At 29.9% G+C, this 60,970-nt stretch overlaps 1 protein-coding gene across 1 annotated transcript; it reads right to left on the bottom strand.

The window, feature by feature from the left end:
• Nucleotides 1–2,260: 2,260 nt before the first annotated feature.
• Nucleotides 2,261–35,601, bottom strand: LOC129972982 (uncharacterized). The gene is made up of 2 exons (XM_056087316.1): nucleotides 35,311–35,601; nucleotides 2,261–3,570 (listed from the first exon to the last, which is right to left on the bottom strand). The coding sequence occupies exons 1-2, from the start codon at nucleotides 35,410–35,412 to the stop codon at nucleotides 2,827–2,829; spliced, it is 846 nt and encodes a 281-aa protein (XP_055943291.1). The 5' UTR covers nucleotides 35,413–35,601; the 3' UTR covers nucleotides 2,261–2,826.
• Between the last annotated feature and the right edge of the window lie 25,369 nt (nucleotides 35,602–60,970).

Below are 60,970 nucleotides of genomic sequence, written 5' to 3'. Positions count from 1 at the left end.
TATCGTTTGGATCAACTCATTATTTATTCCGACTAAAATTAATTTAATTTTTGATGTAATATAAAATGAATATTTTATAAAAATAATCGTTTGGGGAATATACGGCATTTATATGATATAAAGTGATAGGAAATTAAATAGATAGTTCTAAAGTAACATCTATAGCAACCACGTGTGATAACAGAGAAACTAATTTATATAAATACATCATGTTTAATGGCTTTAAAATTGATAAAACTCGCGCATATACTGTAAAGTATCTACTGAAGCAGCGATTCCATAAACAAACCTTTCTAGAAACATTTCACAAGGTATAATTTTTTTTTTAAATCAACACTTCTAACTTCTAGATTTCGTAGAAGTTCTTAACGATTAAAAAAGAAATAGTTTTAAATCCTTTAAGCTCATCAAATAGGTTTTTAATGTTATGCCATTTTTTTAATTTGCATTATATCTCATGGAAGTTTCTAGCTACTTTTTCATCTAATTTGTTCTCAAATAGAAGGGGATTTTCACTTTTTTCAGTTTGGTTATTGTTAAAAAAGCAAAATGTCTTTCGTGAAATTTTTTAAAGGCTTTGAATTCAAAGAAATGGGAATCAGATTCCTTATTGGTAATAAATGAAGATTGTCTTTGCATAACCTTAAGTACTACATTTGCTGGTATCATTTCAAATTTCGGAAACTGTCAATTAACAAATTTTTTTTAAATGCTTTTTAAAAAATTCTTTGACAGATTCAATAGAATATTCTACTATAACGTGCTGAAGATCTATCTGTAAAATTAGCTTATCCGTTATCTTTACAGTCAGCTTTAGAAGAAAAAATTCCTCTGTTATTCAAATTATCTCTGCTTAAATTAAAACGACTTCTTTTATTTATAAAAATAGAGTGGCCATTCTTTCATGTTTTATTTGACATTTGCTTTCAAAGATAACCAAATATTTCATTCATATATATTACCACCAAAGTGTGAACAAAGAGCAATTATAATCTACATTTGATGGTTTTTAGAATAAATATGAAAATTTTTTTGCTATGTACGCAACCTTCTATTATTGAGAGTATATGCTCACTGCCTGCTTTAACAGACATTAACGTCAGTATATACACATAAGCTTGGTACTCGAAGGATATTCTGTCATTTGGATGTGTATATAGGTAATCTTCGTTTGCTGGACAAATAGTCCTATCGACTCCTAGATTATGTAAATGAAAAATTACCGATTCAGAGATGTTTTTTTCTCTTTCCATGGTGAACATAACAATGTAATGGGGCCAAGTTACTTTTACTACGATGACCTTCTATTATTATTAGAAGAATTAAGCTGTAGCCGACAATGTCTTTAGACAGTCATTCAATTAAAACCCCGTATGCTTAGGATAAGCGGAGAGGGTAATTTCAATGCGTTCTTACCAGGCAAGTACATTCTCCACTTCTGTCCAGTTTTTGAACTGAGATCTATACGGCACCTCAAATTTAAACCAGTCAGCTTAATTGAAATAAATTAGAAGGAATCTCACGTTCAGAAGAAATCTCAATTTCTTAAATTTACAGGATTTGAATCACAAATGCAGAATTTTTAATGGTATTTTAAAATTTTACTTGCCTTATTTTTTAAATTGAATGTTGCTTATTTATCACAATATCAAGGTCATATAATAATAAAAATCAAAATCCCAATCATTTTTTAAAAATAAATTTCTCATTGTCAGTTTATATAAATCCAAGATATTGAGTTCAATGCTAGGAATTCAGCAAAATGCCATTATTTCTTTCTTTAACCATTACTTAATAAGTAATTGCCCTTCACACTTTGCACTCCTAATATGCTTTTAACAATTACAGAGAAACAAATACTAGATGTTTGAAACATCGTTTACGGTTGATTGAAATTGTGAAAAAATAAGCTAAATAAATCTATTGAAATTTTTCATTATAAAATAAAAATGTAAATAAATTAATATGAAATGAATTTTGCAAAATAATTTTTAAATGAATTAAAATTAAAAAATATTAATCTAAATGAATGTCTTTTTCCTTTCTTTATTAAAAGAACGTGATTTTCCCTGAAAAACTGTGTCATTGCCAAAAGAAATAAAATGAAAAAAAAAATTCAGAATAAGTATTGATTTATCATAAATAAAACAAAAAAATTGTAATATTTTATTGAGAGTATTAATGGAAAATCTTAGTTCAAAGAGATTTTTTTTATAATCATTTTTCGTTACAGATATTAAAAATTTTTAATACGGAATTAATTTAAATTTTTTGCTGACTTCAGATTTGTTCCGTGAATTTCGAATTTTGAATCACAGTTTAAGAAATCTTGATTTGAGCAAATATGGATTGAACCACCACTTGAACCTATGGCTGAATTTATGTTTTAATTCTAAACAATTCTAAAAGAATATCAAAATAAATTACTTTTCTTGTAGGAATAGATTTCCATAACATCCTTCTAATAAAACGAGCAATTTTTATCAGAATGTTTCTCAAAAATAAAATTAAAAGATGCTTTATTTACTCAATCAGGTGTGCATATATACCTAGATAGAGCAACAGCTTGTAATTTTGTCTGAAATTTTTACAATGTTTTAAAATTATTGGAAAAATAAGAAATGAAAGAAACATAAATTTTAAAGGAGGAATTGAGAATAAATTGATTACTGACTGTAAGAAAATCAAAACGCTTCCAACGGTTTTGCAACTTTCGGAAACCCAGTGCGCGTCTCTAAGTAAGAAGTATTACTATGCTCACTCTAATCCTGAAGACCCAAGAAACGGTAATTTGCTTATTCCTATTTTTTAAAAGAAGACATAGTATTAAGGAGTTGTTGCAAAGCTTTCTAATCTCTCCATCAAATGATGCGAGATAGACTTCCATACTTCTAGGACACTCATTTTCAATTTACCCACAAATTCTTGCCAAACATTCTGGATTGGTTCTATAAAATTATCAAAAATGTCTTGCTTGTCATCTGTTTCCACTGGATCCTCTTCTGAACCTGACAGTAGAGTCTCACTTTCGTTAGAATGAGAATATCTATGGTTTTCATCCAGAGATATCTCCACAGTAACCGTTGCTTCGTTTCTGGCAAGTTCCTCTTCAGCAGTTGTTACAGTTGTGGATTCAGTTGATGTAGTTGTTGTCGTTGAAGTTGGCTGAAACGTTTCCTCGGAGATGGTCTTGGTGACAACTTGTATCTGTGGGAAAGTGGCCGGCTCTACTACCTTGAGAGGATCATCTTTTTTGTTGGAAGGAGAATCAACTTCGTTGCTTTCCGTGCCATCGTCTAAATGAAGATTCACTGCATTCGACGACTGGTCATCAATGTCGTTTCTTTCAGAAAGGGTTGTTGGTGTCTCGTTAGTTGAAGCTGAATTTTCCAATGAAACATTGGAAGCATAGTTCAGGATAGTTTCTTGATTTCCTACATGGATATAATTTTCCGTTTTGTCGACTGCAGATGGAGTAAAGTTGAGAGCATGTATACTGAAGATTCCGTTGTATGCTGGCAAATAACTTGGTACTCCTTGATGAATGCCTATACCTCTAGATTCTAAGCCCTGAAAAGCAAGAAAAAAAAATGTGAATAAAATTAAGAATAAAAATCTATGAAATACAGCGATTTTTTAGGGAAAATTAATTTAAATTGATGCATATTTAATGAAAAAATAAATATTTTAACTATTTGACTTTGTATTGATACATTCATCTGTTATTTTATGATTATGTTATAATGAATCATTATATCATTGTTCTTTTTTTTAAGAATCAGCCTATAGTGATAAAAAATATCGAAAAAAAATTCAAGAGTCCATGCAAATAATTTTTAATTGTTAAGTATTACAGTTCATCCGCTGATCAGATTTCAGTCATTAAAATGTTAACTAATTCCAGATTTCAGTTATAAATATTAATAATTGCTAAAATTGTAAAAGATATTACTTCCTAAGAGTTTTACAAATAATGAATCATATTATCGAGATGGATTTATATTGGTACATTAGCAGATATGTAATGAATGATTTGCAATGTTTAGGATTCACAAGCAGTATTTCTGATTTTTATATCCTTGAGAAGAACAGGGGCTTCTCCACACTGTTCATTATTTTGTAGACAATCAAGATATTGTACCTACGTCTATTTGCCATGAAACAATTTCTAGGCTTAAATTTCTGCAGTCTTAATTTTCTATTTCTGCATCAATTAGGCATAAAAACACTTTTCCATTGCTTATAATAGCTATCTTTTCCATACTAATATTAAAAAAAAGTTTCTTTTTATTAAAAAGTTATTTTTATATCGTTTACAGTTTATTGACACACAAAAATATAAATGGTTTCCTATTGAATATTTGTTAAGTGACATTTGTAAAAAATAGTCTTTTTTATTAATTAATAAAAATCCCAACAAACAATGATTTTATGGCATTTAAGATTAGTGAAGAGAAAAAAAAAATAGTGATCATTCTTAGTTGACATACCAGCAGACTATGTGAAAATAGAGAAAGTTTTAAATTAAAGCTCAACAAAAAGAAAAAGAGTTCAATCACCATGTCCCCAAAATTTACAATCGTTCTAAATTGTAAGCATTGAAAAAAATCTTATAAATTTTAAAAAATAGTATTGTAGGTTTAAAACTACCAGAACTTCAAAAGAATCTCAAATAATTAAATTCTAAAGCATACTGCTCTAACATTAATTAATTTTATTTTATATGCAATGTATTTCATAAAAATCAATAAGTTTTACTGAATAACAAAAAAGTAGAGCTGATGAAATCAATCAGCTCCACTATTCTGAAAATTAAAAGATTTAGTTGCAACAATTCAAAACATGCAGCAAAAAAACTTTTAATTTGCAACAAATATCATACATTATTCTTCTAATTATTTTGAAAATCATTATACATAAAACGCTAACATACGTGGCACAGAAATCGCTCTTATTACTTATTACAGAATGGCAACAATGAAATCTAAACATATCAATGCACGAAAGTTTTAGCAGACTGCTTTATCCAACGTTTTCACAGCTGCACTTAATTTAACAGTTCACTAATTAAATAAAATTATTATATTATAAATGCTGCTCGCCGTGTCAAACACTTCATTCATTCAGAAGAGGTAAGAGAAATTGAGAAATAAATTAGAATTGGAAAGTTTAATAATAGAGAGTAAAAATAGGGTTAACTATCACTATGGATACTTGCGATGACTTATCTATTGGAAATGGATGACTTCCAAAACTATTAATTTCCCAAAAATACGTTTGCATTATCTCAAAACTCAAAAAAAAAAAAAAAAATTCTTTTATGATATCAATTTTATTTCCATACTATTTTCTTTACTTTATTTATGAAAAATATAGGAATCATAAACCTTTTTATGAAATAAAAATTGCCGAAATCGGTCCATTTGTTGTTCCTAGGGTCTCTGTCAAAATTTTATTTTGCGATATCTTCAAAAATGATGCATGAGGGACAGGAAATTATGATGAACTATCCAGTGCTATGAACTTATACATGAAATTAAAACTGGCAAAATCTGCACAATGGTTTTGCTCTTTCTTTAATTTTGCTAATTATTTTAAAAATTATTTTTAATGTTCAATAGTTCGCGACAACGACGCGAGTGTGTTACAGATTATATGCAATTGTACCAAATCATCTATCTAATTAGATGACCCCTTCGCTACTATAATTAAGAGATAACAAAAAATGGGCCATTTAACTAGATAGTTGGCCCAAATATCAGGCTTGAATCGTGGAAGAGAACGAGTTAATATTTAATCACTCATAAGGTTTAGGTGTATTCATCTAATGAAAGCAGTTCAAAAATAAGATTTAAAAAATGTTTTTATATTTTTAATTTTTTCTCCGAATCGATTTTGATGAATTTGTATTAGGGATTTTATTTTAAGATTAGATTACTTTAGATTAAGGAAAAAATAAATTACAGCTAGGTTCATATGATGTTAAACTTTTGCTTTTTTCATAATCTAATTAAATGACATTTCCTGTTTTCGAGAATGATCTGTTTTACAGATTCAATTGACAATTCATAGAATACTTGAGGTGTTTGTGTATTAGGGATGATTTTTAGATAATGATATCTTTGGATGTTTTAATTTCAGCTGCGATGGAAGTGATGATTTAATTCTTATATGAAGCACGGGCACCACGATTAAGAGATCAAATTTTTTTTTGAATTAATTGAATTTTTCAGTATGATTTGTTATAGCTTCAAGAATGTATAACATTATCACAAGGCACTATTTATTTATTTATCAATTTGAATGCAATTCTATTCGAGATCATAAAAATGTAAAACTTAGCATATTTCTACTATTGAATGTGTGTGTTGATGATCTGAAGGCCAGGCCCGCAACTACCAAATTTGGCACACACATACTTTGGAAAATGGAAAGGTACACCTAAAAGCGAATTTTTTTTGAAATTTTAATTAGAATTTTTATTTATTGAAAATTAATCTGAATTTTGCTGTTTTTCCATGATAAATATCAAAAATATTATTGCACAAAAACAAATTTTATACCGCAATTGACATTTGATAAAATTTTTAACAATTTTTAAATTTTTTCACCTTAAACAGTAGATTACATTGTTGCCTATTTAGTTCATTATTTCATGAAATATTTAATCGAGTGATTCTCTTCATTTGGTGAAAAATGAGAAAGGAGGGTTCCATTTTACATCTTACAAGACGAATAACAAAATGAAGTCACAATAAGTTTAGAAAATAGATGAACTGGACACTTTAGTCTTTTATACACTGTGATATTATGGAGGCAGGGTTTCCATTAAAAAGATTCAAGTGCACAATAAACATAATTTAAGCAAGACATTAAAATAACACGATTTTATTGTCAATCAATTTAGCGGTATCATGGACGTGAAGTCGTCTAAACGATGGATCTGAAATTAAATATAACCCATATTCCTGTGCATCAACTGATCGCCAGAGACGATTAGTCTTGCATAAAAAAACATTATTATGCTTTAATTTAATCATTAAACATTAATTTACCAGCATTCCATGGATTAAAAAAGAATTAAAAATGCAATTGCCTATGTCAATTAAATTTTCGGATATTCCTTTTAAATTTAATCCTTTTTTTTTTTTTTTTCCTACACCTTTCTTGTTCAATTTCTATTTAACACCATTCGATGGAATTTACAGTGTCAGTGGCCTTTGAGAATCCTACACGTGGTTGTCAAACTGAAAAAGGGTGAAGAATAGTTATCGCCATACGATGAATAATTAATGTCGACCTTACCATGCTTCCGCTTTTGGGGGTTCCTAAAATAGCTATATGGAGAGAATAATCATAATAACAATTGTCGACGGTAAACAGGTGTCCAATTGACTCTCAAATTTTTGTCCGAAACACGCATCATTTGGGAAGTTTAAAATGAAAAGAATCGGAACGCGAACCTGGCTTTTGTCTGGCTGGCCGGACAATGGGGTGGTTTGTTCCGAGAACTGGACAGTGGAACATAACATGAAAACGATGATCTACTTTTTGTTGGGCGAGGTATGTTGGATAAATAATTGAAAAGAAAAAAAAATGTTGAAAAGAAAAAGAAAGGGAGAAAAAAAGAAGTTCAATTGTGTCTGGTTCGAACGACAATTTCATTCACGTGAGGCCCTGGTGAAAACATGGAAATCAGTTACACGCAATTTACAGTAATGCCGGACCAGAGTCGGTGCCTTTTGATTTGCATACCTTATTTTGTACAATTACGGTTTGGGTGTCCATAGTCTGTATAGAAATAAAACATTTCATTTATGAAATGGTCGGACGCTGTTCATTGTTAAAATGTCTGAAATGTACTATTGAAAGTTACTTTTTTTTTTTCAAAATAAACTATGGATGCCGTCTAATTATTTGTGGGAAAGTAGATATCATTAGCTTCATGAAATCAGCTTTAAAAAAAATATGTTTTTAAAACAATAGCATTAATTTTTTTTTCATTCTAAGCAGTGAGAAAAATATACAGGGTGCTTCATAAAGAAGTATACAGTTTCAATGCATTATAATTTAAGATATTATATGTCACTTGTATGGCATTATTTTAAGTTTTGTTAAAGACAGTCGTAGATGTTCTATGTATGACCCCTTAGAAGTGGCCGTACACTTTCTTTCTGGTCACTGCATAGAACAAATTTACCTTAGGGGAATTTCGCATGTATGTCATTGAGAATTTGTGATTTCTCTCTTCCCCAAAAGTGTAATATTGTGCTTGTGTACCTTTCCATTGACAAGAAATGTTGCTTCAGCAATGAAAACTAAGTGATCGGCAAAATCATCATTTTCAAAATGAAGCTACATATCGACAAAAAAATTGAAAACGCTTTTGTTTGCCAAAATCATTCAGATTTTTCAACACTTGCACTTCGTATGGAATCCTTTTTAGCTTCTTTCTCAAAATTCTCCAGATAGTGGGCTGAGAAATCTGAGCTTCATGACTCACCCTCTGAGTTGATTTTTCCAAAGTTCGTTGAATGACGGAGTAATTCCATCCTCCAAGATTCCTACGATTTATCCTTTACAGTAGTAAAGGATAACAACCAGTAGTTTTAAATTTTTCATGTCATTGATAGATAAGTTTTCTAACTGGAACTTCTTTTCTGAATTATGATCGAAAATGCCATTGCACAACAGTTGCGGTTTCGGTTTTACTAAATTGAAAAACGCAAAAAAAAAAAAAAAAAAAAAAAAAAAAAAAACTTTTTTCACTTTAAACGCCTAGTCACATGACACACATGGTACTGCCTAAGTGATTTCTGTCAAGGGCGAGACACAAATTTTAAGAGTACATATACCTTACAATTCCCTAAGGTGGTTCGTGTCTTTGACTGTTACTATTTTACAGCATCTGCAAATTGTATATTTCCTTATAAATCACCCTGTATATTTAAATATTTACAATTTTCCCTACTCATTTTCGTATTTAAAAATTAAAATACTTTGATTGTATTTGTTGAATCTATGTTATCAGATATATGATATAGAAGGAAATAAAAATTTTCTCAAAGTTTCAATTGCATTCAAATATCTGAAAAGCTAAAGTTCAAATGTTTAATACAAATCAGCCCCATTCCAAAAAATAATTCACATTTCAAAAACGCAGATAAATAACATGACGCTTTGTACGCACCACTTTTATTATAAATGTGATAGTATAAATTTGTAAATGTGATGACAGCGACTTTAAAATATTTGATTATCTCTGCTATAATCAAATTTCTAGCACGTAGAAAGCTATGATCGAATCGACTGTACTCTTATGGATTGTTTATTGATTTTTGTGGTTTATTGGTGCAAGAGTCATATTTGGCTATACTACGCCAAGGAAACGGTAAAATTAAATATATAAAACACATATCAAAATTTAAAAGCGACTTTATCAGCCAAAAAAACAAAAATAAAAACCCGCATAAAACGTGACAATGTAAAAAATTATTGAGAAATTAAGGCATCTGAAAGTGGAAAAATGGGGTAAAAAAGCAAAACAATGAAGCAATGTAAAAAGTGTAAAACAAACACCATCAGGTATAAAAAACCATAATTGGAAGTATAAAACGAATCATTTATAGAAAGCTAAAAACATTTGGGTGATATTTTTCATCCACCAAGTCTTTTAAAGCTGAGGATAACGAACCAAATAAACGAACTCAATGTCGGTTAAAAAGAAAGAGCATTCAATTAAAATATGATGAATAGTAGAATCAACATTGCATCCTTTACATATAGGAGCATTTTCTCCAAAAATAAGATGTTTGTGGGTGAAACGAATGTGTCTAAACGGAGACCAGTTATTTTGATATCCATCTCACATATAAAAAGAACAAGCCACAAACCAATGTCTTTTTTAATGAAATGAAATTTATGATGGTTCTGGTACTCTTAAGGAATAACTTAAAATAAACTGTTTTACTTGTAAGAATCGTGATCTAGGCGCCCTGGATTCGAGTTCTGGTTCGGGCATGGTTATTCTTCATCTGTGAGATGTGTGAATGTGCCCCCCCCCCTGTAAAAAGGGGCTGTGCAAGCGAATGCGATGCGTGAATAGCTAAGACGTACTCTTGGCCCTAGTTGGCGCTACTAAAAAACAAGAGACGCACCTCGGCTTAAAATTGCTGATTTCGTCAGCAAGCTTGTACATGGCAAGTGCCATTAGAAACAACAGCAACAACTTGTAGGAATTACAGAAAATTCCGCTACAAAATAAAAATTTTGCTTTAAATATGAATTTTAATACAAAGACAGTCAATTTCTAATATTTAAAAGTACTTTGCAGTGTAGTTATTCAATATTCTGTTTAACAAATATCGGGGGAGAATTTTTTAAAGTTCAGATACAGAATTTTTTTTTCAATACTTTTTACTATTGTTGGGTCAATGTCTGTTTACAATGTGAAAATCAGGCAGTACTTGATCTCTCCTGAAGGGACCACGTTCTGAGTGTTTGATATTCCAAACTGATAAGGTGGTTGTGAGTGATGGTATTATTTTTTCCTTAACCTTTTGTACACATTCTTACGTTTAAATAATCAGAAATTGATTTTTTATAGACCTATATTTCTTTCGTAAAGTGGTTTAAAATGAATTAATCCAACTTTGACCAGCGTAGTGAAAGCAGTGGCGTTAAAATTGTTTTATGATATAAAAAATAGACAGTTATCAGTTCTGTTAGCTATAGGAAAGATCATCACTTGGAAGATGAGCTTACACCTAGAAACCCCAACAACTATTTTTAAGTCAATTAAAATTAGTTTTAATCGAATCAGCTTTAAAGTGAAAAAATTGTGAACTTCATCAAATCCTCATCTCCAAACCCCATCACTGATATATAAATGTTGAAGCAGACAGTTTTTCCGGAAAAATTTTCTAAACAAAAATATATCTCTCTTCTTGAAATTTTATTTTTATTTATTTATTTATTTTTTGATTGCTCGAATGGATAGCTGAGGCAGAACTGTGGTATTGGCAGCGTTCGGTGTGATCTCCAGGTGCATTGACTTTATCAGAGCAGATGGGCATTTTTCCTTGAATTTTCCCCCGGTTTATGTGATAGCACGTTTTCACGGCGATTGGAAGTCTGTAAATACCATATGCTTCTGTAAAACTTAATGATTGTACTAGAAAGGGTAGGAGTAAGATTTTGGAGATTGAAGGCTTTAGGATAGTAGCTGATCATTCTATTAAAGAACAATAATTCAGTTTGTAGCCCTAAAACAAATTACTGATTTGTTAAAATTATTAATGTAATCAAAAAATATTTCAATAGTTTTTTAATATTTAAACTTTTTTGCTTAACTATTTATTTTGCTTGAAAATTTGAATGTTATATAAATCTGTGAATAATACAAATGGAAACAGGTATAAGAAAAAATATAGAAACACAACACTATTCTTCCAGTCATTTTATCAATACAAGAACGAAAAGTTTTTGAAGAATTATTAAAATTCAAAATTTTAGACAAAAATGGTTCTGAAATAAAAAAAAATAATGAAAATGAAGTAAGCAAACATATAATATAGTGAATAAGCCAAGGCAGTAAACCAACGTTGCAATGCTGAATATTTACAAACAATTAAATGTAACACATTAAATCGAAAATAAAGAAACTGAACAAATGGCAATGGCATCCAAATAGCTTTTTCAATAGGAAAAAAACCTGAACGGGAACTAATTCCGGAATTTCAGCAGAAAAAAAAATTCTTTCCCTGGAATACCGGATTGAAATAAACAATACAAAAATGAAAACAGAATGTCAGTAAAAACTATTATTAAGCCAACAGAAAACCATTTAACCAAGAAAATGAGAGAAAAAAATACAGAATAAAAAAGATTTAAAAAAAGTCAGAATTTGGAGTGTCAAAAATATTTTGCAGAATATGACTCCTTAGGATCAAAGGACTGTCTAAAATTTAAACTTCGTAATTTTTAAAAAATATATTGATAAACCGAAAAAAAATTTATTATTGACATCATTTATATCCTTTTAAAAATAAAAATAAAAAGTGCATTTTACATTGAATTCGTGAAATTTTTATTGATTATTCTTTGAGATATTATAAATTATGGAAATTATTCTGTAGTGCACATAAGACTTCAATGCCGAACGACTCAGTTTTCAGTTCTCAAATTTTTTTTAACAAAAAGACATGTGTGGATTCACTAAAAACCGTTTTTATATTAATTGCAGTTTCATCATTTCCACTGCACTTTAAAACTAAATTTTACTGGTGCTGAGAGAAAATTAGAGAGATGCATAGTACAATGAAAGAACGGCTTAAGGTCTACATAATAATATGAGTGAATGATATGACTATGAAGCTTAAAAATATTTTGCTGAAAAATCTATTATGAGAGCAAGTTACATAATATATTAATTGAACATTTTAGTGAGTATTAAAACTGCCGAACAGTCTGGTCGCCAAAGGCGGCTAGTATAGAATAATCCAATATAGTGAAATATAGTAAATAATTTGTTTAACAGCCTTAACCAGTTTACAATCATGTTCAACACATAGAAGTCAGTGATTAACTCTCTTATGTGAAAGCACACATACACATTTTGTGGAGGGATATACATAAGTTTCTGAAAAAGAAAATATTCTGACGTAACAGATGTAAAATAACAACAGCCAGGCCAAGATAAAATTCTTTCAAATTAAAAAAAAGTTCACAGCCAAAAAAATATTCAAGAAGAAGAAACAAATTCACAGAGACAATACAAATAGGGTTTTAATAATAAAATACAGTACTTATAAAATTGTATTATTTAATGCGTATGCATAATGTGATGTCAAAATGAAAATGAAACCAGCTCTTTAATTAATATCAAAAGTGTAATTATTTTCTTTTTTTCATTTGAATTTTTAAATCATGATACTCACGGATCTTTTACTCTAAATATATATATATAAAAAAAGGTTAATGTAATTTAAGTTTAATCAAGAGTTAAATATAATATTTTCTGAACTGGAGGAGAAAACTCCAAGTAACTGCAAATGAGTAAGTAAGTATACAAAATGTTGGATTTACTTATTCTTTTCAGTAAAAGAAAGTTTTCACATCATCATTTTGTATTAAAGAAAATCATAAATTAAAATCAGAATGATAATTCAATTTAAATTCGATATTGGTTAACAAAGATTTCAAATGCGGGCGGCTCGAATACTTTTTTCAGAAATCTTTATTTAATGTATTACATCGTTTTTAAGTCTTATTCATAGAGCCTTTTATAAACCTCTACCTGTACTTTACTTTATATGCAATGAATAAACAATAAAAAATAAAGGAAAAAGAAGGGAGGAAAAAAAGGACTACCATTTTTGATGATTTTAAATACTGTATAATTAAATATTTACATTACTTGCTTTGTCATAGATATCTTTATAATTTCTTTTTTTTTATAATTCCTTCTTTTTCACTTCACTTAGTTCTTTTCTCTTTCAGTTCATCCATTTAAGCCTGTCATTCACGAGCGCTCAACAACATGCTAATACTTCCATTTAAAGAAAGCCTAACTCTACTCCTCTACCCAGCTTCTACGAATTTCATAGTGGGCATCTCGCCAATGTTTGTCCAATACCGTTTCTTTCGTTTAAAATGTACACATTCACGAGATAGCCATGCTGAAGCTGTGTACCAACGACCCGTAAAACTTTAGACGGGTCACGCTTTCCCCTGTTTCCCCTCTCTTGCGGTTTTCTGGGGTTCTTTGATGCCTGGACAGTTTACTAACAAAGTGTCGGTAAACTAGACAAACATCAAAGTACCTGAGAAAACCGCAAGAGAGGGGAAACAGGGGAAAGCGTGCCTCATCTGCTGGCGGACAGGTTGTTGGAACGCGGCTTTAGCTACTCCTCTCTCCACATGCTGCTCCCACTGTATATCTGCAACGATTCCTCAAGTTACCTTCCAAATGGTATTGAAAGATGGTCTTGATCAGGTATCTAATTTTCTGGTCCGAATTTAGTCAAAAAAAATTCGAACCAGTTTCCACTTTAAAAATTGGTTTCAGTGTGCTGTAATCAGTTCGATACAGCAAGAGTCTATCCTTTATCTACTTATCGTGAAGTTAAAAGCACTTTATAGGAATAAGAAATTTCCAAATGCATTTGAAAATTTCCTAAATTTTGATTTATTCAGTGGATGCAGTGCTCTTTCAAAAAATTGAATTCGATACGATATTTATGGTGAATTTCTGCAACCTTAGTAAGTTCTATTACCTGAATGTAAAAGTGTATATGTCTTGATATGATAAGACGGATATTTTTTTTCCCCATCAATAACCACTTTTAAATATTATTTCTGAAAATAAAATATTTGATTGAAAAAAATAAACTTTTATTTAAAAAGATACTTTGAAAGATCTTGGAAAAGAAAGCTTTTCTTTAAACTATTGAAAATAACGGAGTTGATTTATATTACATAGGTCATATCATTTAAATAATCGTGCTTTGAATTATTTCATTGATCTATTACATTTTAGAACATATCGTATTTTCGCTTCTCTTGACATTCTTTGCCCATCAAAGTTCATGAGCGAAGAATCTCAAAATAAAAATTTTTACTGGTTAATTTTAGATGTAGTGACGTATAAGGATGAGAGCAAATCAATGTAAACGTGACAGTAAAATTATTTTTTGCATATAATAACTTTTTGAAAGGAACAAAAACTTGACAAGGGCAATGAATAATCAATATAACGAGAAATAGCAATTTACATCTTATTCTTTCTACATGATTTACTGATAAAAAGTTCCTTGTAGCCTTCTTTCCATCTTTGCATTAGGGCCGCAGTGGCCTGGTGGTAAGGTCTCGGCTAGTGAGCCTTAGGGTTTCAGATTCGAAACCCGATTCCACCGAAGAACCGACATGTAAGGGGGGGGGGGGTTACACGTTAAATCCGTCATGCCAAACGTCCTCCCACTAGTGTGGTGTGGAGAGGGGAGTGCCAGCTTAGATGTCGTTTTCGTCATCTGACCGCGGTTCAAAATTACGAGGTCCGTCCCAAAATAGCCCTAGTGTTGCTTTACAACGGGATGTTAATATAACTAAACTAACACAAGTCAATTTCGGAACAAGTTTTCTAACCTTGAACTTGGATTTGATAAAGAGGATAGCACCTGTTACACTACATAAAAAAAAAAAAAAAAAAAAAAAAAAAACTCTTGATCTAGGTCTATTATTTATAAGTTTTCAGGCGGAATCTAGTCTTGAAGCTGCTACCCTCCTGTCACAAAATTGAAATTCGAGTCATCAACTATGTTCGTTAAGAAATTTTTTTTTTAATAAAGAATTAATTCCTTCTGGTACTGATTCTAAAACCCACCATTGTAAAAATTATTTTGTAAGTAAGTTTTATTTTTGTCAGCCTGATCTCCTCTTCGTTCAAGGGGAGTGCCAGCTCAGATGTCGTTTTCGTCATCTGACCGCTGTTCAAAATGACGAGGTCCGTCCCAAAATAGCCCTAGTGTTGCTTTACAACCTGACGTTAATTTAACTAAACTAAACTCCATCTTTGCATTTGTGATTCAATTACTTTTTTTTTTTTTTTTTTGGTTTACTTGATTTAGCTTTAAATTTTGTTTTTAAAATTTCAGAATAATCTTGCACATTTATCTCGAACATCTAGAATGAATAATCATCGGGTGTGGTCCCCTCAAACCTTTCTCGCTAATTCTCTAATGAATATGCTTTTGAATTATTAAACGCATTCTACTCACGAACAATAGTTACGAAAAAGAGTATTATTCTGTGGTATTCGGCGATCTTTTTAGGGATTAAGTGTTGAAATAAGATTTATGTACAATAATCGGGATTTTGAATGTATATTTTGGAAGCCTTTTTTTCCAACTGATTGGACACAGAACTACAAGAACTATAATTGTAGTCACAAAATCACATATCAAATCTTATATATTTGAATCAATCAGCCTTGCCTTTACATGCTTGCGAAAGTACAGACTGACAGACGGTCAACATCTTGACGGATTTGTTGACCATTTGAAGTTGATAGGTATCTAGACTTTGGATATTAAATCTATGTGCCAAATTTTGTCCATCCACTTCTCTCCTTTTTACATTTAATGCATTTATTTATATTCGAACAGAATTCCTCTGAATTGATTTGTTCGAATTTTGATAGAAATCTGCAAATTCGAAATATAGACCACGCACTAAATTTTATCCGTATAGTTTTAATCCTTTTTCAGTTATTGTGTACACAGCCAGGTAGATACAATTTGGATTGAGACAGATGCAAAACGTGAAGATTCATCGAAAAAATGAGTTCGTGTATTTTGATGATTGCAATACTTCCTTCTTTTGAATACAAGAAAGTAAAAAAAACACCATAGATTAGTATGGTAATTATTGTAACCGAATATTCTGTCAGTAAACATTCTGATAACGAAAGTTAACATTGAACTACATATTGTTACAAATCTGTAATTTTGCTACCCGGCACGAATAGTGTCATCGTAAGAAAGACCGTTGTACGATCTGTCCTGTGCATGCTGAGCGGGTGCCGCGTCAATGACCTCAGAGCTTGGCGAGGATTTGGCGGCTTGGCGATGAATTTGGCGAGTTTGGCTACTAAATGGATAATACCGGAAAGTATTATCCATTACCGAGAAGTTCCCCGATCCATCCAGTAATAACCGAGATACACCCAGGTACGCCCTGATTGGTCTGAAGTTTCTATCCCCGCCTCCCGGAACTATAAAAGACGAGCACTCTGAAGCTGGGAAGAAGTTGTGTGTATCGTGAGAAGTTGTGTGTGAGAGGCGCCGGAGTCGCCGACAAGTAAAGAGACTGGAGGATTAGACAGCAAGCAAGCTGCTGAACTAGCGATTAAATGTGCTGCGTCATTACGATTTATCGGCGGTATTTATTGTAGGAGAAAATTTTTCGTAACAATATGTTGTTAAGCAATCATGTCAACTGTATGATTAACCCTCTACCCAGAACATTTCTGGAAACCTGGTTATGCAAAACACCCAATATAATGATCACTAACCCAGCAAAATACGATTCTGTTTCATTGGGAGTGACATCATATTCTTCAGTAAGCAGAATGTGAAAATTTAGAATACATTTTGGATAAAAATTGTTTAATTTAACGAATTTAAAATAGAGGTATTATGTACTATTCAGGAATTTGGTTTTCCATTTAATTTTCGTTTTTATTGTTAAAGTGAATGTAAGCGATCAAGGACTGATATTTCCACTGGAGGGTTCATTCTCATCCCCTGACTACAGGTATCCTATCTCTATTATCATTTATCAAAAGATTTTCAGACTTTTAATTAGTTTTTTAATTAAAAGTAACAAAAAATAAACATTTAAATTTTTTTCAATAATTTTGATTACGTTGTTGCACAAAAAACATTTTAAAATCAATTTAGGCTTTTTAGTGATATTCACATTATATTCATACGCTGTTTTCCCTAATTAAAAAAATTAAAACATGTTAATTTTTTTAACAAAATTATTTTACATTGTTCTATTTACTGGATTTATGAGCACACGCATTGCGACAATAAATAGACACATTCTTTGTATGGACGCCACTGCAGCTAAATGGTTAACAAATTTTGAAAAGAAACGAGGATAGATGAATCAAACTTAAAATACCATCATGCTGAAATGTTTTAGATTAGAAGTTCAAATCTCCTTAAAAAATTTTTTCCCTTCCTAAACAAGAAGAATATTCATATTCATATTTCCAAAATCTTTCAATTCTGTTTATTAAATATATTTATCAAAATTATTCAAACGAATTGTATCAAATTCTGCCTTAAAATCGGAATCATATTATGTAGTCATCGAATGCATCAACCTTTATGCCAACAAGGCGACCATCGATAAGCAGATGAAATCGATTCTGAACTTTCAAAAATTGTGGTTGTTTGGGCTTAATAATCGATATATTATTATTTATTTCCAAGATTTATGAAAGCTATTCGGTATGTTATTTGTTAAATTAATACTATCTAACTTTTTTCGAGCTCATGTAGGGATTTTGAAGGTTATTTTTAATTTTATTTTGCACGTAATTGTAAGTAGTTCATGATTTTTTTATTTTCTGAATAACAGCATATTGTTTTTAATCTGATTAAAAATATTTGGTAGCGTTAAACCACAGTTGTCACAATAATAGTTGTCATCTTATTGTTTTGTTCATTAATGTAATTAATATCCTAAAATACTCACCAATAACTATAATAAAAATGGCATTAAGAGGTAACCGATTGGAAACTAGTCACCCTAATTTTGATGAAATTTGGTATTGATTCTATTAAGAAAATAGAAGTATGGATAGTCTAAATGCTAAAGGTTCAAATGTTGTTTCAAATTCAACTAAAAAGCGTAGAATTTTTTAACTTACTTTTGATACGATAAATTTATTTAAATTTAATTTGTTCTTGTTGCGTGTTGATAAATATATAGAAGAATATATAGAATAATATAATATATAGAATAATATATAGAATATAAATATATAGATAAATATATAGAAGTTTTATTATTATCAGCATTCTATATTTAACTGCTTGAACGCATTTTTGTCGAATATTCTGTTATCAGCATTTTATTTCAAAGAAGCGTCAATGTCAATTAGTGTTTGATGCCATTCATAATGTTATGTTTTTTTTTGGTAATTTTTTGCTTAATATTATTCATAATGCTAAAGGTTCAGATGCTGTTTCAAATTCAACCATAAAGTTTGGAATTTTTTAACTTACTCTTGATTTGATAAATTTTATTTAAATTTTGTTTGTTCTTATTGCATGTTGTTAAATATATAGATTTTTTATTATTATCAGCATTCTATATTTAACTGCTTGAACCCATTTTTGTTGAATATTCTGTTACCAGAATTTTAATCCAAAGAAGCGTCGATGTCAATTAGTGTTTGATGACATTCATAATGTTATGTGTTTTTTTGGTAATTTTTTGCTTAATATTATTCATAATGCTAAAGGTTCAAATGTTGTTTCAAATTCAACCATAAAGTTTGGAATTTTTTTAGTTTACTCTTGATTTGATAAATTTATTTAAATTTTGTTTGTTCTTGTTGTGTGTTGATAAATATATAGAATTCTGTTGTGTTGTTGTTCATCCCACCTGGTTGACAGTAACATCAAAACATATATAGAATTTTTATTATCAGCATTCTATATTTAACTGCTTGATCGCATTTTTATCTAATATTCTGTTACTAGCATTTTAACTCACATGTCAAATAGTGTTTAATCCCATTCATAATGTTATCTTTCTTTGGGTCATTTTTTGCTTAATATTATTCATAATGTAATATTTTCCTCTGTTATTTTGTGATTAAATCAGTTCTTCTTTTGATTCTAAATTAAATTAGACAAAAAAAAAAAACCCACGAGATTTAAATCTCTAATTTTGAAGAATACATAATGACGAGGATTTAGGCTTTATTAATTTATCTTTAAATTATTGTCAAAAATTTATTTTTGCTATAAATCTGCTTTTCTACTAATTTTTTTATAATAATATTTTATGAAAAAAGTAGATTTCTAAAACTACTTCACATCAGAGCCAATTGTGAGAAAAATGTTAATTGCATATTGTTAACATATATTTAAAAAATGTACATATAAAAATATACACCAAAATATTAAATAGCAGTGATAATATACGCACAAAAATGTATTTAATATCGTAGCAACACAAGTACGGGAACTAAAACAATAAAAATTACTGTCGTAAAATATACAAATTTTTTTAATTCATTAAAATCAGAAAATAAAATTGCGAAGATATAAAATTGGTATCGTTGAAAAACTTATTTTATAATTTTAAAATGATGAAACGATTATTTTTTTATTAATATTCTTCGAAAACCATTGAAGAAAAATTCAAAGATTTCATATAATTTTTCAATAAAGAATCTAATTGAAATTCGGGAAAACCTTTTTTTTTAAGAGCATTCACTATAATCAAGAAATAAATATGATCCAAATTTGGAAGCTCTAAATTCAATGGTCTTCCGTTTAAAATGTTTTGAACAAGTTTTTTAACATTTATGTTGCAAATTATAATTCGTACTATCATATTAAAAAAAATTCTTCTGTGGAAACTTTTACAGATCTTTATTCCTTCAGATATTCTCAGGAAGTAAGCGTTTTGATGAAATGTAAAAATATACAGGTACTTTCTTTTTAGATTGAATTAAAAACTTGAATTACATTACAAGGAAAATGAATGTTTTAGCATTCACATTCATAGACTCGTTTATATTTGTGACAGATGATTAAAATAGTTTGTCCTTTTGATAAAATTGCAGTAATTTTTTTGAACAATTTATGATTGTCATTCTTTTATTAATTATGATTAGTTGATATTTGATTTTTAAACTCGTTTTTCAGTAAGGGAGTTAGATGATATAATTTTAAAAAAAAACCAACAAGTCATGCGACTTGTAAAACGGCAATATATTATTTAAATGTATTAGAAATTGTAGAACAATAATTTTCCAAAGTAATATTTAATACGGTATAATATGTCTTTCATATACTAATATCTATCCTTATAGAATTTTATTAAATAGTTAATCAATTTTTGACCAATTCAATAAAATAAATTCTTGATTTTGAACACTAATACGAGTAGACAAAATAGTTGGCTTTGTTGTCTAGACAAATAGAAAACTTTTAGTTTCATTATAATGCTTATTAACAGTCGTTAGATGTGTGTTAAATTTTAGTTTCAGTTCATCGAATAAAAGGTGTCCAAAGTAAATACTTCATTATGTTACGAAGATCAGAAAGTTCATGTACGAGATTTTGAAAATAAAAATTTGAGCATTCTGAGAGTACACAGCTTTGCCCAAGGTTCACAATTTTTACCCGGAGCAGTGTGGAGGAAAGGTGGATTACATTTTAATTAAAGAGTATGCAAGAAAGCTTGGTTGAGGCTACTTTAATTTGCTTTAGTGACATTCAACAGTATCTTACACAAATTTTTCTTCAAAATTCTACAAAGATTAGATTTTGATGGAATCCCTGCTCTCGTAGGGACAGAAGCTCAATAATAAAGAAGCAGGGAGAATATACATGCCCTGGCTGAAACATAAACATGAACCAGTGGGAGTGGTTTAGTTTTAACCAGGGCGAGAGGTTTTTGTTTATTAATACCAGGCATATGGTTATATTACCCGAAAATCGAATTTGTATTTTGGACGCATTTCTCCTGAATTGAAACCAAAATCTGACACAAAACTACAATTGTAGTCACAAAATTTCGTACCAAATTTAATATATTTAAATAATTGTGCTTTTGAATTATCGTGTTTACATGCTTCTGAAAACACAGACCGAGAGATGATTAACCCCTTGTTGGATTTGGCTCGAAATTTGCTAGATGTCTACATTATAAATTTCAAATTTATGTACCGAATTCTGCCTATTTAACACTTTTCATTTTCTAGTTATTGTTATTCAAACAGTCGGACGATTTCTTCTGAATGAATTTTGCACATAATTTGACAGAAATCAACAAATTTGGTGTAAAGGTCCTATACTAAATTTAATCCTTATAGCTCAAAGCGTTTTTAAGTAATCTGTCGCTGACAAATAGACGGATGGACAGTTGATCGACAGACTTTTGATGACCAACTTATTCATCCAGATTACTGATTACTTTAAATGGAATGGGCAAGGCAAAGTGAATATCCTTTTCGTGATGCTTAAGAATATTTTAGTACTTGTTAAACTTTTTATTTTGGTCCTATTTCTTTTATATATGTTTTATCTGACTTAATGTAATGTTAACCCTCTCCAACGCATTTCTAAAAATAATTTGCACCTCCATTAATTAGTGAAATATTGAATCAAACGCAGCTGTCAACACATTCAATGAAGTAGTCTGAAACATCTTTATCATGATTTGTTTACATTTCACCGTTGCTCTTCAACGACAGGCAATAAAAGTGATTTCTGTGCCACGTATTTTAACATCTTTTATTTAGAGATATTTTTGAGTTTAGATTCAGATAATATTTATCAATTGATATATAGCTGTTATTTAAGTTATAATAAAATTTAATTCCTAATTTATTAATAAATTCTCTTAGAGAGGAGTGTTTTATTTATATTTTTTGCCATCTCATTCACCATACATCCGGTCTTGAACAATTAGCTACATAACGAATTATCGAGGAAACCATCAAAAAGAATTACGAAACGTGCAAGGAATTTCACTGCAGACGATTTATTAAATTGATAATTCAGACGATTTCTAAAACGCATACCGACAGTTAAGTATTGCAAAAGAATAAATAATTTTTGTTCGTATCCACATTAAAAATAACATTGCAGTGGCTTATGAGCAACAAAAAAAAAACAACTTTTAATTATAATACAAAACTAAAAATCTTGAATTAATAATTTTTATTATTTTTAATTTAACATTTTTCATAAAATGGTTGCAGATCATGTACAAAACAACCACTGTAAAAAGTAGTAAGCAAAACAGCATTAGGATATTACGAAGGAAAATTTTTTGTTTAAATGATTCTAATCCAGATTTTAAAATGATTTCTAATTTAAATGTGGTAGGATTTCCTGTTTGTTCAGTGAGTTGTCTAACTCCTAAATATTTGAATTTCTGAGATCATACAATGATTTAATTATGAATATTGAGATGCAGTTAATTAATTTATATGATTGAAAGTACCTTCAGTCATTTCAACTTTACAGTCTTTAAGAGCTGTTTACATCTCTAATTTTTATTTCTTGCTAGTTATTTTGTGTCATCTTCGTCGTGCATAACATAATTTTAAACTACTTAAGAAGGTTATTCATGAAAAAAATGTTGTTGTTGTTGTTACTTATGGCACTTTACAAGTTCGCTGACCGATCTGTCGGCTATTTAAGCCGAGTGAGCGTCTCTTGTTTTTTCAGTGGCGCTAACTACGGCCAAGAGTACGACTTAGCTACTTCATGCGCCACATTCTCTTGAAGCCCTTTTTACAGTAGGGCACATTCACACACCTCACAGACAGAACACAGAAGAAGAACAACCAGGGCCGAACCGGGACTCGAACCCGGGACGCCCATACCTCAGGGAAGACACGCTACCTTTATGCCAGGATACCGATATGAAAAACATGAATAGTATGAACTTTAATTTAGACTTGCTGAGTTATATATATTATTGTTGTTATTAATTTGTTTTAGGCTTATACTATGAATTTTATATTAAGTACTAGCCGCCTTTGGCGACCAGCCGGTTCGCCAATCTTAATACTCATTAAAATTTTAATAATTAACTATTTTATGTAATTCCTACTTTAATAGCTTCGTCATTAAAATATTTTAAAACTTCAAATTTCAATTCACTCAGAATATTATAAAGGCCTTCAGTCATAACGTAATCTGTATCTCTCCAATTTTCTGTTAGCTCTCGTAGAATTTATGCTTTAAATTAAAGTGGAAAGGATTAATCTGCAATTAATATAATAATATTTTTTACTGAAAAAAAGCTTTTTTTTTTTTTTTTTTTTTTTTTTTTGTAATATGATTACCGAAAACAGAGTCACTGAGCATTTAAACCTTATGGGCACTAAAGAATATCTTTCTTAATTTATGTAATATCTCAAGAATTTGTTTCAAATTTATCTTGAGCAGGTATATTAATTAACAATGTTTAATTTTAAATGCATCAAACACTAAGAAAATAAACAGAATCGTTTAAAATAATCGGTCGAAAACAGGTTAAAAAAATTACTTGAAAAACGATGAACTTAAACTAACATAAATACAATTTAATTGCAAAAGCATACAACTAACGTAAAAATAATTTAAATCGAGTCTGTTTCCGTTGAAATGTAAACGATCAGAATACAATGCGCATGCGTGAATTTTTCTACGCCAGTTGGGCTAACGCTATGCAGATTAGAAATTTTAAATTTCCTTTCATTTGTTTTATTTTAATTCAAAAGTACTTCAGAATGAATCTGAAAGACCGAGTAATTAACAATGTTTAATTTTAAATGCATAAAACATTAAGAAAATAAACAGAATCGTTTGAAATAATCGGCCGAAAAATGTTAGCCCTAGCCTCATTGCTGTTGGGGAAAAAAAACAAAAAAACTGAAGCCTTACTCATTTGGCGGTGGGGAAAATGAAAGGATTTTTTTGGTGGGAAAGTTAGTTTTTAATTAATAATTAAAATTTCAAAGAAAGGGGCCCCAGGTGCACATTCCCGACCTCCAAGATATACATGTACCAAATTTGGTAGCTGTAGGTCAAATGGTCTTTTCTGTAGAGCGCCAACACACACACATTGAGCTTTATATATAAGTATAGATGGACGATAAAATTATTTTAAATAAGCAAATTGCTTTTTTTATTTTCTCAAATATGAAGCTCAAAGAAAAAATATCGTAATCATTTAAAAAAAAAAATCTGACTAGAGATTTTGACGAATTTTAACGTTTTGTGCCTCACAAAACACACATTTTTATGCACGTTAAATCTATCGGGGCTAAATGTCCTAACTCTGGGGAGGTGCGGAAGTTTAGGGAGGGTGTTCTCAGATGTTCTCTTCAGTTGTGACGAAGTTTGAAATTTGTAAGTCCATCTTAAAATATCCCAAGGGCATTTAAATAACTAAAACTAAACTAAACTAAACTCTGCTTGTCTGTGGAGACGACACTCGAAAAGGCTTTGATCCAAATAAATAAAAAAAAATTGGCATGTGATCTTTACACCAAATTTATTGGTTTCTATTAGTTTTGAACGGAATTCATTCATATGTCTGTCATATAAAATTCTTAGACAGCTAGATAGATAAAATTTGGTTCCCGGTTTCATCATTTAAAGTAGAATTCGTGTTAAATATTGAATCCATCCATCCAGGACTTTTGTCTGACCCTCTATCAGTCTGTGCTTTTTTATATGTAAATGCAATATCTAAAAAAAAAACGCAATGTTTAAGATAATTGAAATTTGATAAATAAATTTGCAATTAAAAATACTGCTCTGTGTCAAATTTTGGTTTCAGCCAGTTGGAAAAGGCGCCCAACTTGAATAATGCAATTCTTTATACATTACAATACAATTCGGATTTCTTTACTATACCACAAAGAACAAAAGGTTGATGTGCGGGCTTTGAAAATAAAAACTGAACATTTGTAGCATTCACAGTTTTGAATAAAGTTCAGAATTTTTATGCAAGGAAAAAGGGGACAACCCCTTTATTAAAGTGTATGGAAGAAAGCTTCAGAGAGTGACTTTTATAATACTGCTTGATATGCTTGGCGTTTCTGAGAATAATTCCTACAAAATACTTTAAAGATAATAAAGAAGTTTTTCGCTGCACTGTCTGTCACTGTTTTTTGTTTCGTATTCTTTAACTCATTATGACGGTACAAGTTACTGGGATCAATGAAAAATTTGTGAAAATGAAAGGAAGCATCACATAGAGAGACTAATTACACTAACATCAGCATATTGCCCTGCGTGAAAATTAAAAAGCATGCATGTTACGAAATAAAAAATTTGCCTGCATGTTAATGCCCAAAGAATACAACAGTGGCAGTAATACGTGAGTGAATAATTTGATGAAAGAATGAAAATAGTTTAGCTGCAACAACAGAAAGCACTGTTACAAATTTGATTTAAAATGAATTTTTTTTAAATATATTAATATTAAAGAAAAATTATCTGGTAATTACATTAGCAATTTTTGAAACATAATTGTTCGCTCTTTCGTAAGATATATATAGAACATTTTGATGCCAGATTTATTTTAGAAGATGGCTTTAGCAAAAATGAAGATTATTTTGATTTTTACTATACAACAAAATATCTTAATGAAATAATTAATTTAGAAATTAGAAAATACCATAATTTATCTAGAAACGAATCCAGAATGTACTGCAACATTTTTATGCTGCTACTTTACCATTTCTAAAAACTCTTGTAATAGACACAGACACATACATTTTTTGTTTTATATTATAGATGTCGTGTCTCTAGACTATTAACAGCTATCTAGATTTCAGTTTTCTCCTTGTTATGAAGCCTTCAGTGATAATTTCTACTCGTATTAATTGGTTGATTGTTAATATATATAAGTATTGAAATCTAATTGCTTTGGATATAAAATTTGACATTTAAGCTACTCCTCTGCTCAAACATGCCATCCGTGAACTTTCTCAGTATTATCATGTCGTTTCCTTTTTTAATCGTTCATTCCACTCAAAACTCTTTACCATTTTATAACGTCCTAAAATTCCTTTATATATTTAAAATAGGAATTTCTTAATTCATTTTATTTCATCTATTTATTGCTTTTATTATTAATAATTTTCATTCAGTTTTCCCTCGTATTCGATGGTCCCCCCTCTGGTGTGGTGCTGAAGTTTGGATAGGGTTGTCAGCTCAGGTTTCGTCCTCGTCATCTGATCGCGGTTCAAAATTACAAGGACCGTCCCAAATAGCCCTAGTATTGATTTGAAACGGAGCGTTAACATAACTAAACTAAACCTCGCATTTGATGTATTGTAATCAGAAATTTCAATCCTTGTATGTTTCTTTTTGAAAGGAGTCGAATTTCGCTCTCCAGCAAACGTAACAATGTATCAGAAAACTTTAAAAAAAAATTTCGCTGTTTAATCCTTAGTTTCTTAACTATACATAATTAAATATTAGTAAAGAAACACATTTCCAGCTGACTGATTTCAGAAATATTACATCAAGGAATCATTAATTCCACCAATGGCAGTGAACATTTTAAGAACGAAAAATTGTAGAAGCCAAAGAAGTTGTGGTTCTTTGCCGCTCACATACTTTTTTTGTTGTGTTTATTGAACCCGCGATAGCCTCTGAGTTTGATATTCTTGAGCTCCCTGGACCTTCATACGTATACGTATGTGTACATACGTATTTCATACGTTATACGTATATATTTCATGCGTATACGTATACAAATTATCAAAGAATATTATATAAATAAATTATTTATAAGACAGCATACGCTATTTACTAATATTTTTAATATTCACTCTACTTTTACATCGTTTTCCCGCCCTGTCTAGGAATCCGGGTTATCTGAATAATAATGCTTACGTCAGCGGAAATTAGGACTGAGTCTGGAATCCTCAGAACTGTGATTGGGGCAGACATATTTAAAGCTACGGCCCTCACCTCAGGTACGTAACCCGTCGGAGGAGCACATCTCTCATTGGAATGTAGGTAGTTCAACTCCCTATCATTGCTGCCTGTGCCAGGGTACCGAAAATAGGCATACACATAGGGTAGCTTCTCACCTACATGCTTGTGGTACACCCTTCAGTATGACTGGTACAACACAGTGGTCATGGGCTGACTCAGCATCCAGATAGTTGAATGATTGTCGTCATGATAGCATGGGGACAGTAACTAAGGTTGAATATCCTAATAGCCATCATTTATTATGAACCTGGGACACGTGAGTCTGCCTAATTATCTCATTATTATACTCATCCTTATTATACTCATTATCTGCTTATTATACTCATCTATGTACTCATATTGCGTCCTGAAGGAACAGGTTTGCAGCATGAGTCAAAATCAAATGAAAAAGCACTAGATAATAAAAAATAATTTTTTATCAAAACTGGAAATTTCTATGCAGTGTGCTTAATTTCCATTCCCAGATGATGCATTAACGATTTCATTGCAGATGTTTTTTATTATATATTTCTATTTGATTTTGACTTATGTTATATTTTCACTGAATTTCTAGAATTGTAGTAGCTTATGCTTTGCGTTTATATTATGATTTTTTTTCACTTTATTACAAGTATAATTTTAACATGACTATCATTTATTTGGCAAACTTCGAATTTTTTTGGACTTACTCTTTACTTATCCATTTATGTTTTATCTCTTCATATTTTATTTTATCCTTTGTGTATTGTTTAAACTTTTGATATGTTTATTTTGCATATGCATATTATATTAGATACATGCTATTTCTATGATCAGAAATTAGGTAAAAAAATGCACACATTTTCATTTTTTACTATAAGTGCACTGTTTTGGGTTTTTAATGTAGATTCCATGAACTTATGGAATTCACTGTATAAAAATGAATCAAAAGCAACTGCAAGATTTAATTAAAAAAAGTGTGGGAAAATTGGACTAAAAATATCGAACATTATTTGAAACATCATTGAACACCATTTAAAACTAACATTACAAATTATATTTATGAGCTAATCTTTTTTAAAGTGTCATATAAAAGTTGGCAGAATCTCATAGACATAAAATAAAACTGGTATTAGTTAAAGGTATTTTGTTTTAAAGGCAATATTTGTGAATTGATGATATTTTATATATCTCCAAAGATGCCTTTTGTTTGTACGTTCTTTTTTACAAATCTAAGATTTTATTTCGCCTTTCATGAAATTTAACTTACGACTCTTCAAACCAAGAGATTATCGTCGACTTTTCAAAGTTCAAAAATGAATTAAAATAGATATTAAGCTTTTGGTATATTTAAGTTTATTTCTCAACAATATCTAAAAAAGAGGGGTTTTTATTAACACTATTTTAAAACTCGAAAAAATTCTTTTTAATGATATCAATTTCATTTTCTGTAAACTTTTTCTTAATTTTAATAATTTTTATGAATTTAATTTCATACAAAATCTTTAACAATGTTTTTATTGCCATTATGAAATTCAAATTATTTTCATTTGTTTTATCGACTCATCCAGTCATGTGCTTTTACCAATATTAAAATAAAAATAATTGATTTTGGACATTAATTCCAAATTGGATTTTTGCTTTAGTTTTTTTTTTTTTTTTCATTTTATATACACTTTTTAAATTTGCGCGCACAGTAATTTCTGCAATAGCTGACACTTTTCCTTAACTTCATATTTATCAGTCTTATAAAATGTCAATTAGAAATGAATGAATGCATTCTATATTATTAATTTCAGAGTTAAGAATGCCAACAATATGCTGGTCGCTAAAGGCGTCATAATATAAATAAAAATAATTGTAAGTACGTGATTTTAAGAATTCGCCAACTCTACATTTCCTTTCGGAAATATGATTTTAACTACAGACAATTATTATTTACGGTCATAAAAAGAATACTGACACTTTTTGAAAGTACAAAAATTAATTTGCTGTTCATTCAATTAAAAATTAATCGAAATTGTGATGTTTTTGCAACCATAACTTCTGAGCAAATTTAGGTGCAAATTTTTTTATACCAACACAAAATTTGAAAAATTGCGTTTTCAATAACAGTTTCATTTCCTTGCCATTAATTTTCATTGTCAAAATCATGACAATCATTATATTTTTATAATTGCTCATTTGATTAATTACACATTAATCATTAATTAATTATTCGAATCATTTTATTAACTACCGGAAATTAATTTTTAAGCCTATTTGCTACAATGACATCCAGTACTGTGATGAAATTCAAGTCAGTTTCATTATTTTTATTTCTCAATGCACCATAATTGATGCATAATAATTTTTTAACATTTTTCAATACGAGCTCACTTATTGTAAGAAGTTTATGTCATTTGATAGTTTTTCTTAATTTTTATTGCAAATATGTTTTGACTTTTAAACTTGTAAAATAAAAGAGATAATATACGGCAGTTTGCAAAAGCAGGTACTCAGAAAAAGAGTCCGAATTAAAAAAAAAATTAGATAAATGGATCGAGATGAAAATTGCAATGAATAAGAACAATTTTGCAGTATTGAATTTTGTAGTTACTGAAAGAATTCAGATTGCGGATAACGGTGACAAAATAATTTGTGAACATAAAAATGTAAATATGAAAATTAGTTTAAATGCTTAGTTTAGAAGGTGAAATTTAAGTTAATTTTTTTTCTCTAAGCTTAAAGGTGACATAGCTAAAATAAATTTTTTAGCAGCCGCCATTTATTCTATTTCGAAATTAGAAAAGGCCTAAGACCTAAGTGAGGAATTAAAATTCAATTTCATGAGGATAAATACATTCAGATCATAGTGTTTAGTGAAATTTCGGACAATATTATAATTAAGAAGTATATAGAATTCAGATGAACAGTTTAAGATGCTTCAAATTTAAGTTACAATCGATGAAAATGGAATTTTTGCGAGCTGATGAAATAATCGACTATAGTAATGTATTTTAGGTTGTGTGGCGATGAATTAAAGCATCATGAGCAAGTCAGTCTTAAGTTATATTCAAAATATTAAATAAAATGAGATCCATGTATATTGCGGCAAAATTAATATCAATTTTTGTAAAATGAAATAAATGGGCATATGAAAAAACTATAAACCTGAGCAACATGAGATATATATGCTATTCTATGTTGTTGACATTTCTTTTTTCTACAAATAAATACAAAATCTACAACAATGAATGTGGTATTAGCAATAAGATATTTTATTGAAATCGCCACCATACTTTCTCCTTCAATGCTTATTTAGATAAACGTTTTCAGACTATCGAAAGCTTTCGTCTGCGTGAGTTGACAATTATGATTTTGACAATTATATAGCTCATACTGGTTAGTTATAGCAATTTGAAAATCAATAATAACACTAAAATCTATTGCTTTCCATGAAACCAATTTCCCATTATCATTTTCATGAACACCATAACGATTATGAATGCCCAGTTCCTTCACATCTTCCCCCCCCCCTCCTATTTTACAAAGTTAATCTACATAAATCATGTATTTTTATGTGTTTTTTTTCCCTGCAATTGCTAGATTTAACTATATTTTGGCATCAATCACCTAAAATTTGAAACAAAATATTCAAGATGGCCATATTCTAACTTCAAATGTTATGAATATATTAACATCAATTAATTGCCTTTGCTATTTAGTATATATATATATATATATATATATATATATATATATATATATATATATATATATATATATATATATATATATATATATATATATATATATATAATATTGGTTGAGACAGAATGCAGGTTCGAAGACGTTGAAGAGACATGTTATATTTTAAAATTAATTTTAATATCCATCTCGGGAAAGCAATTTATTTACAAGCAGAAGCAGTGCGGCACAAAAGCAGAAGTAAAGAAGAGGGCAAAGAAGGGACGAACAAATGATCACTAGTCTTATACAATAAAGGATTTGCGGCCACACGCCGATGGAGTACATGTTTTGACCTCTGATAAGGGCAAAAGTATCACTTTCATTTGATACGTAGTATGGCGCATTATTTTTACAAAGTGATTAATTAAACCGAAAGTGGAATTGGATCACGAAATAAGAGAATATTTTAGTTAAGATGGGTTAAATTAAGATAACATCTTGGAAATGAATTAAATTGAAATTAGAATTAAAATATCATTATATATATGTCATTGGGAAGTTATGAAATACTGGTACTGTATAAGATTTCTAGGCATTTAAAGATAAAAACATGTTGTGCACCTTAAACATGGTGAGAAATGTGAGAATTATTTTAATACGTTATGTATCTTCTTTAGGCGCTATATATAACATCTAAACACATTATATAACTACAGATGAAAAAAAAAATACACAAAGTATGCGAGGAAGGTCATCATAAGGCTCATATTTTAAAGACCTGCATTTTAGAGAAATACAAGTGTCAATTAAATTTGTTTTGTTATATTAGCATCCTGTTTTGAAACAGCACTAGAGCTATTTTGAGAAGACTTCATAATTTTGAGCCACGATCCGCTCATAAAGAAGGCATCTGAGTCAGATGATAAAGACTAATCTGCCACACCCGTAGGAATGTATTTAACTCCAAGAAGGTTTCCCGATGGAATCGAGTTTCGAACTTGAAGTCCTTAAGGCAGAATCCTTAAAACTAGCCATTATGTTCCAAATTTGTTTAGGGAATACATTAACAAAAGAATACCATCAAAATTCTTTTCTTTAAAATGAGTAAGAAGAAATAAAAACTATACAAAACGAAGTTTATGCTTTTTTTTTATTTTGTTTAAGAAAGCAAAATAAAAAATGTACCTACTTATTACATGAAGAAAGGAAATATTTTTATTTTGAACTGCCTCTTACTTATGAAAAGTATTTAATAATGCATTTCATACTTAGAAGGTTTGTTATTTAGCATTGCATTATTTGTGTAGGAAATATATGGAATATAAATTAATCGTATCTTTCTTAAAAATAATTTATTCTATTGAATGACGGATTTCAAATTTTTACTGTAACACATATATATCTTGCTGATTTTGCAGTATTTAATTTCAACTACCTATCAAAAGACTAAATTATTTCAGGGGCGAGGGAGTTGTTATTAAATAACTGAAAGTTTGGCAGGGGTTTACTGGTTTTATTAAGTGTTGTAATAAGGAAAATATGCCAATAAAGGATTAGAAGAACCCAGGAAATGGATTTGAAATACACAATGCAAATATAAAAAGTATTGCAACAAATTATATTTAGAAATATTCCAAACATTTATTAAATAAAGGGTGGAAACTTAAATAATATATATAAGGAAGACAATTTTCCGCTTTAAATTGACGTAAATTTTATTGTAATAATATTTTCAAAATTTCGAATATTCTCACAAAAACATTGAGAAGACTTTGAGAAAATACTTTTGAGTAACTGAAACTTAAGGTCCAAAGGTAAACTCTTGTATAAAGCTCATAATAAGATAAGCTTTTATCTTGATGAAGAATGTAATATTTTATTAGTTTGTTTTAACATCATAGTATTTATTGGCTGGTATTTTATCTGTAAATTGCGACATGAGTTATGCGACATGCATGATAAAATGATATTCTTGATTTTATGGTCTAGGACATGGGACGTGAACTATTAAGCTTGGAACGTAGTTACTTCTTGTATATTAAGTAATTAATAAGAAAGGGGTTTTCAAAATTTTGAATACAATTTTTAATTAAAATGTTAATCAAACTTTTAATATTTTCCCCTTTAATTATTACGAAGTATTAAGATATAAAAATAATTTTAACGTCCCTTTAAAATTAGAGAAGAGGTTTATAAATCTTATTAATTTTATTTACTTATAATTTTTCCTAATTTTAATGAATTTTTCAAAATATTTTGAAGTTTATTTGACAATATTTTTCATTATTTTGGCTATTGCGTTTATAAGCATGCACCTTGCAATAATTTTAACAATTTTTTTTTGTCCTCACATTATTGATTTCACATAATTAACAGCAAATTTTTAAAACAAAATAAATATAGGAAAATCAAGTCAAAACCAGTATCATGTTACAAGTATCAAAGTAAATTTTTGGAGCTCTTTAATTTTGTTTAGTATTTAATACTGTAGTTTATTTTCCAATAAAATAATAAATGTTAATAAAATACAATGTAAAAATTTAACGAAAAACTTTATTTAAATTATATATATATAAATATATAAAAGAAATTGTTTCCTATATTCTAAGAAGGTGACCTTTCTACGTTCTCGTATAAAAAATATATTGTAATGGTTAAAAAATTCGATTTTGAGATGACCTCCATACACATTTTAAATCCTCTTAGGACAAAAAAAAAAATCGCGATTACGTCTGTCTAATTAAATAAATAAAAGAAAAAGCATCCAAATGAAATTTCATATATGCTCTTTGCACCAAAATTGTAGATCTTTATCACATTTTAGACTGATCCATTATAGAAAGGCATATCAGTCTGCCCATGTGAATATCAACACAATAATTTAAAAAAAAAACGATTTCTATGTATAAAAAAAGTTAACTCATAGTTTTATATTCAAAATTTTAGATCTGCATCAAATTTTAGACCAATTTCCTCTGTTTGTGTTCAAAATGTATATCTGAGGCTCTTCACTATACAACGAAGTTAACACACGAAAGAACTAAAGATTTATGAACATGTAGAAGAAAATACATGGAAAAATACTTCTTGCCGGTTTAGGGTGATATTAGCCCTTCTCTTTGGATTCCCCATAAAAAAAGATTACTTGATGACAGAACGACTCTCCCGCTTAATTCGACCCTAAGTAATTATTTTATTTGTTTCATTCATAATGGGATGATATATGGAAAAAAAAATATATATAGCGTATTCGAATAATGTGAGCTATAGTCGATTGTAGAGCATGAGATTATTATTTAAAAAAAACAAAAAAAAACTATCGTTTTTATATTTCTATTTCGTTTTCATATTTTTGCTCTTAAAATTAGCTTACTTTAAATTATTTAAAAATTTGGAAGTTCTTAAAATTAAATTAAAATTATTTGTATTAAAAAAGTGTGGATTTACTCATAATCAAGTTATAGAAAATGTAGCTAATTATGCTTTCTGTGATTAAAATGCATTTACTAACAGTAAAGAAGCCTGTTTGCATTGAGTGATTAAGCTATCAATTCTACATATTGATAAAATGACTGCATATATTTAATTTTAAAATTTGCAAAACAGCATTTGTGATAATGGAATATCATAGAAAATGTTTAAAACAAGATGACATAGGAAAAACTATAGCGTATTTGCAAAAGTGTGAAATACAATAAGTTATATAACATAATAATTTTTATTTAGAATATTTATTTCAATTAGAACTTTTTAATTTTTTTTATTATAAAAATGTATTATAAAACACCATATTCCAGCACAAATCAGAAATGTTGAATAAGCTTGCTTTATTAGCATTTAAACATGCATTAAATTTGTATTTTATAAAAATATTTAATTCGAATTTTTACTCCTATTAAATTGTGAATATTTTTAATGATTTATTGATTTTTTTTTTTTTTTTTTTTTTACTTTACCGATAGGAGTAGTATTTTACTTTTATAGCGAGAAAATTTCTCAATTCTTCCGTAGTAAATATATTATTTGCTGATCATAGTCTTTTCAAAAAATGTAATCAATTGATGATATATTTAATTTTTTATTTTAATATATAAACTGATAAAATAATTCTTGGGAAAACAAAAATTTGTATTTTTAAATACGATTAAATCTCTCTCTATAAATTTAGATAAACGATTTTTAATAATGCAAAAATCTTTCAAACAGAATATTATATACAACAAATCAAAAATAATTAAATACCATTTTTGGATAATTTTGAATAAAAAATTTTTAGAATTTGATAAATATTTAATATTTTATCGCACCTTGTTAAAGAAGAATACATGATAAAAAATATTCGTGTAATATTATTTCCTAACTTAAATATTTAGAATAATGTGCGTTAAAGTCAGTAACTATCTGTACTTACCAATGGATACGAGTAAACTATTAGAAACTGCAAACCCATCATTCCTAATAGTACAATAATTCTAAATTCATATCGAAAACCTGAACTGTTCATATGTTCCATTGCTGACTGCTAGCCGTTAGCTGCTGAACGATACTGAATACCAAACGATCTGTGCCGACATTTTAACCACAACTATTCTTTTTTTAAGGGAAGAAGGGGGAGGTGACAGGGTAAACGTGCGGCCCCCCTCGACAACGGAAAGGGGAGGTTTGTCCATCAGAGGTTAAAACTTGCTGATCGCTTGTTGCATTGTTGAGGTGACGTCATAGCGGTTACCGCCCATGCGAAGGAAACAAACGATATTTGTTGGTAAATGAAAACGTCAGACGATTTGACAGTCAAACGATGTATACAGAATTTTTTTGCTTTTTATGTTATTTTACTCTTCGGTCAGATTTTCCATTCATCGTGAGAGAAGTTTTTCATTCTGCGAAAACATGTTTTGAGAAATTGTTAATAATGAAAAGAGTCAGCGTTCTCTAATGCGTATGGCTGAATATAACTAATGATGAAATTTTACATGATGTCTTAAGATTAACAAAAATTATTTTTCAAAATTTTTTTATGGCATGAATTTTCTTAATAAATTGGAGTTTTTGATTTTAAAGTTGTAAAATTCTGTTTAACCCTTTAAAGGGCCATTTTTTCTAGTCATATTATGTTAAAATATTTTTGGAATAAGAAAAGGGATTAATTTAGCTTATTAGATAAATTTAATTTGATTAATTAATTAATTTGGTTAATTAATAATTAAATGATAAACGAAGACACATCATTTTGTGTGAGATAAAGTACTGAAGCATTTAAGTTTCTTTCTAAAAAAATTTGTCAGAACTTATGCCAACCTACATAATGTCATACAATGATTGATAAATTTGGTGGGAAGCATACTTCCCACGGCCTTAGAAAGGGTTAATTTAGACTTATTATTAACAGGCTTTACAAATTAAATCTTTATTCAATGCTTATCAGTTGAGAACAGAGTGCCAAATTAATGATTTTAGTACAAATATATTCATGTAAAATCTCTTAACATAACCGAAATTTTTAACTTTACATGGAAATTTTCCTTTTATTTCTGATTTTTCAAGCATATTAATATTCCAGGCGCATAAAATTTTATATTTTTTTGCATTACAAGTTTCTATTTGAATACGAAATTTTAAAAACAAATATGACTCTAAATCCGTAAGTCTCCTTCTTAAATAAAGACGATTCAGTAAATTAGTCTCAAAAACTAATTAAATATAATTGTCCTAACCATTTTAACAAGAGCTTGATGAAGGTATTAAATCGCTTTCAACCTAATTGTGGAAATAATTCTATTTCCTCTAAAATAAACAGAATTTCTTTTAGTGAAATAAATAATTTAAATTATATAATTGAAATCGTGATTAAATCAAATTTCACTATCATTACAAGTTTGACATTTTTATGCCATATTTCTTTCTTGTTTGTTGAATATCAAGTTATTGTAGCCGTTAAAAAATTCGAACTCAAGATTTTGACAAATTTCCATGTTTTATATCTGCATCAGTTAGAAAAACTATTTTTAGAATTATGCCTGTCTGTTTATGAATACAATGGTCCTAAGTTTGTACAAACTAAGCTAGTGAAGCTTGATATAGGATGTGTATTAAAATGTGAAATTTTGGACGAAACCCATTATATATCCGTCCGAGTGCATAGCAGCATGATAAATAAAAAATGAAATACATTAGGGAAAAGAAATTTGATTTGCAGCCACTATAATTGCATATCTAAAGGATAATTTCAAAATATTTTTTAAGCGCCGTTTACAATACAATAAAATTAATTTAAAAAGTGATATACTGTGAAAAAAACTCATTACTTTCTGTATTCGCAATCTTTTTATAAATTTTATTATATGTGGTGTAATGATTCAGCTTCTTCCCTGGGTGATCACTGTGACATTCCTTTTTCCCACACTCGATAATTTACATTCCGGGCCATTCTTCATCAACGAAACTCCCACAGTGTTAAGTGCCTCCAGATTGCCAAATGGAAGACCCTCCTTTTAAGTACGGTCGTCTGGCCAATTAGTGCTAATCCAGATAAGGAACCACACGTGCGTTTCCCAGGGAAATAAATCGTGTCTTCGAAAAGCGAGAGTGTCAAACACTCCAGATGTCCTTCATTTTTCCCATTGTGGAGGGTGGATCATCAATGGACATTTCCCACGGGCGACCAGAGACGATTCAGGTTGTTCTGAACGGTGATTGGGTAACAGGGAGTGGACAAGAAAGGTGGAGTCTGAGAGAAAGATAAAAGGTGAGATTTTTCGGAAGAAGAGGGAGAGAGGAGCTTGGTATGAAGTGAACTTCTGAGAAAAATTCAACCCGAAGGAAATTCGGTGGATTCCTAGAGCTAACCCTGCAGTAGCCTGAGACGCCAACCGCCTGTTAGCTGTTCTTGTGAAGGCGTTTTCTCCCAATTTGTTCGAGGAACTATTCTTGTTTAAATTTCGTGCTATAAATAGCATCATTCATTTAACCTAGATGAGAAAGAGTTGTTTTTATGTAGCAAAGCTGTAAATAAAGAATTTGATCATAACGCTACCTGTTATTGGATCGAGACTTTACAGTGGTGAGAGGTCTCTTAATAACTAGACACTAAAAAGAACTCTTATCATTATCGAGTGCCCTATGGACTGATACAATATGTACTTGCAGAACAAAGTTTATTAGCCCATAGCCCATGATGCATGCACTTCTCAGTGTAAGCTACAAACAAATTAAAAAATTCAAATTAAAAGACATTTCCTCATAAAACTGCTAAATCAGCCTCATAGAAATGGTGTAACTACGAGGCAGAATATTGCTCTTTTATTCTGAAGACTAAAATATGGAAGTTTGCAGAAAGGGACCATTCTAGATGTCGCCAAGTTATTTAGCCATTATTCAAAACGACGGAATCTGTCAAAAATAACTATCATGTTTCATCAAAATGAAACATTAATTTAAATGAACCAAATTCTAATATACTGGTAAGGTTTGTTTGTTATAGGTGAATAGTTGCAGACACCCCCCCCCTTCCCGAAATTATTAGCGAAAATTTGTAACCTTATGTGGTTACTTTTCCATTTTACATGCTCAATAATCAACAATAAATAAATCATAATGAAAATGAAGAACCAGGAAAGAAAATGAATCAACAAGTAAGGAAAACAAAAGATGGACGCATACTGAACAGCAATCAGAAACCTCAAAATTCGCTTCTTGCAGAGAGTTAAACGGCACATGAGAAGAAGAAAAGCGACATTTTCTCCTTTTGAAATTAGCAATCCCAGAGCACAGAGTTTTGTCAGCTCTAGTTTGACGCCTATCAACTGGTGTTTCCTTCCCGGCATTCCCATCCAAGGCTCATGTTCGCTCTCTTGATTTATTTTGCTTCATCGTGATTGTTGATTGTAATCTGGTGGATTGGGATGAGCGGGGATAGAACCTGGGACCTTGTGGTTCTCAGTCCAGTAACATGACCATGATACAAAAGCAATTGCTCGTGCAGCGTAGCTATTAACTGGTTTATAAGCTTTCAACACAGTAACAATCACGATGAAATAGCAATTGAATGATAAGATGTTGCTTGTCAGTGGGGAAAAAATAACATAAATGTGCAATCAATACTTGTATGTAGTCATAAAAATATACCCTAGGTCATTCTGGAAAGAAATTAATAGAATATTAATGCCCTTAGTAATAAAAAAATGAATACCGTTATAAGAATCTTAAGTGAAGGAGTATAATATTTATTTCTGGAGCAACAGTAATAAAGCAGATTTTATTCATGCATTTATTCTGCTAATAAAAAAAAAACTGTTTAAGTATTGAAACTTTTATATCAAAACGCAATGTTTCTTTCTCTTCTGGAGCGTTTGAATAGATTTATGCCAACAATGATGTAGTTTTATTATCACTTTCTACAATTTGCTGCAAAGAAATTACAAAATTACCATCCTTTACGATCCTTTTCTTAATATTTGTTTTTATCGTTAAAATTGATTTTCTTATTTCCTTTCAGAATAAATAGTAATAAATATAGATGATTTCAATCGAATTTTGTGCACCCCCATGTCCTTCATTATTTCTCTTTTTCGTTAGAATGTAAAAGCAGAGTAATACTGTGTGTTTGACACACAATATGTGTTATATTCTGATGTCAAAATTTCTTTTTGTTCCAATTTAATCTAATCTTTCCCTTCAGTGTCTATTTGGTGAATAGGTGCTAAAATTTTGGATCTAAATGTGAGAATATAGATTATTTTTCGGATTTATTTAAAAAAAATAATAAAATACAGTCCAGCCCAGACGGTTTTTCAAGCTCCACCAGAGCACAAAAAATTTCCTTTCATTTCAGCCACACGAGCTCTAAATGTTATTAACTTTATTTCACTGGACACAATTTGGTCGGCAGATAAGAAAATCCCTTCTTTCATTAAATACGTTTCAGAAAGAAAAAAAAAAAGACAATTAACGCTAAATTTTGTTGAGAAAGATTATGAAAATATTTTTTTAAAGAGATTCAATCATCTAATCCAAAAACATCATGGCACGTAGCATATATTTTAGATTTGATTTATTTATTTTATAATAAACTTATTTACATAAAAAGCACAAATAACGAGCAAGCAAAAAATTCATTTAAGATTGTCAAGTATGAGTATATAAATTAGTATTTTTAAACAGTTATAAAGCATTAAAATATATAGTTGTAAAATATACCTAAAATATTTTGAAAAATTTATTCAAATTTTGGGAAAAAAATGTAAGAAAACAAAAATGGTATCGTTAAAAAGCTGATATTTTCGACATTCTGTAATGGTGTGAAAATAATTTTTGTGCAATGAAATTCTCCGTATTTTTTGAGAAAAGTCATTAAAATTTTAATTTTTAATTAAATATTTAATTAAATTTTAAAATACACTTTTTATTGAAATTCAACTACTAAAAATTGTTACTGGCATATTACTCCAAGTCCAATAGATGATTTATTTCGAATTCCACAAATAGCATTATTGAATTTACAGATAATATGCCAATCTGTAAACATCATCATGTTAAAAAGAAATAATTTAATATTCCTGGCATAGTTTAAAATTATTTTGAGTATAAAAATTTTTCGCCGCCTCTAAGTGCCCAAGTTTTACAACTTAAAAATAGTTACAGCCAATATTTAAATAAAATTCATATTTCTATACCTTACGATTCTGGAACAAAAATCTGAAGATATTGTTCATAAATTATATGGGGAATTTGAATGATTATAGAGGGTTATTTTTGTGCGTTTTTAATGATATAAATTAGAATCGTTTGGTTTAGAATAATTTTTTTAATTATGTAATCAGAGATTAAATTCTGTTCTCATATTACAAAGTTTTCTTCTATTATATAATAGAGCTTACAAATGACAAAGAATAGAAGTAAAATCAATAAACAATAGTTTTTTTTTTACAAAGAGAAATATTCCTTATTGGTCATTTCAGTAAAGCCATGGAATTAGTGCAACTAAAACTAGTATAAATATAACAATTAATAGCAGAGGCATGACTATACCGTACATATATAAAAGTATGCAATGAAATAAAGGAACAACAAATCCAAAATGTACCTGGGAAAAAATACTTTAAAATATTCGCACTTTCTACGAATATTTTATAGGTAAAATTCCTTACTCAGATCGTTGTAATCATTAAATTGCTCAGTTTGAACTGTAAATAAAATAATAAAAAAATGGTTTCAATACAAAAAAAGTTTTTAAAATTTAGTTTTATTGTTTTTTTCTAGACATTCAGTTCGAATGTAGAGTTCGATACGTAATTCTAAACAGTCAGAGATGGATTAAATCCAAAGTATAGAAGCCCTCCTAATCTGAAAATGAGCACCGAAAATGAAGAATTTTTAAAAATATTTAATTTTTAACGTTCAAATATTATAATATTTCAATATTTATAATTAATCCACTTGAAATTTATTAATCTAAGATTACACACACACACACACAAAAAAAAAAAAAAAATAAGAAGAATTCTTTATTTTGCAAAAAATTTCTTTCGTACAATGAATACTTTATTTTTTTCATGTGACATTTATGAGCGTGATTTAAACATATAAAAATAAAATTGTTGAATTTAAAAAGCCTTAATTATTAGCAAAGAACATTAACCTAACATTGATATTAAACAATGTTACTATTTTTGTAAGTAAAAATATAATTATAATGATTAAAAGTATTTGAAGTTATACCATTTTGAAAAGTAACGATTCAAATTTCGAGGTTTATAAATAAACACTTGTGATACTTTCAAGGGATCCCTGCCCCTCTCCAATAATTCGAGCGAACAAACCATTGAAGATGAATAATAACATAATTTAATGAACGATAATGAACATAATTTAATAATCTTCTCATTCAGAGAAGACGATTCTTTCAGAATTGAATACATTGATTCAAAGGATCTCTACTACGACATATTATTTTTAATCAATTTACTGGTCCATAAAAATTATTCACTTAATAAAGCACAACTACTTGCTAAGTAGTTGGGCTTTATTAAGTGATTGAGATAAAAACATCTTCCTGACATGAATTAAAAATGTCTTAAAATCGAATTCGGGCTTTAGACACATTCTATCCAACCGATTGAAACAAAAATTTGACACAAAATTTCATACCTAATTTGATATATTTAAGTCACTTCGATAATATGTATTTAATACTTCTATATTTAATACTCCTATACTGTAATTTTATATAATAATAGTATTTTGATATATTTAATACTCCGATAATATATTTGTCACGTTTACATGTTTTTGAAAGTACAGGACTGAACAAACGGTCAACCCCTAGATGGATTTGGTTTAACATTTGATAAGAATTTACACCATAGATGTTAAATCTATGTACCAAATTTTATTTGTATAGCTCTCTTCGTTTTGTAGTTATCGTGTTGAATTATATTTGAACAGCCGAGCAGACAGACTTCCTCCGAATAGATTTTGCACAAAATTTGAAAGAAATCTAAAATTTAGTGTAGAGACAGTATACGAAATTTCATTCGTCTAGCTCAAGGAGTCACAGATAGACAAATGGACGAACAGTTTTCCAAAAGTGTGTTTTTCAGACTCAGGAATCTCACTTGAAACGTGAAGATTCGCAAAAATCTCCAGTTCGAATTTTTTGAAGATTGCAGTGCTTTCTCTATACTTCTTATACGATTAAGTAAAAATATGATGAGTAGGTAAAAATATTAAAATCAACTCAACGCACTATCAAGAGAAAGTTTTATGTTCAGTAGTTACAGAAAAAAAAATTTATTTCTTTTTACCACTGACTATACAAGTAAAAAATATTATGGATTCATAATAGTATTCTTATTTATTTCACAAATTCATTTGCATTTATTAATGATAACAGAAAAGAAATTCGATAAAAAAATGATTATTTAGAAAATATTACGGAAATCTAGCCTAGTATCCTTTCCTGATCATTTTATTTACAAATAATAATACCTGATAAAAAAATATCCTATTAGATTTTGCTAGTTAAAACTTTTTCACTTAAGATCGCAACTAGCAGTTTTAAAAAAAAAATTGTGAAAATATTTTTTTAAAAATCAATGAGTGCAGAATTTTTATAAAGATGAAAGTCTTTTATTAAAAATATACGACATAATTAAAGGCAAAGTAATGTAATCTTCAAAAAATTCGACTTCAATATTTTGATGAATTCCTACATTTTAGATCTTTCCGAATCCGAAAATTGGAATTATTTCAGTTTATGTGTCTATGACAACTCAAAAACGAAATAAGCAAGACGAATTTAATTTGATTCAGGTCCAACAATCAAAATTCTAACTTGCATCATATTTTGAACCAAATTCGTCCAAATAGGTCCAAATGATATATTTTGTACTTTATAATATTACGAGGTTAAACACATAAACACATCATTTAACAGAACTTTGGAGAAAGTCGAAGGGAGAACAGATTTTTACGTTTCCAAAATATGCATAGAAAAAGTACTGCAATCACCAAAGAATTCGAATTTGAGATTCTGATAAACCTCCTCATTTCATATTTCTCAGAGTCCGTAAAACGAAATTTCGGAATTATATCTGCCTGTGAACAAGAGAATTAAGTGAGATGATAGTTAAGTTTATTTGATATATACTCAGATGATACGTATTTGGTACGTAGGCTTTACACCAAATTTTTTGTTATTTGTCAAATTTTGAGTGAAATTCCTTCAAGGTTTTCACTGTTTATTCGTGTACAAAAGAATGGAATAATTACAAAATGTAAATAAAAAGATAAATAAAATTTGGTACACATACCTAGCATCTAATTATCTGTCAAATTTGTAACCAAATACGTCAAAGTGTTGTCTATGTACCTGTATTTTTGCATGCTTTTGCAGGCGCAATGATTTAAATAAATGAGATTATGTCGCATATGATCTTGTAACTGCAATTGTATTTCGAAACTATAATTTAATTTTTGTTAAGAAAAATGGCATCCAAAATATATATTCTACTAGCCGCCTTTGGAGACCAGCCGGTTCGCCAAACTTAATGTTCGTTAAAATTTTAATAATTAAATATTTTATGCAATTCCTACTTTAATAGCTTCTTCATCAAAATATTTTAAAACTTCACATTTTGATAGTAATATAATTCACTCATAATGTTATAAACGCCTTCAGTCATAACGTAATACGTATCTCTCTAATTTTCTGCTAGTTCCCGTAGAATTTATACTATAAATTAAAGTGGAAAGCATTTTTTTAATAATATGATTACTGAAAACAGAGTCACTGAGCATTTAAACCTTATGGGCACTAAAGAATATCTTTCTTAATTTATGTAATATCTCAAGAATTTGTCAACAAAATTTTTTCAGATTCATCTTGAGCAGGTATATTAATTAACAATGTTTAATTTTAAATGTATAAGAAAGAAAGAAAACACTAAGAAAATAAATAGAATCGTTTAAAATAATCGGTCGAACACAGGTTAAAAAATTACTTAAAAAACGATGAACTTAAACTAACATAAATACAATTTAATTACAAAAGCATGCAACTAACCTAAAAATAATTTAAATCGAGTCCGCTTCCGTTGAAATGTAAACAATCAGAATACAATGCGCATGCGTGAATTTTTCTACGCCAGTTGGGGTCACGCTATGTAGATTAGAAATTTTTAATTTCCTTTAATCTGTTTTATTTTAATTCAAAAGTACTTCAGAATGAATCTGAAAGATCGATTCATTCACAATGTTTAATTTTAAATGCATCAAACATTAAGAAAATAAATAGAATCGTTTCAAATAATTAGCCGAAAAATCTTAAGCCTAGCCTCATGACTGTTGGGAAAAAAAAACTGAAGCCGTACTCATTTGCCGGTGGGGAAAATGAAAAGATTTCTTTGGCGGGAAAGTTAGTTTTTAATTAATAATTAAAATTCTAATTAAAAATTCGAAAAAAGGGCTATCCTATCTTTTAAGTTAGATCAAACTGCACACGGTGTGAAAATTTGATTAAAATCGGTTAAGTAGTTTAGGAGTCCATCGTGGACAAACAACGTGACACGTAATTTATATATATTAAGATTTTCGGGTACTTGGAATTAACCAAGTGTTGTTGTTGTCGTGTGACAAGTGCAATAAAAAAATAAGAAATAAAAGGGAGAGAGGGGGACAATTAGGTCGGACCGAAAGCATGCAGAACAGCCCTTGCCACATCTTGTTTTATAGGAATAAAGAATATTCCTGGTGCAGTCAATGTCTATTTTGAAGAGTGTTGAAATAATGGAAAATATGCTCCGGATCCAGATGTACGTCTGGAACGTGTCTGGAATCATCAGGCATGATCCTCATGCCCCTCAGGTGTCCTGTTCTGAGTCTTGCAAATGTGATTGTGATGTCTTTTATTAACCAAGTGCCTGGGTCTAATTGTCAAAGAACTAATTGTCAAGTGTTGTTGTTGTCGTGTGACAAGTGCAATAAAAAAATAAGAAATAAAAGGGAGAGAGGGGGACAATTAGGTCGGACCGAAAGCATGCAGAACAGCCCTTGCCACATCTTGTTTTATAGGAATAAAGAATATTCCTGGTGCAGTCAATGTCTATTTTGAAGAGTGTTGAAATAATGGAAAATATGCTCCGGATCCAGATGTACGTCTGGAACGTGTCTGCATTCTTCATAGAGTCTGGAATCATCAGACATGATCCTCATGCCCCTCAGGTGTCCTGTTCTGAGTCTTGCAAATGTGATTGTGATGTCTCTTTTATTAACCAAGTGCCTGGGTCTAATTGTCAAAGAACTAATTGTCAAGTGTTGTTGTTGTCGTGTGACAAGTGCAATAAAAAAATAAGAAATAAAAGGGAGAGAGGGGGACAATTAGGTCGGACCGAAAGCATGCAGAACAGCCCTTGCCACATCTTGTTTTATAGGAATAAAGAATATTCCTGGTGCAGTCAATGTCTATTTTGAAGAGTGTTGAAATAATGGAAAATATGCTCCGGATCCAGATGTACGTCTGGAACGTGTCTGCATTCTTCATAGAGTCTGGAATCATCAGACATGATCCTCATGCCCCTCAGGTGTCCTGTTCTGAGTCTTGCAAATGTGATTGTGATGTCTCTTTTATTAACCAAGTGCCTGGGTCTAATTGTCAAAGAACACATATAGATGAATAAAATTGCTAGATTCAGATCAAAGATCAATATTTAGTAACTATTGTTCGCCAGTTTTATGCAAAACATTCGCAACCTTGCTCTACAATTTTATGCGGGGGGTGGGATAACATCTGTATTAGATAATGTACCAGAAGAATTTGGGGAGACCACTCAAACTCTTTTGATTCTAAGGGAACTTAAAAAAAAATATTTAACATGTAATTCACAGACAGCATAGATTTATTAAATCTACGTAATCATTAACTCTTAATGTTTTCTAACTCAATAACTTTAGAATAAAAAAATGCTCACTTTGCAAATTAACTTACAAAAATAATAGTGAAAATGCGTATATTATCGATTGAGATAAACCGATATTACCAAACATAAAAGTGGAATAAATGTATGAAACAGCATTTGAAATATGGCAGGAGCAACGACTCGCTCAAATAATTAAAAGCTGGAAACTGTTGGGCAATTATCCGACGTTTCCTTTTTAAGAGGAGGATAGATTCGAGATCCAATTTCATCGAAGCGCCGCTGTGTTAGGGAGTGTGGTGCATCTTAAATCAGTCGGGGTCAAATAGTGTTTCGCTGATGTGATGAAGAAACTTGGAAGGGGAGCTCTACCATAAGTGTCTATCCTCGACACTTGTCCAAGTTCAAAAATAAGAGTTCCGTTTTCTTTCTCTGGACTCTAATTTTGTTTCAAAATGGGACGTTAACTTACTCATAAAATGTTGTTTATCTAAATAACTAATTACCACTTAAGTAAATATTCTATTTGAATGCTTAGAACCTTGAATTTGAACTTAAGTCGATATTGACGTTATTTAACATTCGCCTTATTAGAAAAAAATTCATTTATTTCCATTTTGTTATTTCTTAATCCAGTTTATATGTATGTGTCTACATATCCTTTTATTTTGGAGGATAAATGAAAATGTAACTCTTTTAGCAGTATGCGCTCATTTGGAAGTTGTAAATCCTCCAGATGTGGCTTGGTAAAATATTTTCTTACATAGCTTTTCGATTTTTGTGTCATCTAGCTTAAAATGCTGAGTTTCTGAATTGCGGACATCTTCTTGTAGCTTGTCGTCTAAATTTGGTCTAATATCTAATTTCTATACCGTTATAAATATAATAACAGCCGTAGAGGCAGACTTCCTTCGAACGGATTTTGCTCAAAATTTGATTGAAATCTACGAATTTTGAATAATGACAGTATACCAAATTTTATTCATCGAGCTCAAAGCGTTTTCGAGTTACCTTTGTCATAGATAAACAGACGAACAAATAGACATTTTCCAAAAATGTGTTTTTCGGACTGGGAGAAGTCTGAAATGTGGAGATTTGTCAAAATATCGAGCTCGAATATTTTGACAATTATAATATACTTTCTCTATAGTTCATTTACGAGACAATAAAAATATAAAGGGTAGAAAAAATATTAGAATCAACTCAACGTGTTATCTAGAGAAAGTTTACTTTCTCTTGATAGTATTCTTTCCAGTTGGAAACGGGGTCGTGGTGACCTGGTGGTAAGGTCTCGGCTTCGGAACCGGAGGGTTTCAGGTTCGAGACCCAATTCCACCGAAGAGCCATCGTATGTAAGCGGGTCTAGTGCACGTCAATCGTCCTCCCGCTGGTGTGGTGTGGAGAGGGGAGTGCCAGCTCAGGTGTCGTCCTCATCATCTGACCGTGGTTAAAAATTACGAGTTCCATCCCTAAATACCCTTAGTGTGGCTTTAAAACGGGACGTTAATATAATTAAAACTAAAATAGAAAATTAATCCAGTTGGAAGCAGTTTAAATCTAATAAAGAATAATATTAATCGGGCATCGGTTGATTCTAATCAACTGATGCCCGGGAATTAATATGCAAAATTATTTTTGTATGTTGGAAATACTGGCAGCAATCATTTATACTTATAAATTAGACTTCTGAAGACTGTGGTTATTTATTAAAACAACTGTTAAAAATAAAATTTTCTGCTACCTGTCTTATTTGGAAAAAACAGCAGAAAGTCCAAAAAATTAATTTTTATCATTTGATTTTTTTTCTTTCATATTTACATCTTTTGAGTTTGAAATCGTGTATTTAATAATACATTGGCTTTTGAAGTTATATTTATTTCGAAATACTTCGGCTCACATAGATTAAGAAGTGCTTATGTTCCTGTTAATCTTTAAATTCGATTTGCTAATATTATTTTCCAAAAGATATATTCTGCGACAAGATACTAAAGTTATTTTGGAATATTTATATCTTATTTTTAAATATTTAATTTTCTTTAATAGATAATTAATTGAGGATGCAATATCTTTTAGACTAACACAAGTCTATTTTGGAACAAGTTTTCTAACCTTGAACTTGGATTTGATAAAGAGGATGGCATCTGACTCTTAACTATTACACTACACTAAAAAAAGAAAAAAAAAAAAAAGATTTAGGCCCATTATTTACAAGTTTTCAGGCGGAATCTAGTCTTGAAGCTGCTACCCTCCTGTCACAAAGTTGAAACTCCAGTGATCAAACCCCCTTGGTTCGTTAAGAAATTTTTTTAATAAAGGATTAATTCCTTCAGGTGACTTCATCCCTCGGATGCTCAGGGGTCTTTACCCTCAGAAGCTACTGCACCCCCTTTCCGTAGTAACGCGGACACGACATCATCATCATCATTCCTTCAGGTACTAATTCTACCACCATTGCAAAAATTATTCTGTAAGTAAGTTTTATTTTGAAAAAAAAAAAAATATTTATCAGCATACAGACAATAGATATTAAGTTTAATCTAAATTATTACCACCTGATTAGGTTTTATATTAGCGCATTTTTGTCAGCCTGATCTCCTCTTCGTTCAAAATTGAAGGAATGCAATTTCCCGGTAACTACTTCCCATTCCATATTAGTCATAGGATGAATGTTAAATGATAATACCGAACCAAACAAAGGCCTCAGACATATTTAATCCAGCTTTCATTTGACTAAGAGGACCAGTATTCATTTCCGATTGGATGTTTTTGTAACCCCTGACCTCTCAATCGAGCAGATTTCTGCTCCGCAAACAGAACAATCATCTGAATAGAAGTTCATCAGACGTCTGATTGTCCAGTTGTCAATCCGGCTGTCAACGCCTGTCATTGCAGCAGAAAAGACTTGCATCAAATACACGGAAGATTTTCAACATTTAAGTTAGCGTGTTCGGGTGTATGAATGATTCGGCTTGGTGAGCGATGCATGATGGGAAATTCTATTGTAAGTAAGACTTGCGAGGAATGAATGGGATATCTTTTTGTACGATTTGTTGTTGAAAATCATATCGGGACTCTGAATAACTTATAAGCAATTAACCGACTGTACAGTTTCCGTGTGGGCACTCATACGGAATTTAGGGTTGAAAACAATCAGGCAGGAAAATACTGAATATCGTGTTATTTCTGAAGTAGGTGTTTGTCCATAAGTAAAAGGGGCATTTGTAATTGATTCTTTCAAATAAAATAGATGAATACAGTACACAGCTTGAAAACATTCACAGAAATTAAACTGAGAAATGACAATTGATCTGCGGATTAATTCATAGTTATTATCTTATAACTTTAAACGAGCAATTCCTGTATATATAAATTTATTTCGTATATCTCGGAAACAGATCTAACGATATGGATCAAATTTTATATTTAAATAAGATTTTGCTTTTTAAATGTTTCTATATAGGTGTATTTTTTTACATAGTTCTTGCGATTTTACGCACAAAAAAAATTATTACTAACTATTGGAGCTTTTTATATCTGCTCTCGTGATCTGTCATCTTGCGCCATCTCGGACCCGATTTCACCATGGTAATACTGAATGCCAGTTCAAAAATATAGATAATGATAGATAAACTGTAAAATGAATATCGTAATATAGCAAATTGTTTCGAATAACATATTAAACATAGTGCATTCATGATTTTTTTAAATGTATGTAATATGTAAATAAAAATTTAAAATATTCATATGTAATCAGTATGTGATTCGCATCTAAATATTTTCTCCGAAAAAAAGTGATTTTCAAAAGAAAAAAAAAAAAAAAACCCTGCTGAGCGAAGTTTAGTCTTCCAGGTATTAATATTAAAAGATAAAATAAATGAAGTTTTTTTTTTCAATGTTTGTTCAATGAATAAGCCCATTCTGATCAATAACAACACTACATCATCTAAAAACTGGCTCTTATAAGTTCTCATTTCATGAGAATTTTCACTTTGGGGTACTTCTTAAGCTATATTTCATATAGAGATCCAAAATTACGTAAACAAAGAATTTAAGCACAGTACACTTATCCTTTCTTAACTGAGTTAAACTAAATTGAAATCTAAATCAATATATGTTTTGTCTGACTGCATAAAAAGACATATATAACATAAAAAGAGTGATATCAGTAATAACTTTAACCCTTTAAAGGGCCATTTTTTTCTAATCATATTATGTTAAAATATTTTTAGGCTTGAAATTAGAATAAGAAAAGGGATTCATTTAACTTATTAGATAAATTGAATTTGATTAATTAATTCATTTGGTTAATTAATAATTAAGTAATAAATCAAGACACATCATTTTGTGTAAGATAAAGAACTGAAGCATCTAAGTTTCTGACTTACTAAAAAAATTTGTCAGAACTTACGCCAAACTACATAATTTCATACAAAGATTGATAAATTTGGTGGGAAGCATACTTCCCACGGCCCTAGAAAGGGTTAAATAAGTTTTTGAATAGTAATCAAAAGCTTATTTAATTTCATTATGTTTCACTTTTTGGAATACCAAATACGCAAAAAAAAGCACTATAATAGAATTTTAAAGAGAAAACATTTCGTTTTTGGAATTTTGATGAATCTCCATGTCTCAGATCTCTATGAATTCAAAACACAGACTTCTGAAATCATGTCTGTGCGAACACAATCACTCAAAAACGTATTCAGCTAGAGCGATGAAATTTGGTATATAGTCTTATTGCCAAATTTGTAGAATTCTTTTGTCAAATTTTGAAAGAAATCTTTTTAGGAATAGTATCTCTGTCTGTTTGTTCCATGCAAACATAACTCAAAAACATGGAATTTGGCATGCAGATTTATCATCGGAATTTGTAGATCTAAATCAGAGTTAGGACCCAATTTGTCACAGGCGGGGATGGGTGGCGGTTCATTGATGGTCTGCATATTCTGTGTCTGTGAACACGATCACTCTAAACTTCAATGGTTTAGATAAATGAAATTTGGTATGTGGTCTAGTGCCGTATTTTGTATTCAATAGGTGTATAGTTTTGGAACGATTCGTGTGAAGGAAAGCGTTCAAAATGCATGGTCAGATGTATTTATTATGCCACGAAACACAAAGCACTAAATATTATCTCAACAGAAGTTGAAGTCAGGGAAGAGACATTCATACTTGCGAAATGTGAACTTCAAAGGTGTACCGCCACTCTTTTTACTTTGCGTCACTCCCGCTGGATATTGTGGTGAAAAAAGGCAGAATGGAAGGACTGAAAAAGTTTTAGAATGTCTAAGTAAACAAGAAAGTTGAATGTAAAACACTCCCATTGGTTTGCTATGGAATTCCATAAGCGTCAGGATCTCTCGACCTATTTTTGATATCCTTTAATAAAAATTAAAACCCGCAGAAACAAAGAATAAATTTTTAAAAAAATCTTGTAATTTTGAACAATAATCAAATAATTGATATGGTATCTTTCTCTAAACTTTCGGAAGTTGTTTGACTTAGTGACAGATTTATATATTTTTCGGTCATGCGGCACATTAAGTGACCCTTCTTTAATAAATTGGTCAATTTAGTTTTATTTTTCAACTCATATTTAACATGTTTGATGATTTTTTATAGACTGATTTTTTTATTTTATCAACATTAGACAAATGTATTTGTTTTATTTATCTATTATGACTGTCAGCATCTACATTTATACAAAATATTATAGAAGAAGATTTTCAGAGTTTATAAATATTTTGATAACAAAATGAATTAATGAAAATCTGATCAGCCATCACTTTTTCTACTACTCAACTACAGGAACGGCTGGTATTTTATAAAGTATTAATATCTTCCTAACATTTTAATTCATAAATTTGTATTTCTTACAAACTTATTCATTTGGTAATTAATAAAATAATGTTCTTTAAACGATCTGCGATCACCTTTCAATCCAGTGGCCCTAGGCAGCTACCTGGTCGGAAATCTGCTTCTGGTTTGACTCTCGACAATGTCGGGTCCTTATTACAAGTCAGATATTCCTTTGAATTCTATGTCGAACCCACAATTCAACCTCTTGGATTTCGTTTCCTTAGTGTATATTCTACAGATACTCCAGCTAGTTAAAAATTATGCAAGAAGTAAACACAAATAAATGGTCTAAGAAGATATTGCAGTTGAAATATCAATAAATGGTTGCAATGCTGAAAATAAAAGAATTAGATAAATAAAATTTTAAAGTTATTTAGCTAATTCGTGATTGGTATTGTCCTTTATTTATCTATTATTTTTTGTCAAGAGATTTCTAGTAAAAACTGTTGTCTGATTATCAAAATGAATAGGCTTGGTTAAAATTATGCACATTATGCAATAGAGAACTAATATATACTAATGTTTTTGGGAAAATAATGAAAAGAAACTCTCACAATGGATCTATCCCAAAAATTCTTTGTTTTACAGCCACCTTTGGCGACTAGCTGATTCGCCGGAATTAATGCTTGTTAAAATTTAAATTAAATGTTTTATGTAGCTTGCCTTCTTAATAGCTTCTTCAGCAAAATATTTTTAATCTTCAAATTTAGATAGTCATGCAATTCATACTATTATAGAAGTTTTAAGTCGTTCTGCTCATTGTGTTATGTATAACTTTAATTTTCACTCAGCTCCCGTAAAATGGAATGACGCTCATTTCACTTAAATTAAAGTGGAAAATATTAAATTTCAATTAATATAATTTTTTTTTTTTGCCTTAACCTAGCAAATGTGTGTGTGTGTTACCGGCAAAGTATGAAATCCAGCGTTCTATAGAATGCCTAGGCATTGTATATAATGCCTAAAACTAGCCAGCAGTGTATAAAACGATTCATACTTCACACATTTCCTTGGCATTCTATAGAACGCCAAATGAGAAACCTCCAAAGTATGAAATATCACGAATATCACGTGGATATTTTGTGCACCCTTTGTTTCAAACCTGAAAATGCTATTGAAAGTAAAATAAATTCTAAAATCAATCTGGATATACAAGCCAAAATAAATAAATAAAAAATAAAAATGAATTCGGGGAAAAAAAATTATTACTGGAAACTACTGTGCGAGTTCCTATTCCCGACGTCAACAAAGGGAAAGGTGATTCGCTCAATGCATTGGCAGTTGTAAAGAATGTGATACAGGGCGGTTTCTACCGACTTGAAACTTCTGAAGGAATTTTAAAACAGTATATGGTAGGTGACAGTTCACTTTATGTCCTAAGAACTTGCTTAGAATTGAAGATATTCCTGATCACGAGATTCCTCTCCGGTCAGTTGCAATTGCTCAGTCCAGTGAAAGAGACCAAGGATTCGTCACATGTATATATAAAACAAGACGCTAAAATATGAAATGTCTTTGCGTGAAAAATGTAAATGAAATGCAATCCAAAATATCATTCAAACCTACCCTGTTGCAAAAAAATTGGTTAATTTTCATTTCTTATTTTTTATATGAAATTTTCTTCCCTGAATAAGAAAGGCATAAATTTTGTTTTGTACTACTTTCATTTTTCTTTACGTATTTTGAAAAAATTTTTTAATGGCACTCTCATTACTTTTTGAGAATAATTTTTGTATTTTTGAGGAATGTAAGTCATTTATGTCATATCCTTATCAGGATCTTTTTTCATACTTTACTTAAATAGCGTTTATCATTCTATATTATACCTAGGTATTACATACAATGAATAGGGAAACTATGTAATAATTATCATTTATCATATTTTGTCTAAATCCGGCATTATACATTGTATATAATGTTAGGCCTTCTATAGAATACCGGTGTCATACTTTGTCGTTTGAATGTTTCATACTTTGCCAGTAACAAGCGCGCGCGCGCACACACACACATATACATCGTATCCTTCAGCAAGTCTTATGAGCACTACATAATACTTTTATAATTTATGAAATATTTCAAAGAATTATTTAACATCATAAAATTATGTTCTAAGTTTTATTTTCGAAAGATTTTAAATGCAATAAATAATATTTTATTTTATTTCAGTCAAACAATTATGATAATTATGAAGTGAAGTGTAACAAAAAACAATTATGAAGTGTAAATTTTATATAGTCTTTCAATCCATTGAATCATATTCAGCAAAACAGTCTTGACAATCTAACCTTTCAATCTTCTGCGATCAAGTCTGACTGAGTTATAAAGCTTCGAAAATCAATATTTTAGGTTTATATAAATATATATACAAAGGGTGTTCAAACGAAAAGGTACGAAACAACATTGTGGTTATAAATGAAGAATTTATTCAAAGTATACACCATAGGCCTGATCCATTTTGGGCACAATGATCCCATTGATTACGAGCCGAAGGATTCCTTGTTTCTAGAATTCCTGTGGCCGTGACGAGACTCCGTCCTTCACAGCATCCTTGAGTTCGCCGTCCGAGTTGAAGCGCTTCCCGTTCAAATGTTTTTTCAGGGGACCAAGCGCATGAAAATCGCAGGACGACATGTCCGGGCTGTAGGGGGGATGGTCGAGCTGGTCCCACTTGAACTTGGCCAGTTCCGCGTGTGTGACCCTGGAGACGTGTGGACACGCGTTATCATGGAGCAGAACGTCACCCTCCGTGAGTAGCTCCGGTATTTTGTTCTTGATGGACCTGCGTAGGCTTCGAAATGTCTCACAGTACAAATCGGAGTTAATGGTTCTTCTGTACTTGAGGAATTCAACAAGTAGAGGAATTGGACGGCGCTCTTTATAAGAGCCTCTGTTCTCTCCTGCGCTTGCGGGAGCCAGCGCATGCCCCGATCTACGTCGAAGACTCCAATCGCATCCCCAGATGTCTCGCTACGTTCTCCCATTTCAGCATCGGCAAATATGTTAACGGTTACGTTGTTACGACTTTTCGTACCTTTTCATTTGAACACCCCTTGCGTCTATATTTTCATTGGTGAATTTAAGATCCATGAACCGATGATTAATTTTCAAAAGCTTAATTGATTCCGATTTTCCTCTGTTTTATCTTAAATCATTCATAATCTTCCAAGAGTCTCTGTTGTAATAAATATCAGTGAAAAAGTTTTTTTTTTTTTTATTTAATTTGTATTCTTTTTTATAAATGAAATCAAAGACGATTTCTGATTGCAATAAGTGTACAGATTTTTTTTATACGAGAATTTTTGTTTGATGTATAGAAATTTTAGTCCATATAGAGATACTGATTCTTTATAGAAAATCTAAAATTCTGAAAAATGAAGCTTAATATATAGAAATTTCATTAAATGAGAGCTATATCATTATATGGGAACTCCACAATAATTAATTTTAAATTATAATTGATTATGGGCATAAGCAGCTGGCTTATGCCCATCTTCTGATTTTTTGCCTTTCTTTTAAAAAATATTCTTGTATACGAGTTTTTTCATATTTTAATCAACCCTTTAAAAGGCCATTTTTTTCTAGGCATATTATGTTAAAATATTTTTAGGTTTGAAATTGGAATAAGAAAAGGGATTTATTTAGCTTATTAAATAAACTTAATTTGATTAATTAATTAATTTGGTTAATTAATAATTAAGTAACAAATCAAGACATATCATTTTGTCTGAGATAAAGAACTGAAGCATCTAAGTTTCTGACTTACTAAAAAAATTGTCAGAACTTATGCCAACCTATATAATTTCATACAAAGATTGATAAATTTGGTGGGAAGCATACTTCCCACAGCCCTAGAAAGGGTTAAATACGTACATTGTTTGGTTTATGCTTATTATCAAATAGCTGATATTATAAAAATTATTTGAATTAGTTTATAAAAACTTTAATTTCAGAAAATTTTCCTCCGCAGTTTCTTCTATGCGTAGGACATGATCTTATTTATTTAATTAATATATAATAATAAGCATAAAAATTATTTAATAAAATATTTATTTATGCTACAATTTTTTTTTCTTCTGTGTTTTTTATTTAAAGCTTTTTGTTTTGTATTTGTTACCTTTTTTGAAATTTGCACAAGACACTTCCTCCTCAGTTACATCTTATCATAGTCCCATACTGACCATCCGGGTTGCAGAGGGCCCAGAATCGGATACCTCAAAATTTGGATATTTCTATAATGTATCATTATGCTTGGTTGGAAAAAAAAAATACTTTTACGAACGAGTGAATTGAAAATAACGTCAAACAATACAATCAGGTACTCGACTGGTAATATTGGCGATAAAAGTTAATTGCCTTAACTGATAATTTGCCAAATCAAATCACAAGATAGGCGAAAGCAGTTTTTCAAAAGAACAGTACCGATAGTCTTTTAGATATATAATTATATAGCAGCAACAAAATGAAGGTTCTTTGCTTTACTGCTGATCTCGTTTTGCTTTTATCATCATTATTATACAGTGTCACTGGGATAGTGTGTTTTGTAATTGTAAGGGAGAAATCAATACTTCATTGTGCCACCCATCTTTCCCTCTAAATCGGAGCATTTGATTTCCCCCCTATTTAGTCGGTCACATCAGTTTGGCGAACTCTGTCCCAAATAGTTTATAGGGGATCCACTAATTTATCTCTTTTTGAGAGGGATCCACGCGCCGCACTTGGTGCTGCATCGTCCAAAAAATATGTCATGCGTAGAAAGCTGGTACACAAAAACGCTTAGTCAACGGCTGTCGAATGCCACAATAATTGAAAGGAATGGAGCAAAAAGCATTTAATAACACAGCGAAGAGAGGAAGTCGGTGTGTGCATACAAAAAAGACGAACTGCGAAACAATTTATTACATCCGCTGCAGAAATATGGTGAATGGATGTAAGGCTACTTTGATTGAGATGTCTTTTAATCCAACAAGAAAACCTCATCCCTTGATGGATAAGTAATGCATAAACTTTTTCAAATAAATGACCTCATCCAACAGTACAACAAATGCTGTACCATCATATTTGGTATTAATCACCTTCCAATGCTCCGACGTTAATGATTATATGCATTCAGTTCATGTTTAAGAGTTATTCACTCTAACATCTACACTCTAATCATAGCCCCAAAGTTAACTTCTAAACCGTTAAAAATTGATACATACTTCCAAATGGAAAAATGGTCTAAACGAAGCTAAGAATTATGTTTTATATTGTATAAATCAATAAATGTAATGCTAAAGAAAATACGCAACCTAAAATTTTATACAATCCCTTGCCCTTATTAATTATATTTAGTAAAAAAAATTTTGACATAAAATTATTTTAAATACCTTTTAAAAAATGTTTCACCTTTTTATGATCTAAATTTGACAAAGCAAGCAAATTTAAATTTCGTTATTTTAAGATCAATCCCCTCGAAGAAGTGTTATCAGTTGATTAATAGGTCTTCCTCAAGTCAGCCATTGAAATTATTTAAATTCTTTTAAAATAACTCGACTGGTTTTAATCGGAGAACAAAGAAAGTTTTTTTTTTTTTTTTTTTTTTTTTTTTTTTTTTAAACTAAAAATGCTTAAAAGCCAAGTACTTTACTTAATATGTCTAATAGAAGAAGGTGAAAAAATTTAGACTTCATAAGTTTTCAGAAATATATTTATTCCCTTAATCAAGAAATAATATAAATTTCTATTTTATTTAAAGAATTTTTGCACTTGAAAGCCCGTGCCTGCGATTAATGGTTGAGATATTAGGCTACAGGACCATGATTAATACGTTACCGCACACTTTTAAATTGACGATCGTACTCAGACACACATTTTTTTTTCAATTGTCTATGATTGGCATATGAAACTAAAGGTCAATCGTATGTTTGGAAATGAAAATTTGTGTCACAGTTTTTCCATGAAAACCCTCGGAGGCTGTAACCGTCATTTGCTTATCATATTTTTTTCTCATCAAAGAGCAAATGACGGTTACAAACGCCTTTGTCTACATATAGTAAAAAATGAGACGGCTGTAGCCGTCATTTGCGGCAAGTTAAAATGGATACCCTGTATATGTTATTCATATAATTGTTTCATTTTCCTATCTTGTACAAGGTTTTGTTATAAAAAAAAATTGACCTGTGAACCTTCTGTTGGAGAAATAATAACCCACAAGATATTTATAAAATAAACACATGCATTTATATATAATATCAAATCAAAAATCAAATGTATATACTCTATACATGTAATGATATCTCTAAATCTAAATTAAATCCTAATTAATTTCCTAATTTTTCTCTTAATTTAACCCATATTAACTTCATTCTAAAGTGTTCTATTATTTCCTGATCCAATTCCCCCTTTTTTATTTAATTAATGCTACAGACGCTCTGAAAAAAATGCTTTAATCAGCGGTTCTCCCACTCCGAGTGAAGGGATAGAAATTTGTCAATCTAAACAAATTCTTTTAAAAGATCCCTATAACTTCCTTTCCTAAATTAACACGTGTAAAGAAATACCTATCAGAATCTCATAGCATATAATCACAGGGAAAAATATTTTGTTCGTTTTTTTTCTCTTGCGCTCTTGTGTTGTGATGTAGGTTGACCTCGCCGCTTCTTACTTATACATAAATTATGCCTTCTGTGTTGGAATAAAGCGAAGTTTAAAAATTCAAAAATGTCTTCTCTCTTTGGCCACGATTCTGCTTCAGAAATATGTGTTTACATTACATACATATACATTTTTAAATCGAATTAAAAGGTTAAAAAATATTTTGGTTAATAGTTTATGATTAGATACAGTGAATTCTTATTAATTTCCATTTTATGTGTTTTAAAATTTCTTTCTCATTATATGTGTTTATTATAATTTAAATAATTTCATTTTTATTTAAAATAAAAAAATATTTTTAAAAAGTTTATATTTAAAGGTGGCAATTTGTCATTTTTTTCTGAGACATTATAGCCGCTAGAGTGGACACTGTGCTCTCCCTGAACTTAATGCAATTATGAGCTTGTGTTCCCGAATATCAGAGAATTCTTTGGGCCTCAAAACATTAGAATAGAGATAATTTAAACGAATGCCTTTATTAAATTAATCAAATTGTTTTTTGTATTCAAACTAGATAGTTACACGTTCTGGACATGTAGTGGAGGCCTTTACTTTGGAATAATGAAGTTGAAACAAATCGACCATTCGCTCTTGTGTTTAAAACTGAAGCAGCTTTTAAAACTGCAAAATGTTTTAAAGCGAACATGCGTTCAAATAAGTTTTTTGGAGTATTCTCAAATATAAAACATTAGGCTAAAAAGTATATTTGTTCAGTTTCAGTAGTTCCACTAATAGTCGCTATTTTAATTTTTGCATCCTCCCCCCCTCCTCAGTCTCAGAAATTGGACTAATCTAAGCAGAAGAAAATAAAAGTAAGTAGAAAAAGAAGGAGTTTTTGTGGTTTAATAGTCACGAATGGAATTTTGTGTTTAAAATAATGACGCCGATTTTTCATGCATGCAGTAATGAGATCAGCATTTTCTGGATGAAAAAAAACTGAGAAATTTAAAATTCCCTGTTTATAGATGATTTTAAAATTTCCTTTATTTTCCCGGATGCCGTGCCACCTCTGTTTAATTCTTCGTTGGTTTTGTTTCAATCTAGAAAATATTAATACTTTTTAAATTATCTTCCTTTCTATAAGAAAAAGTTACTGCTTAAACTTGTTGGTTATATTGAGAAAAAGGCAAATGTTGAAAAGCAATTTTTACAAATTTGTCCTAAACTTCCTGAGCGAAGAAATAGTGAAATTCATCCCCTGACTTACGAATTACTTAAATCCCAAATTAGGGAATAAATATCCCATCCTATTTGGAATATTAATTGTTCTTTCAATTCTTAGAAAAAAAATGAAAGGCACCTGAAATATTAAAACGTTTCAAAATGGGGTTTTTATTTTTTGCGTTTTTTAATTGTTTAATACTTTTACAATTGCAGATTTAAATATTTAAACATTCAGTGTGCAATTCGATGCAAATGATTAAGATTGTAAAAGAAAAGATTAATCGATCCAAAAAATGTAAATGTTATTCTTCAATCTCATGCCAAAATTAGTATCTTGAAGTTTTTTAAATACATCTTACATATCTGTATTTCGAGATAAATTCCAGATTAGACTCTTTACTCCTGACTTAACAAATGATTGTGCACATTATAGTATAAACTAATGGGAATTTACTGTCAGTGATAATTACTTAGTTTCACCATATTAATATATGTTAGACATTCTTTTTTCTTTATACTCTTTTAAAGAATTGAATATGAATAGATATTCACCTCTTATCAAAATGTGTATCCAGGAAGATAATTAATTTGTTCATTAATTCTATAATTTCTTATTCAGAGTTCCAAATTCAATTGCTGAAATTGATCTGAATTATTTTAAAGGAAATGAAACATCCTCCCTTTAAACTGCCTACATTGACTAGGCAGTTTAAAGGGAGTTTTTTTTTTTTGAAGCATTTTATTTCAAACATCAGCTGCAATATAGTTACGGATTAATTATTACACATGTTGCTTATGTTTTAATTAACAAAAAATATTTTTCTACTTCCAAAGTGTTAAAATTTAATTATAAAAATGCCTAATGAAAGGAACAGTACTAAAATATTTGAACAAAAATACGAGATTTAAATTATTATAAAATATTTTTGTAAGGTTTAACAAAGAGATGTGGGATTTTATTTTTAGTCACATACATGCTAACAAACTTAGTGTTACAGTATACTT

Source organism: Argiope bruennichi, chromosome 6, assembly GCF_947563725.1.
Source record: "Argiope bruennichi chromosome 6, qqArgBrue1.1, whole genome shotgun sequence".
In the NCBI taxonomy this organism is placed as follows: domain Eukaryota; kingdom Metazoa; phylum Arthropoda; class Arachnida; order Araneae; family Araneidae; genus Argiope; species Argiope bruennichi.
Note: the sequence above shows the minus strand (reverse complement) of the source record. Positions and strands in the feature narration are given on the sequence as shown.

Bases quoted from the DNA above. Each gene is read 5' to 3' on its own strand.
- LOC129972982 (XM_056087316.1), bottom strand. From the start codon at position 35,412: ATGGAACATATGAACAGTTCAGGTTTTCGATATGAATTTAGAATTATT. The intron at 3,571-35,310 runs GTAAGTACAGAT...CTTGCTTTTCAG, and splicing joins TAGTTTACTCGTATCCATTG to GGCTTAGAATCTAGAGGTAT.